Source organism: Cannabis sativa, chromosome 9 (assembly GCF_029168945.1).
Source record: "Cannabis sativa cultivar Pink pepper isolate KNU-18-1 chromosome 9, ASM2916894v1, whole genome shotgun sequence".
Lineage (NCBI taxonomy): Eukaryota > Viridiplantae > Streptophyta > Magnoliopsida > Rosales > Cannabaceae > Cannabis > Cannabis sativa.
In genome coordinates this window covers 61214717-61283305 of record NC_083609.1, presented here as the reverse complement: position 1 = coordinate 61283305, position 68589 = coordinate 61214717, and the positions used below count along the sequence as shown (strand labels likewise).

At 30.4% G+C, this 68589-nt stretch overlaps 10 protein-coding genes across 21 annotated transcripts; 7 read left to right on the top strand and 3 right to left on the bottom strand.

Moving 5' to 3' along the window:
- Nucleotides 1-9666: 9666 nt before the first annotated feature.
- On the top strand, nucleotides 9667-13793 carry LOC115722533 (CBL-interacting serine/threonine-protein kinase 8). 3 transcript variants are annotated; one of them, XM_030651767.2, is made up of 14 exons: nucleotides 9667-10260; nucleotides 10722-10784; nucleotides 10902-10973; nucleotides 11080-11187; nucleotides 11280-11354; nucleotides 11436-11489; nucleotides 11605-11730; nucleotides 11843-11932; nucleotides 12057-12182; nucleotides 12448-12567; nucleotides 12690-12806; nucleotides 13038-13094; nucleotides 13193-13267; nucleotides 13352-13793. In XM_030651767.2, the coding sequence occupies exons 1-14, from the start codon at nucleotides 10102-10104 to the stop codon at nucleotides 13451-13453; spliced, it is 1344 nt and encodes a 447-aa protein (XP_030507627.1). In that variant the 5' UTR covers nucleotides 9667-10101; the 3' UTR covers nucleotides 13454-13793. The 3 variants fall into 3 exon arrangements, with proteins under 3 accessions (XP_030507627.1, XP_060960394.1, XP_060960395.1); XM_061104411.1 differs by having other exon boundaries at nucleotides 9671-10260; nucleotides 13193-13793; XM_061104412.1 differs by lacking the exons at nucleotides 13038-13094; nucleotides 13193-13267; nucleotides 13352-13793 and having other exon boundaries at nucleotides 9671-10260; nucleotides 12669-12806.
- Nucleotides 13794-14887: 1094 nt separating this feature from the next.
- On the top strand, nucleotides 14888-17431 carry LOC115723265 (malate dehydrogenase, chloroplastic). 2 transcript variants are annotated; one of them, XM_030652705.2, is made up of 2 exons: nucleotides 14888-15068; nucleotides 15863-17431. In XM_030652705.2, exon 2 carries the CDS (start codon nucleotides 15871-15873, stop codon nucleotides 17125-17127), a length of 1257 nt encoding a protein of 418 aa, XP_030508565.1. In that variant the 5' UTR covers nucleotides 14888-15068; nucleotides 15863-15870; the 3' UTR covers nucleotides 17128-17431. The 2 variants fall into 2 exon arrangements, with proteins under 2 accessions (XP_030508565.1, XP_060960396.1); XM_061104413.1 differs by having other exon boundaries at nucleotides 14954-15068; nucleotides 15840-17431.
- Nucleotides 17432-17675: 244 nt separating this feature from the next.
- Nucleotides 17676-20298, bottom strand: LOC115723263 (putative pentatricopeptide repeat-containing protein At5g52630). 2 transcript variants are annotated; one of them, XM_030652703.2, is made up of 2 exons: nucleotides 20047-20298; nucleotides 17676-19939 (listed from the first exon to the last, which is right to left on the bottom strand). In XM_030652703.2, exons 1-2 carry the CDS (start codon nucleotides 20179-20181, stop codon nucleotides 17786-17788), a joined length of 2289 nt encoding a protein of 762 aa, XP_030508563.2. In that variant the 5' UTR covers nucleotides 20182-20298; the 3' UTR covers nucleotides 17676-17785. The 2 variants fall into 2 exon arrangements, with proteins under 2 accessions (XP_030508563.2, XP_030508564.2); XM_030652704.2 differs by having other exon boundaries at nucleotides 17676-19934; nucleotides 20047-20290.
- Nucleotides 20299-22523: 2225 nt separating this feature from the next.
- On the top strand, nucleotides 22524-25365 carry LOC115724212 (probable aquaporin SIP2-1). The gene is made up of 3 exons (XM_030653694.2): nucleotides 22524-22972; nucleotides 24620-24880; nucleotides 24969-25365. The coding sequence occupies exons 1-3, from the start codon at nucleotides 22688-22690 to the stop codon at nucleotides 25134-25136; spliced, it is 714 nt and encodes a 237-aa protein (XP_030509554.1). The 5' UTR covers nucleotides 22524-22687; the 3' UTR covers nucleotides 25137-25365.
- A 1629-nt stretch (nucleotides 25366-26994) lies between these two features.
- On the top strand, nucleotides 26995-32868 carry LOC115724043 (protein ZINC INDUCED FACILITATOR-LIKE 1-like). 6 transcript variants are annotated; one of them, XM_061104406.1, is made up of 17 exons: nucleotides 26995-27221; nucleotides 28560-28600; nucleotides 28708-28768; nucleotides 28897-28999; nucleotides 29091-29193; nucleotides 29293-29346; nucleotides 29881-29943; nucleotides 30078-30127; nucleotides 30212-30287; nucleotides 30385-30564; nucleotides 30649-30736; nucleotides 31265-31368; nucleotides 31451-31558; nucleotides 31861-31905; nucleotides 32036-32124; nucleotides 32357-32400; nucleotides 32531-32865. In XM_061104406.1, the coding sequence occupies exons 1-17, from the start codon at nucleotides 27041-27043 to the stop codon at nucleotides 32629-32631; spliced, it is 1491 nt and encodes a 496-aa protein (XP_060960389.1). In that variant the 5' UTR covers nucleotides 26995-27040; the 3' UTR covers nucleotides 32632-32865. The 6 variants fall into 6 exon arrangements, with proteins under 6 accessions (XP_060960389.1, XP_060960390.1, XP_060960393.1 ...); XM_030653497.2 differs by having other exon boundaries at nucleotides 26996-27221; nucleotides 31265-31350; nucleotides 32531-32859; XM_061104407.1 differs by lacking the exon at nucleotides 31861-31905 and having other exon boundaries at nucleotides 32531-32868.
- A 1059-nt stretch (nucleotides 32869-33927) lies between these two features.
- Nucleotides 33928-39314, top strand: LOC115721745 (protein ZINC INDUCED FACILITATOR-LIKE 1). Its single transcript, XM_030650818.2, has 17 exons — nucleotides 33928-34158; nucleotides 34280-34320; nucleotides 34416-34476; nucleotides 34586-34688; nucleotides 34768-34870; nucleotides 35703-35756; nucleotides 35848-35910; nucleotides 36462-36511; nucleotides 36612-36687; nucleotides 36785-36979; nucleotides 37097-37184; nucleotides 37889-37974; nucleotides 38085-38192; nucleotides 38421-38465; nucleotides 38557-38645; nucleotides 38895-38938; nucleotides 39141-39314. The coding sequence occupies exons 1-17, from the start codon at nucleotides 34008-34010 to the stop codon at nucleotides 39227-39229; spliced, it is 1446 nt and encodes a 481-aa protein (XP_030506678.2). The 5' UTR covers nucleotides 33928-34007; the 3' UTR covers nucleotides 39230-39314.
- Nucleotides 39315-47068: 7754 nt separating this feature from the next.
- On the top strand, nucleotides 47069-53826 carry LOC115724167 (protein ZINC INDUCED FACILITATOR 1). Of its 3 annotated transcripts, none has more exons than XM_061104404.1 (17): nucleotides 47069-47272; nucleotides 47452-47492; nucleotides 47583-47643; nucleotides 47723-47825; nucleotides 47904-48006; nucleotides 48809-48862; nucleotides 48973-49035; nucleotides 51366-51415; nucleotides 51518-51593; nucleotides 51685-51852; nucleotides 51933-52020; nucleotides 52615-52700; nucleotides 52809-52916; nucleotides 53017-53061; nucleotides 53149-53237; nucleotides 53508-53551; nucleotides 53658-53826. In XM_061104404.1, exons 1-17 carry the CDS (start codon nucleotides 47194-47196, stop codon nucleotides 53750-53752), a joined length of 1353 nt encoding a protein of 450 aa, XP_060960387.1. In that variant the 5' UTR covers nucleotides 47069-47193; the 3' UTR covers nucleotides 53753-53826. The 3 variants fall into 3 exon arrangements, with proteins under 3 accessions (XP_060960387.1, XP_030509496.2, XP_060960388.1); XM_030653636.2 differs by having other exon boundaries at nucleotides 47143-47359; XM_061104405.1 differs by lacking the exon at nucleotides 47583-47643 and having other exon boundaries at nucleotides 47250-47272.
- LOC115724169 (magnesium-protoporphyrin IX monomethyl ester [oxidative] cyclase, chloroplastic) lies at nucleotides 53818-56107 on the bottom strand. The gene is made up of 5 exons (XM_030653639.2): nucleotides 55402-56107; nucleotides 54939-55003; nucleotides 54504-54831; nucleotides 54324-54422; nucleotides 53818-54237 (listed from the first exon to the last, which is right to left on the bottom strand). Exons 1-5 carry the CDS (start codon nucleotides 55858-55860, stop codon nucleotides 53974-53976), a joined length of 1215 nt encoding a protein of 404 aa, XP_030509499.2. The 5' UTR covers nucleotides 55861-56107; the 3' UTR covers nucleotides 53818-53973.
- Nucleotides 56108-56902: 795 nt separating this feature from the next.
- Nucleotides 56903-59357, top strand: LOC115723016 (SWI/SNF complex subunit SWI3B). The gene is made up of 6 exons (XM_030652412.2): nucleotides 56903-57236; nucleotides 57318-57715; nucleotides 58199-58597; nucleotides 58688-58826; nucleotides 58927-59060; nucleotides 59138-59357. The coding sequence occupies exons 1-6, from the start codon at nucleotides 56912-56914 to the stop codon at nucleotides 59321-59323; spliced, it is 1581 nt and encodes a 526-aa protein (XP_030508272.2). The 5' UTR covers nucleotides 56903-56911; the 3' UTR covers nucleotides 59324-59357.
- Nucleotides 59358-62214: 2857 nt separating this feature from the next.
- Nucleotides 62215-63668, bottom strand: LOC115723148 (uncharacterized). Its single transcript, XM_030652583.2, has 2 exons — nucleotides 62880-63668; nucleotides 62215-62496 (listed from the first exon to the last, which is right to left on the bottom strand). Exons 1-2 carry the CDS (start codon nucleotides 63648-63650, stop codon nucleotides 62428-62430), a joined length of 840 nt encoding a protein of 279 aa, XP_030508443.2. The 5' UTR covers nucleotides 63651-63668; the 3' UTR covers nucleotides 62215-62427.
- Between the last annotated feature and the right edge of the window lie 4921 nt (nucleotides 63669-68589).

Sequence of the window (68589 nt, the reverse complement as noted above, 5' to 3'; positions counted from 1 at the left end):
TTTTTTAAATAATTTAAAGGTTTTGAAAATAGAATCAAATATTTAATTGTAGGGTAAATACCATTTTGGACCCTCTGTTTTACAAAAGTTACCAATTGGACCCTGTGTTTTGTTAAATGACAAAATGGACCCTGTATTTTCTAAAATAGTACAAATAGGACCCTGAATTGATTTTTTGTCAAAATAAAGTTTAAATATAATTCGATCTAAAAGTGATATGACAAAACTGTTTACATTTTTTGTATCTGTTCGTATTAAGCATTGTCTTTAAGTTGGTTGTATTAAAAAAAAGTTGTTAAAAAATTAAGCTCAGGGTCTTATTTTTACTATTTTAGAAAATACATGGTCCATTTTGTCATTTAACAAAACACAGGGTCCAATCTGTAACTTTTGCAAAACACAGGGTCCAAAATGGTATTTACCCTTAATTGTACAAATAGTATTTCTTTTATTATTTAAATTCAGTTTTTAGAATCATAAATTAATTATTTATAATTTTAAAAAGACTAGTGGATGCCAAATATAACTAAGTACAATGCAAATTGTTTATATAAAATAAATTAGGTCGGCAATAGTAACACTCATACTAAAGTTATATTGTTCCCTAGCTATTTAATGGTATTTAGCATGTACAAAAATTATAATTTATTTTTTTTCTTATATGATAGTGTTTAATACCGCAGAGCATTTACATTAACTTCTTTAAAATAGAGAGCTTTTTAAAAATTTAAACAACTGCACTAAAAATATGCTCTAAACTCTTTCATTTTAAATTTTCTTTAAAATTATTCATGCTCTACATTTATAGAATACTATTCATTGCTACAAACATATTTTATTAATTGTTTTGAGTTTTAATAATTATTTTTTATGAAGATATATGTGTATATATACTAATAATATTATACATTTGAAATAAATAAAATATATTAAAATTTTAAAAAGTAAACTTTTGGTTATTATTTTAGAGAAGTTGATGTATGATTTAATATAAAGTATGCTGTAAAATAAATAAAATAAAATTTTGATAATGTAGATAGAGTAGAGAAGTTGTTAGTAGGGGTACACATTGGGTGGATTTTCCAGATTTTTTTGGGTCCAGATTTTGGAATCTTGGGACCGAATCCACCTGTATAGAGATCGAGTTTTTGGTCCGGCGGTGGGTCGGGTTCGTGTTGGGACAGGTTCGGGTGGGTTTCCGGTTGGGCTAGGCTTCAATTTTTACTTTTTAAATATCACATTTTTAACAAAAAAACTACAAAACAATACAATTATACAATATATTATTATCATACACATACACAAACACAATACACACTTATACACAATAATACAATATATTATCATCAATTTTTATTTTACACTAATACATTAATTATACACAATCTACACTACAACAAATTACTACTTTTAGTGTGACAATTTTTTATTTACAATATAATTTTTTTGTGACAAAATGTAACTTTTAGTCACAACAAAATATTACTTGTGATTAAAATATAGTATTTAGTTACAAGTTGTCACTAATTTAGTTTTAGTCACAACAAGTATTGTGACTAAAAATACGTTTAGTCACAACAAATTATAATTTTTGTGACTAATACCTTTAGTCACGGACCTATTAGTCACAACATAAGAATAATAATTTATAATTAGTTACAATTTTTTCACTTTATTTAGTCACAAGTTTTGTTGTAACTAAAAGTAAATTTTTTTGTAATGCTAATTTTTTTTACTTTTTTCAAAAAAATACTTATATATATTATATATACATTTTACATAAACTAACACATTAACAATTTAACACACTCACAAATTTATAATTAAAAATTAAAAAGACATTTATAATATAATTATAATTTATATACATAAAAAAATAAAAAATATATATATAAAAAATGCTAATTGGGTTTCAGATTGGTTTCGAATTTTGGATTTTCAAACATATTAAACCTGAACCCGACCCGGTACAAAACTGAATTACACCTGAACTCGGTCTACTAAAATTGAAACCACTTTTTTTTTTTCAAGTTTTGAGCTTGGCGGGTTTGTTGGGTGAATGGATTTTTAGGTGTAAATGTGCACCCCTAGCTTTGGGAGTTCTCTTACCCATTTTAAATTTTTTATTTTTTATTTTTTGAATAATTTGTGCATATGGTTAGGGTTCAAAAATCTATTTAATTTGTAAACAATATATATGGATAAAAAAAACTTATCAAAATTATTTAAAAATTTCCTAAAACTAGTATAAGTTAAAATCGTTTATGCTAAAATTCTCGTGTGTTTTATCAACTCTAGTATAGTAGAGTTGCTTGTGTTTATTAAGCATTTATTTTAATTAGAACTAATTAATGAATTCAGATGGAAGGATAGATATATCTATTTAGGGTATTAATTAATAAATAAATAGTTTGAGATCTCGATAAATAAAGAACCAATTAATTAATTAATGGGATTAGTGTTATAATTATATATATATATATATTTATATATATTTGTATTTTGAGGTAAGCAGTTAAAAGTTATTGAAGAAAAAAGAATGAATAGCTTGTTAGATGGATCTCATAATACTAAAAAAAACTTTTTGTTCCTTACGTTACTATAAAAATGCATGCACATGCACATGGACTAGTAGCACATATAATAATGTATTGAGATGATCAAATATATTCAAACAAGAGTACTCCATCTCTATAAATACATTGGTAATAAGCTAAAATTTATATCCACAAACAATTATAATCTTATTCTTATATTACAATCATATATTCATTCTAAACTATATACATATCATCATTATATTGCAATAATGGCACCAAATAATTCCAAGTCTATTGGGGTTTTGCTTTTTGTGGTGTTTATGATTGCTACCACATCATCAGTGGCCAATGCTACTGGTACCATACTCATAGATGGAGTGACCAAGACGATAACTGAACTTCACGTTGTTGGATCCATAGCTGGTACCCAAGGATTGCCAACCGACGCAATCTCTGGAGTGTCGGTGGTCCTCTTGAACACCGTCACCAATCAAGTTCTAGCCACTGCAGTGACTAATGAAGAGGGACTATTTAAAATCATTTACATTCCCACTGATATTATTACATTTTTGCCTTTGAACTACGTAGTTTCTACCGTTCAAAGTGCAGGCTTGCCAGTTGGTGGAGTCTTCAAGGCACCTCTTGGACAACTCAGTATTCTCACAAATCTCATTAACCTTCTTTTCGGTATTGCTCAATATTCTACACAAGCTTTCAGTTTTGTCCAATTTTAATCAATCAAATCCAATCCAATTCAATAAAAATTATGCATTTGTCTATGCATAGTACTATAATAAAATGTAATGTGATGTAATGTAGAGCTGCTTTAACGGCCTACTATATCTCAAGTACTATTACTACTTGTTATAATAATTATTATTAGCACTTTATCAAGTTTAATAATATTAATTAATGTTTGCCTTTTATTATTATCTCCATCTTTATGATTATGAAATTAATCATATATGTGTTGTCACGTTGTCGATATTTTTTAGAGCATTAATTTAAATTATTATATAACGATTAATATTAATGCAAAAATCATAATGTCAATTTTTATTTATTCATTGAAAATTGTTCATGATAACTAGCCAATTTGTATAAAGAACATAATACTCAATAAGTAGTAAATTAAATAATTGTGGCATAAATTTTAATAACAGTTCAAGCTTTCTAGAACCAAACTCTTTATTCTACCATTGTCATATTGGAAAAGGATTCCTTCAAAGAAGTTCAAGGGAAATTTTGAACCCCTTTAAAATTGTTTGTCTTCTTTATTGTTTTTTGTTTTCAATTTTTTTTCTCTGCATTTTAGTTTTCTCATTTATGAATTATGAATTGTTTTATTTTGGTTACAAATTGAGGTTGTTATGATTACACTATATATTTATATAATAATTTTTGGTTGAACCTCTTACAAATAGAGAGCCTTATTGGTATTTAGCATGTGTAAAAATAATGGATGATTCAATTTTTTTATATGATAGTGTGAGAAATTTACAATTAGTACACTACTACAATATGGACTTTTAGAGGCTATTATTTTAACCCATTTTATAAAAAAGAAAGTTAAAGGGTGTTAAATTACTTGCCTGGTTTGAAATTGAAATTTAGAGGCAGTTTTTTGGTAAAAACTGTAGGTATAAAATTTAATTATAGCTATGTTCGGTTGGAGGATGGATAATTTTGAGGGTTTTTTATTAACCCTATGGCGTCGGTTATTAGGTATTAACCGACGCCATAGGAGCACTCTTTACACGACATGCACCTGCTGGTTATTCCCTAGCTAATAACAGAAGCCATAGGGTTATATAAAAAGACCCACAACTTCGTCTTCCTCATTTCATCAACTTCTTCAACAAGTAGAACCTAGAAAACCCATTAGAAACCCTCGCCAACCACTGTGGAAAACCCTCCATTCTCCCTTATTTCTTCATCATTTCACCCCATTTTTTTTAAAAAACTTTCTATTTTCAATATCTAATCCTATACACTAAAAAAATTTTATTTTTTCACCCATTTTTTACTGTACCCGACCCTATTAAAATAAAAGGTAGTGGTATATAACTCCGGCCACCAATTATAGCGGAGAAAACGTTGAATCTCAACGTCCATTAAGGTATAAATATAATTTTTATTCATTTTATTAATGTACACTGCTATATTTCATTTTTGTAAATTTTTTTGGGAATTTTTCTATTTTATTAATATTATGATGTGTGTGTGCTATAGGTGGCTGGATTTTTATCGCAATTTATCGCTGAATTGCATTTATAAGGTAAATATTTATTAACTTGATATATAATATTATATATGTATATATTTTGGATTTTAATATTGAATATGTGTTTATATATATTGTGTGTATATATTATTTGTGTAAATTGTGTAATTGTATTGTATATATATTTGTTATGAATGAGGTAGTAGGGATTTAATTAGTTTAGAAATAAAGTTTTTAAAATTATGTTAGTGTGATATATTTATAATTGATTATATATGTATATGTATATATTATTTTTTTAAAAAAATTAATCTATAGAATTTAGTAACTAGTAACTTGTTACATTTTTTTAATAACTAGTAAGTAATTAAATAATTAAAATTCTAATTTTATTGTATTGCATTATATTGTAGGTTGTGAGCTAATTTTTTAGGTTCGACATATTTCGGTATTGATCGGATTTTAACTTGCTATATGTATATACATTCACTAACTTTTTGTTATTATAATTAATTATCAATGCATGCTTAGTGGAGTTTAAATATCTTAGTATTCATCTGTAGTGAAGTAGGTTCTGCGAATACATGTACTGTGGTCGGATGGGTGGATAAATTTTGTATTGTTTATGTTATTTTGTTTGTTCTATATTGTTATATTTGTTTTGTTTGTTACTTTAGGCATTTTTAAAATTTTTGAGAACGTCCATTTACAGACATTATGCTGCCAAAATTTCAGTAGAATTAGAATAAATTTTACTAAAAAAATATAAATATTGAAGGAAAAATACATAACACAAATAACTTGTTAATTACTCGCTAGTTGTAAGAAATTAGGTGACACAACATATTTATATAACTTTTCAATTATAAATGACAAACCAAACAAATGAATGGATTCACTTTATGAAAAGTCATTCCAATTCTACCAACATTTCAATCAACTAAACACTACCCTAGTTAGTTAATTACAACTTATACAATTGAATATCATGAACCAAACTAAAACAAGAATTTTAGTAATATATAAATTAATATGAATTAAACGTGAGAAATTTAATTAGCTACATTGTGTAAGTAGTAACTAGTTATAATTAGTTATTAAATATTGATTTTTTTTTTGTTAGGATATTTGTATGGATAAATCATGGATGTGTGAGGAGAGAGACACACTGCAATTTTATGTAGGGTTCGATGCATTTTTAGAGTTTGTATTAATAAATTTTAAAAATCTCGAACATATTCATTGTCCGTGTGTAGATTGTTGTAATGGATCTAAAGGAAATATTACAATGATTAAGGACCATGTGTATTTACGAGATTTTAATAGAAGTTATACTACTTGGTATGGGCATGGCGAACATTTAGCTGATGATCCATATTAATTAGAAAAGCGGGGGGTAGATGATACGGAGGGCAATGATTTCGATGATCATCCATTAGACTTGCTTAATGAAGCACATGAGGAATTTCTTAATGATCATGAAAAATTCGATAATTTTCTAAGTGATGCAAATAAATTCCTGTTCGATGGTTGTAAAAAACTAAGATTACCAACAATGGTAAAGTTTTACAACATCAAAGCAGAAAATAGAGTGAGCGATAAATATTTTACTCAATTTTTAGCTGCTTTTAAAGATATCTTACCATTTGACAACTGCTTCCCGAAATCTACATATGAAGTGAAAAAAACTTTAAATTCCATAGGATTGAAGTGTGAAAAAAATCGTGCATGTCTGAACGATTGCATTTTATATCGTAAGGAATTAATATGCAGGCATGGATTATTGCACGACTTATGGTTTATCCCGCCATAAAGTAAACAAGAGTAAGTAGAATAGGAAACTTATCCCCCAATAAAAGTGATGTGGTACATGCCTTTGATTCCGCGACTGAAACGATTATATCATAGTGCAGAATATTCTAAAAATTTAATTTGGCATGAGACAAAGAGAATTAAAGATGGAAAACTCAGACATCCTGCAGATTCTCAAGCTTGAAAAAAAGTAAATTACATAAATCTTGAATTCAAATCTAAACCAAGACATATTCGTCTCAATCTGTCTGCGGATGGAGTAAATCCATATAAATATCTAAGTAGTCATCATAGTTCATGGTCTGTCTTCCTTGTTATGAAAGTAACCAATAATTATTATTAACTCGTTAGTGCTATAAGATGTTGAAATGTTAACTTGACGATTTTTCGATAACCAATTACTTAACTGATAAATTTAACAATTGATAGGAAATTTACGATAATATCTATATTTTTTTTTTGTTTGCTTGGAGATAATGCCAAAATTTATAAATTTCTTTTGTGAAAGTACGGAAACAACTAAAAATAGTTACTACCCTAGATTTCTTATTTATTCAAAAATATATATAAAACCTACCACAATTTTTTAAGAAATTTTGTATAATTTTCGAAACAAAAAATAAAAAATACGGTGTTTCGAAGCTAAAATGGTCTAAATGGTTGGAACATCTCGAGGCCCATGACCCAGCCCATTGAAAAGTGGGCTCCGGCCCATTTCCTTGTATGTTTGAACAACTATACTTGGGAGGAAGGGAATAAAGAGGAAATTACACTCTATACCTTTTTTATATTGCTCTCTTTTATTTTTACCCTCTTTTTTAAAGTCTATCATTTTTACCTCTTTTTTTAAATATTGTATCAATTTCGCCCTTGTCACTTTAAGATACTCTCTATGTGACTCTCTTATGTCAGGATATTTTGGGTACAATACATATAAAAAGAGGTATGTTTCAATTAAATATAAAATTAGGGGTAAATTTAATCAATTGATTAATAAAAGTGGTATTTTTCAAATTACCCCGGAAATAAAACGTTTCATAATATACAAATCTAGTCTAGCTAGCTCATTAACAACACTTAGCACACTCTTCAGTCTTTCTTTGCTTAAAATAGTGTATTTACTTTATAATTACTAGCTTCAATATTAAATATACTTAATACTCATTTACAAGCATTAAAATCCCCAACTGCCTACAAATAAATAAGGTTGAGGTCTCACTTTACATGAAAAAAAAAACATTGTTGAATTTGCAAACTTAAAAGTCAATTGAACCACCTAAAATCCTTAATCTTTCACAATTTAGTAGTTGACAAAAACATAAGTTAATAGCATCATATGTTACCAAATGAGTAAATTTTCTAAAACAAAATAAAAAGCTCACTTCAATGAGGAAAAAAATATAAAAAGGATATTATTTTGATTAGAAGTAAAGAATTTTTTTAAAATTTTTATCCAATTTTGGTTTGTAATATTAATTAAAAACATTATGTTTGATCCATATATTTCATGTATTGCCAAATGGTAATACCACATCATAAGTACATGCATTTTAAATAAAAAAATAAAAATTTAATTAAATAATCGTATAAATTTAATATTTTTTATATTATTCAGAATATTTATAATTATTGATAAGTATGATATGCTACTTGTTCATTTGGGATATAAATTTAGTGTTCTTCACATTATTTTGATATTTTATATTTAGCAGTTTATGAATCATTTAATTTTTTTTTTTGAGTTTTAATAAAAAAATAACAATATTACAAAAATATATACTTTCAGCTGGCCAAATAAACATATATACAGTCCAAATAAAAAAAATTACACAAATATCACTTACACACACCTTCAACCTAGGATCCATGCTTCCTGGGCAACCATCGCGCAACCATTCGCAACTACGCAGCAACCCAATGCAACCGAAATAAAAATTCAACCAGAAAGAGAACCACTATTATTTCCAGCAACTTCACCTGAGAAGACGACCAAAATCAATCAAAACAAGGGCTGTTTCGAATTCATAAAAAAAAAAGTATAGAAAAATTACTAAGAAACTAAAATTCAACAAGAAATTCAGTTTAGTTTGTATAAAACTAATGTCCTGACTTCAATTTTTAGATCCATGAAAGACAGATCTCAAAAAGTTGAACTGGAGTTCCCAAACAATCCAACTCAAGTATAATCCAAAAAAATTACATCGATACTATAGTAAAATGTTTATCTTAGTGTATTTTTTGTTGTTTTCCAAATTTCTAATGGTGAATTTGTTCATATTAAATCATAAAGAAATGTAGATAAAGTTATGTACGTGGAAATATTGTTTTGATTTTTAATGTTTCACAACAGTTGCATAAATATTTTGCTAACAGTTATTTCGTTTGATTGAAACCTGCATCTGATGTAACCTTCGGCCAACTACCTAGCAACCACCTAGAAACTTTCATCTGATTGAAACCTTCGTCTGATGCAACCTTCGGCCAACCACCCTGCAACTATCGCCTGATTGAAACCTTCGTCTGATGCAACCTTCAGCCAACCACCTAGCAACCACCCTGCAACTATCGCCTGATTGATACCTTCGTCTGATGCAACTACCGCGCAACCACGCAGCAACCACCCTGCAACCATCGTTTGATTGTGTAAGTGATGATAGTGTAAATGGTATTTTGGTAATTAAAGTCACATAAAATGTATATATATTGTCTTTACCTTATGGAAGTATTTTTGTAAATAAAATTTATATTTTCTATGCAATAATTCCAAGATATTATTAGAACTTTTATCTTATTTAATGTAAACTGTTTAATTAACATATTTTTATATCTGCATGTAATAGGATGAAATAGGATATATCTCATTTACTTATTAATTATTAATAGAAATTTTATTTAAAAAAAGTATTTTTATTTAATTTATTTTTTTTTTATGGGATTTTGAGATTTTTTATTTTTTTTTTACAACGTAAAGATATTTTTTTTAAGGATAAGTATGCACTCAAAAAAATTTAATAGTAAATAATTCCAAAATAGAAAGTGAAAAGAAAAAGAGTACAAAATGATTGTCTTCATAAAATAGAAAATTGAATAAAGAAATCATTTTTACATGTTTTCCGGCTAATAATTAAAAACATTCCTCAGTTACAAAAGGGGAAAAAAAGGTGATTTAGCTCAAAATCTTCATTTCTCACCTAACCCAATTATCAAAGTTTCAATCTTTTTTCAACCCCACAACTCAAATTTCTTCTTTTCCCATTAACCCAATTTCAATTTTCAAACCCCAATTGGGGGAACATGTTCCTTTTTCCATTCCTTTTCTCTTCGCAGTAGAAAATTCAGAATACCCTTTTGAGTTTTACAACTGGGTTTGGTGTAAATTTCCAAGCTTGATCAACAAGTTCCTTTGTACTTTGTTGTATTTAATTGTTTTTTAAAAATAAAGTTTGAGTCTTTGGTATAGTATCAGTCATGGTGTGATTTTGTTGATAAGAGATATTAGTTGCAGAGAGAGAAAAAGAGAGAGAGATGGTGGTGAGAAAAGTAGGTAAGTATGAGATTGGGAGGACGATCGGTGAAGGGACTTTTGCTAAGGTTAAGTTTGCTCAGAATACTGAGACTGGTGAGAGTGTGGCCATGAAAGTTTTGGATCGAAATACCATCATCAAACACAAGATGGTTGACCAGGTTTTCAACTCTTTTCCCCAATTAATCTCTTAGTACTAATAATATTGTCATGGTTTTTCTTTTCTCAACTTTTCTGTGATTAGGGGTTATTGTTGTTTGCTCTCTGATTCATATACTTAAATTTGATTATGAGATGTTACTGTTGTTTGCTCAGAGTGGAAAATCATGTTTTAATTGGTCAAGATTTTGTATACCAGTAAGAATTTCTTGCCTAGAATGGAAAGAGGTACCTTTGACAATATATTTGGGGACTTTTGAGATAGCCATAGTGCTAAATTTAGTCTAATTGTCAGCAAAGCACAGCATTATTAGTCTAATTGTCTTCCTGATAATGAATTTAATTGTATTGCTAACAACATTGTAAACATAGAATAGATTTTGTAATAGATTCTAAAAGAAGCATGACCAAGGATGAGTAAGTTGTTCTTCTGTTGTAATGCTACATTGTTCTTGTTATGCAGATTAAGAGAGAGATATCGGTAATGAAGCTCGTTAGGCATCCTCATGTTGTGCGTTTATTCGAGGCATGGAATTCGTTATACATTTCTTTACTCTTTTAAGAACTCTATAGTGTTTATCCTAATATTCCATGATGTCGAAATTTTTCCATAACAAGCATTGGTTGGTCCTCATTTATTCAGGTTTTAGCAAGTCGAACTAAGATTTATATAATCTTGGAGTATGTTACAGGTGGTGAACTGTTTGATAAAATAGTAAGTAGTTTAATTTCAATTTCAGCTGTTGCACCAGGTTAGCAGCAGTTCGATTATACTCGAAAAATCTGTGATATGTTAAAATTTAAAGTCCTGGATTATGTAGGCTCAACAAGGACGTCTTAGTGAAGCTGATTCTCGAAGATACTTTCAACAACTTATCGATGGTGTCGATTATTGCCATAGTAAGGGGGTATATCACAGGGACCTAAAGGTGATTGTCGCTTGGCATCTGAAATGTTATTGTTGGTTTTTATTTCTCTTTCCATAGATTGAATTCTTACTGTCTTTAACTTTTCCCTACAGCCTGAAAATCTTCTACTTGATTCTCAAGGAAATTTGAAGATTTCAGATTTCGGTTTGAGTGCTTTGCCTGAACAAGTAAGATTCTTTGAAGACGAATTGTTTTTGAAGATGATGATATGAATCTTAATTTTTCTTCTTTGTATGTTTTGTCTACAGGGAGTTAGTCTCCTTCGGACAACCTGCGGTACTCCAAATTATGTAGCACCTGAAGTATACATTAAAGGCGCTTGCTTTCTCATCTAAATTTGACTTACTGAAAGTGAAAGATATTCTGTTCACTTTTTCTGCTCTCATTGTGTCAATCTTTCGGTTTGATACTCTACAGGTACTCGGTCACAAGGGTTATGATGGTGCTGTAGCAGATGTTTGGTCATGTGGAGTTATCCTTTATGTTCTTATGGCGGGATACCTTCCATTTGACGAGCTTGATCTCACCACTCTTTACAGTAAGGCATGAATTTATTCATGCAACAACTTTACGATTATCATGCTTAGTTTTCTTCTAGATTGTGTATTAGAATAATTGCAAGTGAAAGATGTAATTTTTTAAACCATTTATGCAGATTGAGAGGGCCGAGTTTTCTTGCCCAACATGGTTTCCGGTTGGAGCCAAATCCTTGATATATAGAATTTTAGACCCGAATCCTGTTACTGTAAGCACAGTTATTTAAAAAAGCATTTAGCTTGCCTTTATTTACTCAATTTTTGGAAAGTATATGCTAATTGATGTTACCTTGTTCAATTCGATTGTCATTGATGTCTCCAATATGCGTGCAGCGTATCACAATTCAACAGATCAGAGATGACGAGTGGTTTAAGAAGAATTATGTCTCTGTTAGACTTTTTGAATATGAAGATGTAAACCTGGATGATGTGAATGCCTTTTTCGATGATCCTCCTGAGGTCGGTGACATCCATCTTGTTTTAATTCAACTACCAGCATTTATTATCCTTGTCTGCACCTAATTTTTCCAAGTTCCATCTTTATAAATCATCTCATAATCCATCATATCCTGAATATCCAATTTCACTAATTTAATTTCGGTAGTTTTATCCAATTTCATACTTGCTTCTTCATGATGTGTTGTATCTGTGAAGTTTTAATGAACTGATATTTCGGGTCTCTCTCCCTTTCATTTAATAAGTTTGTTATGTATGGAAAATGTAGGAAGAAAGGGAAACCGAGCCACGTCGAAATGAAGAAATGGGTCCTTTGATTCTCAATGCATTCGACTTAATAATTTTATCTCAAGGATTAAACCTTGCAACACTGTTTGATCGTGGCCAGGTAGGATTTTGTGTCAGATTCATTATATTTGTTGCCTGCTCCATATAATGGATTTATCGAACCTGCAGCTCAAAATGTTTGTCCTTTTTAATTTGTTTCAGTTTTATGTTTCTCAATTCTAGGAATCTATGAAATATCAAACACGCTTTGTTTCGCAAAAGCCCGCAAAGGTTGTTTTATCGAGCATGGAAGTTGTTGCACAATCAATGGGTTTTAAGACTCACATTCGAAATTATAAGGTAAGGCCTTTCTATATTCCACTTCTCGGTTTCGATTTCATCAATCTATATTCATCAGTTCTATATGGCACTAAGTGCACTTGCATGGATTATAGGATTGTCTTTAGTTACCAATGAAAATTGCATAGAACTAGAAAAGGGCTACCACACCATTCACCAATATCTGATTCAATACCTTTGGAATGATTTTTTGTTTCGGTCTTGTTCTTAAAAAAAATTGATCATTTGCAGATGAGAGTGGAAGGCTCAACAACAGATAAGAATACTCAGTTCTCGGTTATAATGGAAGTAAGTTAAAGATTGAAATTTAGTTTACACTACAGGCACCATCATCTCTAATTTGATTATACTGATATTCTTTTTTCTTTTCTTTTATTTTTCAAAAGATATTTGAAGTTGCTCCAACATTTTTTATGGTGGACATTCAAAAAGCAGCCGGAGATGCTAGCGAGTACCTCAAGGTCGGTGTTTTTCTCGTTATCATTTTTTATTTCAATATTTGGATGGTAAATAAGATGATTGGATTCAATAATGCTGTGGTGCAGTTTTACAAGAGTTTTTGTGGCAATCTGGACGATATCATCTGGAAACCACCTAATGAATCGAGCAAATCAAGGTTCTCTAAGAGCAGGAGTAAAAGGAGATGATGGTTTTAAACTAACTCGGAAAATTGTGTGTTTTAAGAGCTTGAGTTGAATTGAATGATGGTATGGCTGTCAAAGTAAAAAAGGTTGTTACTTGTTTGTTGGTTCCAAACTCATCCTAAGAAGAGAGTGTATTAGTTTTTTGTGTTAGTTTGATTGTAAAGTGGTGTTTTTCTTTATAAAGGTTGAATTTTTATAGCAGTTGAAACTTGAAACTTGTTGAAAGAGGGACCTAGTTTTAGCACAATGCATTAAGATTGACATAAACAACAACAATATATAATTTTTGTATGGTGTTCGAATTCGTACTATGTTTTGCTTATGTCGACTTGTATTTTTTAAATTCAGTCTTAAAGTCGTACTTTATTTGTTTTGCAATTACTAATTATATTTATATAATTTTTGAATAATATTTAATATCATGTTTATTTATAAATATTTAAAATTTTATATTACACACTATAAATAAATTACTGTATATATTTTCATATTTCAATAGTTTTAATTTTAGGATTATAATAATTAATATTATATTTAAATTTATTTATAATTAATTAATAAATTTATATATTATTATTATTAATAATATTCATATTCATTTCACTAAAATAGAAACAATTATAAATTTAATAAAAGAGTGGGAAGGTTGGTGGGTGGGGTGGGCTAATTAGAGCCGTGAGATGAAGAGAAAAATGAAGGGCTGGGATTGAATGAGGAATATGGAGACAAGATTCGGTAGATTCTGTTCTTTGTTTTCACATTTGCTTTGCGGCTGTGTCTTACACCCTTTTACCAATTACCCTATCTTATGTTATGTTTGGTATAAACAAATTCAAATGTAAGATAACATATTACACAACATAAAATTTATTTTTATATAACAAAAAAGAAATAACTAAAATTAGCACAATTAAGCTTAAAATATTATTTTTTACTATTTTAAAATATACATAATTTATTTTATTATTTAACAAAATATAAATATATATATTTTTTTTTAATATACACGGAGAGAAATTCGAATTCAAGATTTTTTATTTATGAGAAATATTATAAAACTACTAAATTATGTCTATAATATCTAAAACGATATTAATGTGTAATTTTTTTATTAATGTTATAATTAAATAGTAATTTACAGTTTAATACTTAAGATTAACTCTCAGTTTAAATAAATATTTAAGTTTAATTTTTTTTATGGTAATAATACTTAAATTATAACTTTATAATTTTTATAAGTATCTGCACTCCCTGATTAATCCAAGTCATTAATTTTTTTTATTTATAAGTTATTTTAAATATATCAATAAAAAAATAACGTCTGAAAATATTTTATTAAGTTTTAAAAATATAACTTAAGTATTATTACTGTAAAAAATTAGACTTAAATATTTATTTAATATTTAAGTTACAAATTAGTCAAAATTAAAATTATAACTATTTATTGTACCAAACAAAGCATAGTGATTATAAGTGCAATGGCGGATTTTCCCACAAAAACTACTTAACCACCAAACACACCTTAACATATCAAACCCTCATCTCTCTCTCAACTCACTCTCTCTCTCCAATCTCCAGATTCACGTTGTTGTCTCATCTCAGTACATCTTCATTCAAGGTTCGTTTCTTCTTCCATTTCTTATGATTTTCATTTTTGTTTGAGTAACTGTTCATTCATTGTTTATGGTTTTGGATCTGGTTGATGTTCCTGTATTTCGAAAAAAAGAGAAATAATATATACACAGAGATGGGAATCGAGTAAAGGATTCAAAATTGCTAGCTTTTCTTAAATGGATTATGATATATTTATTTACAGGGACCGATTAAATTTCGGTACTTTAGTCTCTTCTCTTCGTCCCAAGAAGCCATTTTTAGTTGATGTTTCGATATTTTGGTGGTTTCATAATGACACCCATTTTTTTTAATTATTATTATTATTATTGTAATTAATCTTCAAATTCTTTATGCCTAAAAGCTCTTAATTGTAATTCTAATCCTGGTTGTGTCCACGCTCTAAATGTCCCGATTGGATTGCAGCATGATTTATTAAAAAATATAGCTTTGAATTTGTAATTTTTCAATGCAGTATACTGTTAGATTTGAATGGTGGTATAAGTAAAACTGATTTTTTTTGAATGAAATGTAGTGAGTTTGTGTGTTTTTGTAATATGAAAATGGTGATTTTAAAATGAATTGACATATGTACAATTGAGCGTTTGAGTTTTTGCTTTTTGATTTATATATGCAAACCTCAGTTCTTAGCTTAGTGATTGTAATAAAAAGATTGCTTTTTATGAGTATTCTAGATGCATACATATTTGTACTCTATAATTTAGGGATGTTCAAGATTATATGTGTAAGATAAACCACATTTTATTTGTTGTAATAGAAGAATGCCTGTATGTATCACAGTGTCTAAGATGGCAGCAACATCAGCAGCAGCTACCTTGTCATTTGGGGCAACTGCTTCCCATGGCTCAAGAATGAGCTCACTTTCGAATTCGAAGTCTTGTGCTTTGAAGGTCAACGCGCATAACTCGCTTCAGAGTTTTACTGGTCTCAAGGCAGCTGGATCGGTGAGATTTGAATCAGAATCATCATCTTTCCTAGGAAGGGAAAGCAGTGCAGCTCTTCAAAGCTCTTTTGCTCTAAAACCTCGAAAGGCATTCCCAAATTCGTCAAATTCTTATAATCTCTTGCAGCCTCAAGCTTCTTACAAAGTAGCTGTTCTTGGAGCTGCTGGAGGGATCGGTCAGCCATTGTCCCTTCTTATTAAGATGTCTCCATTGGTTTCTTCCCTACACCTTTATGATATAGCAAATGTTAAAGGAGTTGCTGCTGATCTTAGTCACTGCAACACACCCTCTGAAGTTATTGATTTCACTGGACATGGTGAGTTAGCCAATTGTTTGAAAGGCGTAAATGTTGTTGTCATTCCTGCTGGAGTTCCGAGAAAGCCTGGAATGACTCGTGATGACCTATTCAACATCAATGCCGGTATAGTAAAGACACTAATCGAGGCTGTTGCTGACAACTGCCCTGATGCCTTTATCCACATTATCAGTAATCCAGTCAACTCAACCGTCCCGATTGCTGCAGAAATCCTTAAACAGAAGGGTGTTTACGATCCCAAAAAGCTTTTTGGTGTCTCTACACTCGATGTTGTGAGAGCCAATACATTTGTTGCTCAGAAAAAGAACCTGAAACTGATTGATGTTGATGTCCCGGTTGTGGGGGGACATGCTGGTATAACTATTCTGCCGCTGTTATCAAAGACTAAACCATCAGTAAGTTTCACTGATGAAGAAATTCAAGAGCTAACCGCTAGAATTCAAAACGCGGGAACAGAAGTTGTAGAGGCTAAAGCAGGTGCAGGGTCTGCAACTTTGTCGATGGCATATGCAGCAGCTAGATTTGTCGAGTCATCTCTTCGTGCACTTGATGGAGACGGTGATGTCTATGAATGTGCCTATGTGCAGTCTGATCTGACCGAGCTTCCATTCTTTGCATCACGAATTAAGCTTGGAAGAGATGGTGTTGAAGCTTTAATACCATCAGACCTTCAAGGGTTGACGGAGTACGAACAAAAGGCTTTGGAAGCTCTTAAGCCAGAGTTGAAGGCCAGCATTGAAAAGGGCTTTGGATTTGCTCAGAAACAAGCGGTTGCTGCTGCATAGATTTGATTTCCAGTATTTCGAAACCAACACATCTTTTGAAGAAAGAGAGAGAGAACAGTTTAAATAATAATTGTGCGCGGATTAAACATTAATTTCGTCAGTTCTTTTGTTTCAACTATGTAGAATTACAAGTTTTTGTTCCCTAATTCTTCTATTTCAAAGAATTTCTTCTTTGGAAGAGTTATCTCAGAGAACTTTGGTCAGATATTGACTAGTAGAGGTATTGTATGTTTGGTGGAAAATATGTCATAATTGGCTTTTTGGAATAACATTTCTGGTGCTGTGCTGCATAATGTTATTTATACCTGGAAAGATCCAAATTCTGGTTGCTAGATTGCAATGCTTGAAAGTAGAAATTGAATGCACTCTTATTGATTACTGTCATTTCATTTGGAATTTTACTTGCCAAAACAGAGAAATTCCCTATGTTATCAATTATCAAAGGTTTATATAAGTAAGATTTACTTGTGTTATTAACATGACATCTTTTGTGTATTATTTATTTCATAATCCATCTCTTCACAGGTTACTTGTGTGAGTTTTCAATATGTAAGAACACTAAAAATCAGAGCTTTTTTTTTTTTTTTTTTTTTTTTGATTATTTACCAGCCAAAAGAGCAAGTATACAAAGAATCATAACAAAGGTTATCACAGAAGACTACCAAAAATCACCACATGAACATTTCCCATTGACAATTTTGTGAAGGCTTCTGCTATCTCTTATGGTTATTTCTCTACCTGTATGTACTGAAACAGTCTTAATAAAATTATGACAATCTCTGCACATTATGAAGTTCTTGATCACTCTTATCGGTGCGGAACTCGGTGTGTTCAATAACCCAAATGCAAGTGCTAACTTCTCACTATGATAAGTGGTAGAAGAGGATGATGATGATTCCTCTACTTCTTCCTCATCTGTTACCTCCAAATCTTTCAGTGATTCATATCCCAAACTCTTAGCTTGGTCAGTCAAATTCACCAAAAATTTGTGGAAATCTTCACTATGATGATCAGACTTGTCATCAGCTTTAAATGAATAAACTTTGTCCTTAATACTTATCCAGCTCCAATCCTTTACTTTTTCAATTCTCTCTTCTTTCATCATTTTCTTCACCTTGGAAACATCTTTCCATCTTTTCTCGGCGCAGTACATGTTCAACAACAAGCCATAAGTCTCGGTGTGTTTCGGATTAAGCTTCAGTAACTGTTCAGCAGCATAAAATCCCAGTTCCATATTTCCATGACTTCTGCACCCTGCAACCAAAGTTGACCATATAAACTCACTGGGTTCGAAATCCATCTTCTTGATGAAATCAAAAGCTTCATCTAATCTTCCCAATCTCACAAACATGCCAACAATGCAGGCGTAATGATCCATCACTGGCTTAATTTTGTATTGCTTTTTCATCATCTCAAAGTAACCAAGAGCTTCTTCAACCATTCCTGCATGACTACAAGCTGATAAAACACCGACAAAAGTGATCTGGTTCGGTCTAACTCCCGCGAGTATCATATCCTCGAACAGCTGCAACGCTTGCTGAGTCCTACCGTGATGTGCCAAACTTGTAATCATTGAAGTCCATGATATCAATGTTCTTATAGACATCTCAACAAAAGCTTTACTTGCTTTCTCAATGCTTCCACATTTATTATACATGCTAATGAGTGCAGTTCCAACAACTACATCCGAAAGAAATCCAGATTTAATGGTCTGAGCATGAACTTGTTCCCCTTGTTCTAAGGCCACCAAACTTCCACACACAGTTAAGACACTCGAGAAGGTGAACAGATCAGGTTTCATCCCCGAGCGGTTCAATTTTGAGAAAAGGTTTAGTGCCTGGTTTCCACTTTCATATGCTGAAAGATTACAACCTTCATGTTCCATCATTTGGGCATGGCCAGAAATCATTAAGTTCCAAGTAACCAAACTGTTGACATTCATCCCATCGAAAAGCCTTTCGGCCTCTTGAATCCTACCAGTTTTTAAGTACAAATACATGATCGAATTCTTAACTCGCAAATTCAATTCAAATCCAAGCTTGATGCTCAAAGAATGAACCTGGCTTCCTATACCAAAAGACAACATAACACAACAAAGGCTCAAAACAGTAGTAAGAGTAAACTCATTAGGCTGAATATCCTCAGAAAGCATCTGAATGAAATATCCCAAACCACCTGCAGCATCACCATTATCACTAAAAGCAGATATAATGGCAGTCCATGAAATCACATTCTTTTCTCTAATATTCTCAAACACTTTAACAGCAGAACTCAAATGCCCAGATTTTGCATATAAACTACAAAGTGAGTTACCAATACTAGTGTCAAAATCAATATGGTACTTGATCATATAACCATGGAGTTGCTCACACATATTGATCCACTGCAATGAAGAACAAGCATTTATAACAATCCCAAGAGTATAATTAGTGGGATAAGAGCCCTCTTCCAACATATCTCTAAAAACTTTAATAGCAAGCTCTGGCTCTGAATTGTTAACATAACCAGTCATAAGTGTTGTCCAAGCCACAACATTTCTTACAGGCAAATTATCAAACAGTTTACGAGCATTTCCCAAGTTCCCACATTTAACATAAACATTAACTAAAAAAGTTGAAACAAACACATCTTTATGAATTATCCCCCTTTTTATGATCTGGGCATGAACCATTTCAGCATCTGAAGTTGAATTCTTCTCAATACATTCTCTCAAAAGATCAACATAGTAAGATGACTCAGTAGAAGCATCTTCTCTAATGGCAGAAAGTGCTTCACGAAAGTCACTAGAAATGGAATCTGATGACACCCTTTTCTGCCCAGAAGATAAAACAAAACAAAAATCAATCAAGATCAGTTTTTTACATTCATGAAAGAACTGATTATGATGAATTCAAAGTTTAGTTTAGTTAAAGTTGTTACCTTTGGGTTTTGGGTGGGTGGAAAAAGTGATGAGGAGTGTGTTCTGAGGTCAGAGGAATGGAGCTTGGGATTATTGGGAGTGTTGCCGCCATTGATTGGTGTAGTAGCAGCAACCGAAGAAGGCAGAGAAGCCATGAAACGACGTTGGGGGAGTGTCGTTTTAAGTCATTCTCTGCAGAGAATCATTGGCCTAACTTAGCAGCTTTATCCAATATCCACTTCCTCTTCTTCTAAGTTCTTCCTAGTTCATTCTATCTATCTATCTTTAGAATGACACGTGTCATTATTTATTGAATTATTTTAAGAGAAATGTTAAGAAATATCATTCTTCTGGCACCCTCTTCGGTGTTATACCGCTATTAGTGTAATTAAGTATCGATTCTTATATAACTTATTAAGAAAATAATTTTTAAAAAATATCGCTAATCAATTGTAAGGTGACACCTATAAAAAGTACTAAGCACCACTAGTGCCAAATAACAATGCTCTTATTTTATTATTATTTGATAATATTAAAAAGAATCACGGTTGTGTAGCACATTCTTAAGTGTCATATCGCTATTGATGCAATTAAGTATCGAGTTTCATAGCTTTTAGGAAATATCATTAATCAATCGTAGGGCCCCACCTCTAGAAGGGCTAGGCACCACTGATGTCCAATAACAATGCTCTAATAAAATAGAGAAATGTTGAAAGACACCACGGGTGCCTAGCACTTTCTCAGTGTCATATCGATATTGGTATAATTAAGTATCAAGTCCCATATAACTTAAGAAAATAACTTTTAAGAAATATCGCTAATCAACCGTAAAGTGCAACATATAAAAGGTGTTGGTCACCACTGGTGCTTAATAGAAATGCTCAATAAAATAAAGGGAATTAGCAGCAAATTTTTTTTATGGTTTAATTTTATACACTTAATTTTTTTATTTGCTTTGTGGCAATACACCCTTAAGTTTATTTTTTGTTTAAAATTTTGAGATGATAATTAAATTTTATTATTAAATGTCAATAGAAATTGCCACTGTGAATACCTATGTACACATAATAATAAAAATATTACGAATACACAAGTATATACATTGACAATTCAATTAATATTTAACAGTAAAATTTAATTAGTGTCTCAATTTTAAAAATAAAATATTACCACAAAAAAATCAAGAAATTAAAAGTAAGAAATTAAAACATAAAGAATTTTGCTCTCAATTACCTTAAAATAAACTGAAAAAGTAAGTCAGCATATTTACCAAAGACACATTGATAAGTAAGGTGAGCAAGTGAATGGACCAAAAAATTTACTATTTTGTTAAAATGCACAAAAGAATAATAATAAAAATCTTACTCAAACATGCTACATCTTCTAAAACTATCCCAAAAATGGACTATACTAATTCAACATGTAAAATTCTTTTAAAAAAATTTAAATAATTTACAGCATTAAAAATAAAATTCAAACAATTATTTACTGTACGTGTAAAAAATAATAGTTATAGGTGTAATAAAATATTTAAACCTTAATTTTAGTGTTATAAACTATTTGAAATTTTAAAAGAAATTATAAATGACCCTATTTAATTATAAAAGCCAATAATATAAAGAAATAAAAATAAAACTAACAAATTTTTACTAAATGCTAAATCAGATAAAAAATTTACTAAAACATCTATTTAAATAATATACTATAATTATCCCTAATTTTGAGATTTAGTGAATCATATGCAAATAATTCATTGAATATAATTTTTTAATTTAATATTTTACTTAATTTTGTAAAATGTCACATGCATGTGGCTTGTTGTACTTTATTATCTATAGCTTAAAATATCTAAGGTGAAACAAACAAATATACATAAAAGAATCTTACAATAAGACATACACTTTACTGTCCAAAAAACAAATAATATAATAATAACAAAAACATTATTATATTGATTTTTTTTTTTCAATTTTGAACAAACATTAGTTATTTAATAATTGGCCTATTGGGTGTCCACATAAACATATAATATTACTATTTATAACAACCCTATTTAGGTTTTTTTTTTTTTTATTTATGCATGATTGTGCTTTTTAAATTTTTCAGCAATTAGTTCATTTTGTTACATATTTACCAAATAAAATGATCACATATAATTTAAATTATTAGTCAACGTCAATTAATTTAAAAAATAATTTAATTTTTTTTAAAAATCATTAATTAATTTTTTGCTTAAGAATTTCTAAAAAATACACATTTTTTTCTCTTAATTTTAAATTAGACATAGTGTTAATCATTTTACAATATTGTAAATAATTAAGAAACTATTTTTTTATAGGTTAAAAAATTCAAAAAAACAATATAATACTTAAGTGATAATGAACAAAAATCCTAAATAACCTTAAAATAATAATAATAATAATATAATAATAATATTAAAAAAAACAAACATAACAGAAATTTCCTATTACTTATTCTCCTCTTTCCTCTCCTTTATGCTTTCCTTTCTTAACCAAATATATAAATCAATGTCTTCTTCTTCTTCTTCCTCTTCCTCAGCCAACCCAAATGGACTCAGTCTCCACGCCTCAATCAATCTCACCATAACCATTCCAATTCCCATTCCCAAAAGGGTCCTCAGAATCAAACTCTGTATCCCCAATGGCTTCATTTGCTTTGCTCTTGTCAGATTTCTTGGTCTCATTCATGTGGGTCTGGTCAGGGGTTCTCATTAAGATCTTTGTTTACACTTTTTTGGATTTAGGACATGAACCCATTGGAGAGGTCATCAAATGTTCTCTTTCCATTATCAATATGTTCTTTTTTGCTTATTTGGCTAAGCTCACCAATGGTGGGGCTTATAATCCTCTTACTGTATTGTCTTCTGCAATTTCTGGAGATTTTGGTCGTTTTCTCTTCACTGTTGGGGCTAGAATCCCTACTCAGGTATTTTCAGTTATGGGTTTTGTTTGATTTATGGTTTTTGAAATGAGATTTGGGAATTAATTGTTTGGGTTTCATTGATTACTCAAAGTTTCAATCTTTTTTGTTTCCAATATTTAAAGTTGATTGCTTTATTATGTGGAATATGATTATCTGAAATTTATGTTTAATTATGGAAGTAATTTGGTCTAAAGATTACTTATTTATTGTGGTTTCCATTAAGCTTTTATCCACTTTTTGTAGAGCTGTATTAGAATTTTTAATCTCATTTGCTAATTTTAGTTGCTAACATTTGATTACCCCATTTTTGTGGATATATTTGCTACAACAGATTGAAAGTTAGTACATTTAATGCATATTTATAGATGAGTTAGGGATTTAGATGGATTTATTATCTACAAGATATGGATTACTCATAACAAAACTAATAATTTGTTTTGAATTGGCAATCTTGTTTTATAACTCTTCATTAGTGATTATGCTTAGGCAAGTTCTTTTCATAACATGGGCAAGCCTGTAAGGTCATCTTATGCTTAATCATCACTAGGAACTAGATGAAAGAAAGTCATAGGATCATTTGATGAGTCTAAGATACATATGCCCTATTGGTTTCAACGTGTAAGCCATGCCAAAGGTATGGCTGTGGATCTGTGCTAGGATCCCGCATTGACCAAGTATGAGATTGGTTAGTAGTATATAACTACTTGGGCACTCCCTCCTCTCTTAGTCTAACTTTTGGGAATGAATTCTACCCCTAGTGTTTATGTCAAATGGCATCAGAGCGGAAGGGGTGACCTGTGGATTAGGCCCAAAGTTAGTCACTGTAGAGTCAGGGCCAGGGCCGACCCTGACATTTAATGGACCTAAGAAATGGCTTTGGGTAATGTGGTGGGTTTATGCATTATTCAGCCTATTTTACAATATTCATAATTACCATTTTTTTTTCTTTCTACATATTCATATATCTTTATAATAATTTTGGGCCCTGAGTTTGGGTGGGTCCTAGGCACGGACCTAGCCTGCTTGAGCCTAGGATAGGGCCTGCGTAGAGTAGGTCACTATGGATGTCCCCTCCTTTAGGGGTGTATTGTTAGGATCCTACAGTAACTAAATATAAGATTGGTTAGTAGTATATAACTACTTGGGCACTCCTCCGTCTTTTAGGCTAGCTTTTGGGAGTAAGTTCTATCCATGTGGTTGTATCAATATGCCAAATATTCAAATCTATTTCGATGGTCATAGTAGGACAAAATTTCATTTGTGCTCTCTTTGGAAAGATAGATGAGGGGCTGGATTGTTAACCATAGGACCAAAATGAACACATATAAGCTTGTGTTTATAAGGAAGTGACTGGCTGTTTGCTAGAGATCTTTTGTTTTTGTTTTGTTTATGTACTTTTCCCCAAAATGCAACTTATAATTGTTTTAAAAGAAAATCATGGACACTGAATTATAGTTGGAGTTGATATTTTGATGCATATATGTTTGAATTTCTTATCCATTCTCTGAAACTTAACAGAGTTGCTAATAATATGTTTGAGTTCTATTCTTTGTTTATGTTGTTAGTTCCTAACAAGCACCAATGATTGAGTGGTTCCATACTTTTCATGAATGTCTTTCCATTTATATTTTTGTTCCTTTTCCCATGCAGATTCTTGGATCCATTACTGGGGTGAGGTTCATAATTGCAACATTTCCCGAAATAGGTCTTGGGCCACGTTTGAACGTTGATATCCATCGAGGCGCATTAACAGAAGGCCTTCTCACTTTTGCAATAGTAACTATCTCTCTAGGACTTGCAAGAAAAATCCCAGGTAGTTTCTTCATGAAGACATGGATCTCAAGTGTCTCCAAGTTAGCTCTTCATATACTCGGCTCTGATCTGACCGGCGGTTGCATGAATCCAGCTTCTGTAAGTACCTAACACTCTTCTTATCTTTGTTGCTTAGAAACATATTTATTGATAGATATATTGAATGAGTTTGCTTGACTTTACATAGGTACTCGGTTGGGCTTATGCTCGCGGTGATCATATTACCAAGGAACATATTCTTGTCTACTGGCTTGCCCCAATAGAGGCGACTCTACTCGCAGTATGGACATTCAAGTTAGTGTTTCCACAAAAAGAAGAGAAAGTTGTTAGTAGCAGCAAGACTAAATCAGAATGAACAAATTAAGATTCTCCCACTTAGACTTAGAAGATAGATTTGGTCATCTATCTCCTCACTTTCAATTCAAATGTATATAAGCTTGTTGTACTTTCCTACTTGCAACTTATTTGTTATTTTTGCATCTTGTACAAATCTCAATCTATGTGTGTGCAATTGGTTTTAAGGCCATGAATTTGTGCCTTTTGTATTTTATGGTAAATTTTCTTAGTAAATTGTTTTTTTTTTTGTTAATCTTGCATATCATACAATGGTTTTTGTCATATTGTCACATTTATTTAATGGCATATGACAATATGACAAACATACACTTTGTTTTGTATGGGAGAATTTGTTAAGGATAGATTGGTAAATCTCTTCATCAATTTGATAGGAAGAAAATGACATGACAGAATAAAATAGTTTTGTAATGTGGATTAATTTGGGTTTGGAATTAAAAAATAAAAAATTAGAGCGAGTTGGGGGATCTTTGTGTATAACGTCTCGCTTCAAGTTTCTATTGGGTCTTCCCTCACAAATTGATTGTTTTTATATATGGGTGTGTTATTCTGGTTGCTTTCTGGAATGATGACAGGTTTTACAAACCAACATGAGTGTTTTCATCGTACTTTGTTCTTACTGGCACGCCTTCTTAAAAAAATTTCTCAAGAGATTACCTATTCTAAAATTACTCTAAGTCAAGCACGATTAACTTTAGAGTTTTTAAGTGATGGGTTACTAGAAAACAAGATGTACCTTGTTGACATAGGTAGTACTCATAATCCATTTAAGTCTTCTTTAACTGTGCATTTCTAAACCTATACAGTCTCAAAATCATCACACTTAACCTTACTCAGGCAACATGGGATTGCATAGCTTACGCGGTAATTCTACTTACGGATCACGGGACTACGGACAATCACACTTTACCTTTTGTGTGTGTTTACCTTATGATTCCCTAATCGATCGTGTGTGTGGATTTTTTAAGGTATTTATATTTATTCTGATACCACTCATTCATCTTACTATAGAGTTTTATGATATGAATTAATTGTGATAGATAAAAAAACAAGGGAATATATATGGTTAGGTGATTAATATTCATATAATTATGGTCCACATCCAACCTAAGAAGTTCATGATAAGACATATCATTGAAGAGTCAAATTAAGGAGTTTATTATCAATGTAAATTTTATTTTAAAATTGTTGTTAACTTCGTTTTACACTTGCAATTACTAATACAACTTGTTCAAAATAGAGGTTTCAATTAGATTTATTTATCATTGCAAAAAATTAGATTGATTTATTTAATACATGAATAAATAAATATTTTGACAATTACTAAGTATATGGCCATTTTGTAATAAAAACTGAAAAAAAAACAATAAATTAATAATAGAAAAAAAAGAATGATACTATTAACATTTGAAAAATGAAATAAACCAAGAAAATAAAACGTAATGTTAATTATCATCACTCTTCTTCTTATCTTTATCTTCTCAGTCATTCTTAATTAATCAACGAATACAATATTAATTATAATACCTCTTCAAACTTGACTAATATGAATGATTAAAAAGAAAAACTTTACAGCCAAAAAAAAACAGATGATTAATATTGCCACTAAGGAAATATCCTAATATTTCTAAAAAATGCCAGTTTTTATTTGCTGTAAAGAAAAAATCACAAAGAGAAACAAAGTTGTCAAAAACTTATATGTAAGGTTCTCGTGTGTGTGTGTGTTACAATTTGTTTTATTACCAAAAACAGGTAATTAATATTGTCCTCATTAAGAACATAAATATATTTATATATTATAAAATAAAAATACGTTACATGTCACACTTGAATATTCTATTTATATAAGAGTAGTACTGGTGATATATTGTAATAAACAATTAAGTAATTTTTTCAAAAAAAAGAATGGATAGTGAAGAGAGTAATAGAGAAGTACTGTTACTAGTGAAGAAGGAAGAAGAAGAAGAAGAAAGGGGTTACTACGATGAAAAGTGCCCGGGTTGCATTGTTGATAACATGAAGAAATCAAATTCTACCATTCCTTTCAAGCATTTGTTCTTTGTTTTTCTTCTAGCCCTAGCTGCAGGTTTCTCTCTCTTTCTCTCTTCCATTTTAACATTATTTTTCCTTTTTGCCAAATATATTACACTATATATACAAGAAAGTTACTTCGACGGTGATATGAAAACAATAATTCTTGAATTTCAAGCATATGCGACTTAATTTAGTAGAGATTAATTTGTATGGATGGCATTTACATTTGTTTTTTTGGATGGAACTTCATGCTTTTTGACATAGTACTTGTTTGGTTTATATTATTTTTTTTTTCTCAAAACCAGTCAAGTGATGTTATTTAGTGTTGTTGAGCTTTTAGGGTTTTTTTTGTGTTTTCAATAGTGAGAATGTAAAAGAGTTGATTGGTTTTTTGAGATTTTAAAAGTAACTTTTAGATTTTGAAACTTCAAAAATACTCTTGAAATAAGTTCGATTTCCATATGCATTTTGGCATGTAACTCTAAAATGGAGGCAAATTACAACTCCAAAATAAAGAATGATACTCTATATTAATGCTTGATTTAAGATCGTTGCTATTGGGCACCAATGGTGCCTAGCACTTTCTAGACGTGTCACCTTGCGATTGATTAACAATATTCTATAAAAGTTAGTATATTAAACTATATGAGATCCGATACTTAATTGCATAGACAAAAATAAGAAATATTGTTTCACCTTAGTATGACTAGGCCGTCTCAAGCTAATTAAGTGTTTTGTGCAAAAAAAAATTGTTTGGATTTTTTTATATGAAAAAATTTGTGTTTTTTTTTTGTATATATAGTGGTAAAATTTTAAAATACAATATCTTGAAAATATAATTGGGTTTTTATTTTTATAAAATATCAAATGTAATATTTTAAATAATAAATTATGTATTTTTTTAGAAAATAATTATATTTTTCAATAAATAATGGTAAAAATACAAAATATGGTATTTGAAAAAAAAAATAAGGCATATTTATTAAAGAATGTTTTGGGCCTGGTTGGGGGCCTTAGGCGTGGGCCGTACTCTTGACCCGATCCTGAGTATGATATAATATGGGAAACTTACAAAAATACTGAAATTTCGGTTAACTTTTACAAAAATACTATCACACGGAAAAATTTTCAAAAATGCTGTGTTTTTATAAAACACCAGTAAAACACAGAGCAGAACAACTCAAAACAACAGTAGAACACCAGTAAAACACCAGTAGAATACTAGTGAAAACTTAACACAGTATACTACAGTATGAAACTTATAGAAAAACATAGTAAAAAAGTAAAAAATACCGCCTGACAGTAGTTTTGTAAGAAAATGGCAAAAGTTAGTATACCATGTAAATTTCCCTATAATATCGCTTTTTGATTTGTTGTTAATTTTTCGCAGCTTTGCCAATAACATCAATGTTCCCTTTCATGTATTTCATGGTGAGTATATAAGTTTATTTATTTATTTTTGTTTGAAATTATTTTAATTAATTTATAGTATATGTTTGATTATTCATGATTATCAAATTGATGTTTTTATTAATTAGATAAGGGATTTCGGTATTGCAAAAAAAGAAGAAGACATTGGTTATTATGCTGGCTTTCTAGGTAATTAAATACGTATTAATATTAATATATAAAAGATTAAATATTAAGTGTATGATTCGATTAAAAACAAATTTAAATGGATTATATGATTAATTAAGTAATTATTTGTGTTAATTTTTGGTTTGAAGGATGTGCATTCTTGTTAGGAAGAGGTCTCACTTCTATTCTTTGGGGAATAACTGCTGATCGATATGGTCGCAAACCGGTTATGCTTTGTGGCATAATTGCAGTGTTAGTATTTTTATGAGTTTTTATAAAATGATTTTAATTTAAAGTGTTAACAATTTTTCTTATATATGTATTATGATGATGATGATTATAGGGTAATTTTCAACACATTTTTTGGGCTTAGTATAAACTATTGGATGGCACTTTCAACAAGATTTCTCCTTGGAAGTATGTGTGGAATACTTGGTTCTATGATGGTACAAATATTACATTATTATGCTCTTCATTTTTATTTTGGTTTGATATGTTTCAATTCATATGCATGTATTAATTTTAATAATGTAATTTTCTTGTAGGCATATATTTCAGAAATTTGCCGTAAAGAATATCAAGCTTTGGGAATATCAATGGTAAGAAGTTATATATACACATACATTCATATATAGGTTAATTATGATTTTCTCTTATAAACTTTGACATGTACTAAATTATAATACACCTTTAATTAATTTTTCAATCGTTAATTTTTTTTTTAACTATTGAGATTGTTGAATTCATGAACTTTTATCCAATGAAAAGTTGATGTGAATGAAAATTCAAGAGGTACAATTTTTGGTACATGTCAAAATTCGAGAAACATGATTCAGTACATATTAAAATTCGGGGAGCATAATTTGATACAAAGACATCGTCACATTATTAATTTTGAATGAAATTAGACATAATTCTTTGAATCTTACAATTTCAATAGTTTAGGAGAGTTTTTAATTAATGGTGAAAAATTTAAAGTATAATTTAGTATATGTCAAAATTCAGATAAAAAATCCTATAATTAGCCATACCTTTTGTTAATTTGTTTGAATTAATACCACTGTATAAAATAAGGAGTGTTTGTAAACTTAATTTTTAAATAATTAATAAGAGAAATAATAATTAATTTTCAGCTTAGCACAGCTTGGGGGATTGGATTAGTAATTGGTCCAGCTCTTGGAGGTTTCCTAGCACAGGTATACAAAATTCTTCTTCTTATTATTATTTTTTTCTTTATAATAACACTAATTTTATAAAATGAAACCAAATTCATTATATAAATCCACAATGATTTTTTTTTTTTCATTTTAATGATAAAATTGAATTATAGCCTGCAGAGAAATTCCCAGAAATATTCTCTAAAGAATCTATATTTGGGAGGTAAGAATTAATTTCAATTTTTTTTTAAATTGTTTTTTGTTTGTGGTTAAAATAAATAAAATATTGTGAAATTAATAATGACAGGTTTCCATACTTTCTACCTAGCTTGTTCATATCAGTATTTGCTTTGATTGTAACTTTTTTGGGCCAATGGTTACCGGTATGTTCATTAATAATTATAATAATAATGGTGATGATGATGATTTTCATGTTTATTAATAATGTTATTAATTATGGATGATTATATATTTTTACAGGAAACACTTCACTTTCATACTAAAAATGATGAAGAAAAAGAAAATTATGATGGTCCAAAAGAAGATTTATTGGAAGAAGATGAGAAAAAATCAAAACAAAGTCTTTTAAAGAATTGGCCATTAATGTCATCTATTATGCTCTATTGTGTTTTCCAACTTCATGACATGGCTTATGTAGAGGTAATTAAACTAACTAAATAATGAAAAATTCTTCCATTATAAATTTGATCAAATTAATTCATCATTAAATCTCAATTTTGTTAGATTTTTCCATTATGGGCTGTTAGTCCTAAGAAGTATGGAGGGCTAAGCTATTCAAGTGATGATATTGGTGAAATTCTTGCCCTTGCAGGTACACTACCACTTTATATTTTTTAGATATCTTAGGATCTTTTATGTAATTATTTCAAGTCGATTACGCATTAAGGTGGGCTAAGCCCATGTCTAGGACCCACCTAAATACAAGGCCCAAAACTGTTATACATTATATGAATATATGGGAAAAAATATGATAATTTGTAAAATTTTGAGAAATAGACTCGCTAATACCCAAATCCACTCTTACCTAGACTAAATCTATACCTAAGACAGCTATCTTTCTCATACAAAAATATTATTTGTTTTCAAATTGTAAAAAGATAATATTATTTCGTTTATATAATAATATTGTATAATAGAATATCATATTTTACTCTCGTAAATTTAGGGTAAATATGTTACATGTTTGTCTAAATATAAGACTAGTAATTTATTTTGAGACAATGTCTTAGCAAACAACTAATAACATGTATGACATGAATTTAGTATGTAAAATTGCATATGATTCTCTTAACTAAAACAATTGTTTTAATAACATTTTATTGTTGTTATTATTTTCTAGGGTTTGTTATGCTTGTGTTTCAACTATTTTTGTACCCTCCAATTGAGAGGATTTTTGGACCTGTACACTTGGCAAGAATTGGAGCTGTATGTCTCTCTCTAAAAGTACTCTTCATCTATATATATTTTAAATTTTATTATATTCTAATAATTTTCTTTTATTTCTTGCTAATAATTATTTATTAAGGTCATCACAATAGCTTTGCTATCAAGTTACCCTTTTATAGCAAAGCTTTCCGGACTCACACTCACTCTATTAGTTGATCTTGCAGTTGTCTTAAAAAATTTAGTTTCAGTAAGTATTTTTTTTCAATTTTAATTTACTTTCTTGTATAATTCCATACATTTTAACTTGTTTTCAAATATTAATAAAGATTTGATACTAAAATATATATTTTTTTTATTATTTATTTTGCTAAATGTCAACATCGAAATATATACTCTGCATTAAAAAATTTCGATATGCTATTTTACATAGAAAATTTTTGACCCACTCCCAAAAGTTCTTAACACCTTTTACTAATTATTCTTGAAATTATTAGGCAATATTAATTACTGGCTTAACTAATTTTTTTTTATTTGTTAAAACATGATTAGATATGTATTACAACAGGATTATTTCTACTACAAAACAAAGCTGTGGTAATTTTTCTCTCTTACTTTGCTAAATACATGTATGAAATTTGTATGTTTAATCTAATAATTAACATTTCAAATTAAGTTAAAGTTAGTAAGTTTTATTATTGGGAAAATGATGAATTTTTGTTTGAAGGGTCAAAGCCAAAGAGGAGCTGCAAATGGCATGTCTATGGCGGCAATGTCTCTATTCAAAGCGGCCGGTCCGGCTGGCGGAGGTGCCATGTAAGTTTTTATCCATATAACCATATATGAAATATTACTATATGATCAGCAGTTAAATTTAAAATTAAGTCTTGCTTAATTAGTTATAATTAATTTAATTTATTTATTAAATTAATTTCTTTAATTTTGTTTGAAGTTTTAATATTGCACTGTTGATCAACATAACTTATTATCTCATAGTGAAGCTAATAATTATTATTTATTTTCCTCTTTATTTATTTATTTATTTCAGATTTGCTTGGGTACAAAATCATCAAAATGCATTATTTCTCCCTGGTAATTATCTAATTGAATCTCCTTTTATGGCTTCAATAACTAATTCTTCTTTATTTGTAAACTTATTACTATATTATCAAGCTCTTAGACCATTTAAATTAATTTTTGTATTTTAATTAATTTGGTGCAGGTGATCATATGGTTTTCTTCATTCTAAATATTATCGAGTTTATTGCACTTATAATGACTTTCAAGCCTTTTCTAGCCTTAACTAATAATGATGTCATTTAAGTATTTTAAATATTTAATTTATTATATTATTGGATTTATTTTATTATATTAAATATAGGATCGGATTGGATGTTGAAAAAATAATAACAGAATTGGATGTTGACCTTGTCTCGATATTTTTTTTAAAGTTTAATGTTTCTCTATACTAGCTAGTTTCATGCTTTTTCATTGTTATGATTTTTTTTACTTTTAAAATAAATTCTATTATTAATTAATTTTTGCAATATTATGGTGTTATTATGATTTATTTCATCTATAAAATATAATTTTTACTTATTTATAATGAAAAAAGGTCTTAATTTTGAAAGATACTACCATATATAAAATACTATAACTAGTATACAAGTAAAATTTAGCGGGTAATTAAATATAGTTTTTTCTATATATATAATTTGATCATAAAAAAATTAGTGACTAACATTTACCATATTGTAGCATTACTAAAACAAGAAAATGCAGAGAACCTACATTGTGGATTTCAGTTAAAAAAAAAAACATATAGAATTCAAAATAGTATAAACTATGTATTGATCCAATCCATGCATGTGATGTTTTTTAATTTAATGAGTTTTTTCTATTTGAAATTCAGTATTTAATTACTTTATTATTTAAGTTTTGATTAATTCGAAATACGATCCGTTCTTGATCAAATACACAAATTAATTAATTTACATTGTGATCTACATAATTAATTATTAGCATAGAGTAAGAAAATTAATCGCTAAACACAAAAAAATAAGAATAAATTAAAGTTAGATTAATAAAATAAAAAACTTGAAATTCATTTTTCCTAACTCATTCCCTTATATATATATCACTAGTGGACTAGTGTCAATATTCTTTTGTTTAATCTTTAATGGTTGAAAATCTCGAGCCATATATCTAAGTGCACATATATATAATAACACTTTAACATTAATTACATGGATAATGGTGGTGGATTGTTATTATCAGACTTGATACTTAATTGCGTCAAAAATATTATGACACTGAAAAAAGAGTATTGCTATAAGGCACTAGTAGTGCCTAGCACCTTCTCACGTTGCGATTGGTTAGCAATACTCCCTAAAAACTATTATATTAAATTATATGGGACTCGATATTTAGTTGAACCAATAGCGATACTGATACATAGGAGGGTGCTAGACACTACTGGTACCCGATACTTGTTGTTGTATTAAATATCAGTAATATCTTATAGCTTGGTCACTATCACATTGTATATACTTATTAGGCACAATTGATGTGTAACTAATCTAAACTACCCAATTAAGGCTGATATAATAATTAAGTGTGTATTTAATATTACTAAATATATTTATATAACAACACAACAACAACAACAACAGCAATAATAGTAACTAGTAACAAATTAAATGGGTGATGAGGAGAATAGAGAAGTGCCTCTATTGAGGAGTGAAGAAGAAGAAAGGTGTCCAGGTTGTGTTGTGGAGAAGTTGAAGCAATCCAATTCTTCCATTCCTTTCAAATATTTCTTCTTTGTTTTTCTTCTTGCTCTTGCTGCAGGTAATTAATTAATTAATTAATTAATATATATATAATAATTAATTAACCCCCGGCCTATAAAATTTTATATAATCTTTTTTTAACCTTTAATTTCATTTTTGCATTTATTCCAATTTTGCAGCTTTACCAATATCATCTTTGTTTCCATTTCTCTATTTCATGGTGAGTTTAATTTATATATTATTATTGTTTTTGTTAATGATGATGAAATTTCATATGAATGATTTGAATGAATTGTTGGGTGTTTTTTTTTTTAGATAAGGGATTTTGGTATAGCAAAAAAAGATGAAGATATTGGTTATTATGTTGGTGCAGTAGGTGAGCATGCATATATAACTGTAATTTGTATTTAAAAGATTAATTAATAATAATTTTAGTAATTATTTGATATAATATTAATTTCTATTGTGTGTTTGAAATGAAATAGGATGTGCATTCATGTTTGGGAGATTTCTTACTTCCATTTTTTGGGGAATGATAGCTGATCGATATGGTCGTAAACCAGTCTTGATTTTTGGCACAATTTCAGTGTTAGTATCTCTTTAAATAACCATTTAATTAATTAATTGATTAATTAATGTGTATTAATTAATTAATTTAATTATTTAGGGTAATTTTCAACACACTTTTTGGGCTTAGTACAAATTTTTGGATGGCAATTTCAACAAGGTTTCTTCTTGGAAGTTTATGTGGAATTCTTGGACCTATGAGGGTACTATACATCACTTTCAAATACACATCTTTTTATTTTCATTTTTCAATCTTTGCTTTACACTTTCTTTTGTTTGTAGTTTCATTTCATTATTTACACATTCTTTTCTTCAAATTTTGACAGAAATATAATTCTTAATAGACAGCATGCTCTTTAGATAGACACTAAATTTTTAAGCCCACTAATTTTGTGTTTATGTGAGTTAGACCCAAACTTTAAAGCCTAAAAAATCCTTTTTTATCAACAATATAAGAAAATTTAAAATTAATTTATTTTTATTTATTGATAATTAGTAACAATATAATTTTTTTTTTAATTTTAAATTGTATATGGGACACATATGACAATTAAACATCTACAACAACATTTTGTTGGTAAATCTTATATTTAAGGACAAAAAAAAAACATGAAAACAAAATTTAGAGGCACCATTGAATAGTTGTAATAGTTTTAAGAGTAATAATCTTATATAGATTATACTTTATTTTAATTTCTAGATCTCATTCTTATTTTTATTCTCATTCTTACCAATCAAACTAGTGAAAATAATGAAATGAAACAATTTTCATTCCATTTCTTCGTTTGGTTACATTTTAAAGTATTGAATGTTATTTCAATAGAATGATTTTTATATTATTTTGATAAAATGTCTATTCTATTTGAAAATTGAAGGAAAATATCCTTCCAGTGCAAAATGAGAAAAAATTTAATAATTTTCTTATTAATTTTTTTTCTTATATATTTAAAATTTGATTCTATCCCTATTTTCATTCTTATATTCTTATATTTTCATTCCGTCTAATTAAACGCTATAAATCATGCTATTTTTCAGGCATATGCTTCAGAAATTTGCCGTAAAGAATACCAAGCTTTGGGAATGTCAATAGTAAGAAGTTGTGTCTTCTTTTTTTCATAATTTATTTTTTAAGTGTTGTTAACAATTTTGTTATATAAGAGAAAGAATAATTAATTTTCAGAGTAGCACAGCTTGGGGAATTGGATTAGTAATTGGTCCAGCTCTTGGAGGTTTCCTTGCACAGGTATATGTTATTAGGGTGTGTTTAAAAATTATTCTATACTTATTAAATTGATGATCCTGAGATTAATTGAACCTTAGGTAGCAACAAAATTATTGAATCCTCTTAAAAAAATATAGTATTTTTAAAAATTAATAAAAAAAAGTATGTGTATTTTTTTTAATTTTTAAGCTCCTCGACTGGATGGACCTTAAGCGTGCACTTAACCTACTTTAGTTGGCTTGACCTTCGTTTCACTGTAATAGTAAATGTGCATTCTAGTAGTAATTATCTTATATTTGAAAATAAAAAAATGTGTTCAGATAAAAAAATTGTAATTACAAATTAATTCTTATTATTTTGTTGGAAAAATAGTTAGTAAATTAAAATTGTTTAGTAATTATTTAAAATAGAAAGGTTTTTCACATGTATTTGCTAGAATTAATATGCTTATCTCAGCACAATAAAATAAGCATATATTCTATTTATTTATTATGGATCTAATTACACACAATGATTTATTCATTTATTTTTGTGTTTAATATTTTAATTATCATTAAATTGAATTATTACAGCCTGCAGAGAAGTTCCCAAAATTATTTTCCAAAGAATCTGTATTTGGGAGGTAAGAATGGCTTTTCCAAGATATATTTTTTGATACTAATTAATTAAGCTCATTTCTAATTAATGACAGATTAATTAACCTTATAATTATGAAATAACAGATTTCCATATTTTTTGCCTTGCTTGGTCATATCAACATTTGCTTTGGGTGTAACTATTTTGTGTTATTGGCTGCCGGTATGTTAAAATTAAAATTAATAATTTCATGCTTAATCCTTAATTACATGTTATGTTATCTAATTATCTTATATATATATATATTTGTTAATTACAGGAAACACTTCACTTTCATAATAAAAATGATGAAGAGAAAGAGAGGTCAAACATTGGATCATCATGTGATCCCAATAAAGAAAATTATAATTTGGAAAAATGTCCTCAAAAACAAAGTCTTCACAAGAATTGGCCTCTAATGTCATCTATTATGGTGTATTGTGTTTTCCAACTTCATAACATGGCTTATTTAGAGGTAATATTTAAATCAACTTATAAAATTATTGCATTATTAATTTCATTAATTAATATTAATAAGCAATAATATCTTCAATTATTATTAAATATTAAATATTTTTTTGGACAATTTAAGATTTTTCCATTATGGGCTGTGAGTCCTAAGAAGTATGGGGGGCTAAGCTATTCAAGTGAACAAGTTGGTGAAGTTCTTGCCATTTCAGGTATACTATTTTCTTTCTTTTAAAACGATCGTTCAGAGAACAAAATTCTACAATAATCATAGTTCAAAGGGAAAACAAATACGATTCATCCTAATTGGTGTTTAGATTAAAAAATTATACATAAAGAAAGTGGTGTATTGTTTAAACTATTTCAAGCACAATAACCTGAGCCAACACGACAACATGTTTAATAACAAGAGTAGGGGTGAAAATCGGTCGGTTATGGTCGGTTTTTAAAATTTTATAACCGACCGGTCGGTTACGGTTTTTATTTTACGAAAATCGTAACCGACCGTTTAGAAATTATAACCGTATAAAACCGACTGTACGATTTTTCGGTTTGGCGGTTTTAGGCAGTTTTTAGCGGTTTTAGGCTGTTTTTGGCGGTTTTGACGGTTTTTTGGTCAAATTATTTTTTTATTTCAAAAACCGAAACTGACTGCCATGTCAAAAAAACCGAAACCGACCGCCAAATTCGGTGATGACGTGGAACCGAAAATTCGGTTACGGTCTGGTCGGTTTGATGGTCGGTTTCGGTTTTTCAGTTTTTATGAACACCCCTAAACAAGAGTAAGTCTATTTCTTTTAGGTTAGAGAAAACAAGATCGAGTAGGTCATATATCATTTTACTTTAATCTTATTTTAATTAAGACTTATGCATTTTTTCAAAAGACTAACATTAATCCTTGTTCTATGTTTTCTAGGGTTAGCTATGCTTGTTTTTCAGCTATTTTTGTACACTTCAATTGAGAGGAGTTTTGGACCTGTACACTTGGCTCGAATTGGAGCAGTATGTCTCTCAAATTCTTCATCTTTATACAAAAAACACTTTTGGTTTTCATGTTTTGTTATCGAATTTATTCTAACTTGTTCGATTTCTTCTTTAATTTTGTTGCAAAGGTCATCACCATAGTTGTGCTATCAAGTTTTCCTTTTATAGCAAAACTATCTGGACTCACACTCACTCTATTAGTTGATCTTGCAGCTATGTTAAAGAATGTAACATCTGTAAGTGTCTATTTAATATATTCTCATACCAACATATTGTCTATGTCTTGTGTTTCTGGCTCAATCGAGTTCTACATTAATTGAATCACTCTAAAAAAAGCTCATGGTGTAACATTTTATGATGAGCTAAAGTCATAAAAAGAAATTCAGAGTTTCAACATAGTGAATTTTCTCATGATTTTTCTTCTTTAAAAGATTTTCACATAAAAAAATTTAATACATGATTAGGTGTGCATTTCAACGGGATTGTTTCTACTACAAAATCGAGCTGTGGTAATTACCTTGTCTTAAATATACTTTGATAAATGTTTGAAATTAATTTTGTCTATATATTTTTAACATTAATTTTAATGAATATTTGAAGGGCCAAAGCCAAAGAGGAGTAGCAAATGGCGTATCCATGGCTGTCATGTCTCTATTCAACGCGATCGGTCCAGCTGGTGGTGGTGTCATGTAAGTTTCTTCATTTAAAAAAAAAAAAAAAAAAACTAACTTTAGCCCCCTTATTTTTTTTTTTTTTGGGGGGGGGGGGGGGCGCGGTCAACTCTTTCTTAAGAGTTGAACGATTCAATCTCGGTGGAACATCATTAAACTTTCCAACGAGATTGAACCCTTTACACTAAATAAATAAATAAAATTTGTATACTTATATGAAAAGATTCAAGTGTTGAAGTAATGCTTTTGTTTTTGTTTTTTGGTCAGATTTTCTTGGGCACAGAATCATCAAAATAGATCATTTTTCCCTGGTAAAAAGATCTACTTTTATTTTATAACTACTAATTTCTTCATGTACGTAAACTCAACATATCATAAGAGAAAACTTCTTATGATTTTATATTAGTCATACAGTGATTATGATCAAAATGAATTATATGCCTTAAGTTTTTGTTTGTGGTCTTTCTAATTAAGATTGCATTATTAATATGAATGGTGTGTTTTTTGTTGCAGGTGATCATTTGGTTTTCTTCATTCTAAATGTTGTTGAGTTTATTGCTTTCACAATGACCTTCAAACCTTTTCTAGTCTTAGCTAGCTGATGTAACCTAGTTAGTTAAAGCCTTTACAAAATTTAGTTGAACTAATTCATATTTTTGATCATAATAAAGAGTATTTTTCTAGTAACATTATGATTGATATTATTGAGAATGGTATTGCAATTCAATCTTAAACTATATGAAGAAGAAAAAGAGGAAAAAAACATAAGGACCCATGTATATGTTGTATATATATAGGTGTTGAAAATGTTGGGTATTTTGTATCCATGAACTCCTTCAGGCTGGGTATCTTTTTTTTTTTTTTTTTTGATTTAAGCGTTTATATATTACATCAGCATAACCTGGGACTCGAACCCAGGACCTCCAATACACACGCACCCCCTATGGCCACTTGAGCTAGCCTCAAGTGGTTAAAGGCCGGGTATCTTAAGAAGATACATTTCCCAGCTCTCTAGCTCGATCGAGCTTATCTTGCCTAATGTGAATATATATGCCAAGCAACTAATTAAAGATCTTCAAATGACCATAACTAGTAATGTGACCTCACCAGATTTCCAATAGAGAACTACAAATGAAGGACACCTATTAATGCCTAAACATTATTTTTAGGCATCCCATAATGTATATATATATATAAGCATCCAGTACCTTATAACCTTCTCAAGAATTATTCTATTCATTCTCTTAGCAAGTACTTGTCTCTATTATGGGATTCTAGCTAGGTACAGTTAAAAGTGCCATCTAATTAATCCCAGTTTGTTTGCAAATATTAACATTAAACTTTTCTACTCAAAATTTCAAATAACTATTATCTCTGCATATAAATTTGAGTTTCAAGCATATAATTAACTTTCAAATTAATTAATGGAAGAGTTATCTCTTTTCCTATCATAATATTCCATAGAATAAAATAACAAAAGAATTTATTGTTTTAAAAAAGGTAAGGAAAGGAAAAGAAAGGATAAGTTTCTTGTGAAAATAGCATGTCTTGTTTAGATACCCAAATTGATTTTATTCTTCTTCTCAATATTTCCAATCCATGCATGCATGTGATCGAGATACATATAAGTTTTTTCTTTGTAATTCATAAGGGTAACGTTATCATTATTTAAGTTTTGATAATTTTTTAGGGGACTATTCATTTTTATATTTTAAAATAGTTTTTTTTTTTTTACACTTTTACAGAATTTGACACAGAAACCTCTATAGTAATTAACGGAACATCTTAAATCGCAACTAAAATCCGTATAACAACCCACATAGAAACTACCAAAGAAACTCAAACCATAAATATGAAAAAAAAAAAAAAGAGTTAAAAAATAGTATAAGGGGTAATTCCCCTTAAGGATTTTTTTTTATTTTTACACTTCAAAACAGTTTCTTTTTTTTTCGCATTTTTACGGAATTTGACATAGAAATTCCTATAGCAACTAACGGAGCAACCTGAATCGCAACTAAAATCCGTATAACAACTTACATATAGAGCAATCCAAACAGTAAATTTGAAAAAAAAAAAAATTCAAAAAAATAATATATAGAGTAATTAAGAGTGAGAAAGAGAAAGAACATTGTTCTTTCTTTTCTCGAGTTTCTTGGTTCATATAAATAAAAAGATAAAAATAAAATGTAATTATTATGAGGAATGTGAAAGACACTCTGTGTAATATTTTTCTTGGTGCAATTTAATATCAGATTCTACTTATTTAAATTTAATAAAAGTTATAGAGAACTGTTAACCAATTATAAATAGAGGTGCTAGATAATTTGATGCCCCATAATAATGCTCAGAGAATTGTTATAGGACACTAGTGGTACCTAGCGCCCTCCTACGTGTCAATATCGTTATTGGTCTAACTGAGTATCGAGTCTCATATATTTTAGTGTAATAACTTTTAGTGAGTATTACTAGTCTATTATAAAGCGACACGTCTAGAAGGTAGTAGATACTGGTACCTTATAACAATAATGAATTTTTATAGGGAAATTTGAATTTTTATGCTTACATTACCTTGAATTTTTTTTTTCTAAACTTATACTTACCAATATTTCTAATATATGACAACTTTATTGTTTTCCCCAAAATACCCTCTCCCAATTACATCAACTCTTCTCTTCCCATCTTTTCCCCTAAACGTAAATTGTACCTATCGGGCCCTAGGCATCGGACCAATCGGGCCCAATAATCGATCCCGCCAGGCCCATCGAGCCCAAGGAATCAGGCCCATCGGACCCTCCTATATCGGCCCATCGGGCCCATCGGGTTGTCATCTTCAACCTCCAGCCATGCCCCCATTAGACCCGACCATCGGACGGGATGGGGCCCGATCTAAAAAATCTCATTTTTGACAAATCTCTTCATAATCTTCCTAAATCTAACCTTAACTAACAGATTTCACACAAAATTGCAACATGTTATTCTATTTCATGAATTTAAGCACCAAAAATTAAAGGAAAAAATTGAAAAAAAAAATTATCTTAGACATTTTGGGTGGTTTGGGTGGTCGGCATAGATGATGTGGGTTGAGGGGGGCGGCCGGCCGTGGGTGGTCTGCCGTGGGTCACGTAGGCCAATAGATTGCATGAGTGGTCTGCCGTGGGTGGGTGGTTTGCGTGTGTGGGTGCGGCACCGAGCGAAAGAGAAAGAGAGAAAGAGAGGCGAAAGAGAGAGAGAGAGAGAGAGGGCAGGTTTCAAATGGGGGGAGTAATGTGGGAATTAAGTAAATTTAAGTTTAAGAAAATAAATTATTCCCTAATATATGCATTGAAATTCAAATTTCCCTTTTTTTTTATATGTAATGAGTGTGTCTAAAACAAAACAGGTCATCAACATTAAATATATTAAATGTATATGTAGGTGTGGAGAATTATTAGATTTCACTGTTTTGGTCTTTGTCCTAATACAGTTAATACAAGTTATTTTCTGTTATTTAACTATTAACTGTTTTCATCAGTTAATTAGCTATATTTTAGTTAATTAGTTAAGTCCATATGTCGGTTCTTAACTCTATATATAGCAGTGTCCTGCTACTCTTGTAATCCATCTGTAATCTTTCAATTCAATAAAACATCTTCTCTCTGTTTCGTGTTATGGTATCAGAGCGGGAAAGTAAGCTTTCCCACCACTGATCCTGATCGCTTCCGCTTCTCCTGCCTTGCCGTGTCTTCATCTTCTCCGGCAATGGTGGCGCATGTCAAAAATTGCTGATCCAGCCTTCGTACTCTTTCTCTGTTTCTTCGCTCTCTAAAGTTTCATTCAGAATCTTTCTTTCTTGATTCTTCACTCATCTTACCATGTCGAATAATGATCAAGAAGCAGAAACAGGAGTTCCAACTCCGATTATCACCACAAATCCCCAGCAGATTACTAATCAGAGTAATCAAATACAGAGTTCAAGAAATCCACTCGAAGATCCCTCCGATCCATATTATCTCCATCATGGAGACAATCCAGGAAACATACTGGTATCTCAACCACTCACTGGGCAGGACAACTATATATCCTGGAGCCGAGCGATGCAATTGGCGATTTCAGTCAAGAACAAGCTGGGATTCCTAGACGGTTCCATTCCTAAACCTGCTTTCACTGATTACAGTCTTTATAATGCTTGGATTAGGAATAATAATATTGTTATATCATGGATTTTAAACTCTGTTTCTAAGGAAATTTCTTCTAGTTTGCTATATGATGAATCTGCAGCAGCCATTTGGACTGATCTCAAGATTCGTTTCCATCAAAGAAATGGACCACACATTTACAATCTTAGGAAAGGTTTGATGAATCTTCGACAAGATAACCAATCTATCAGCATGTACTATACAAAGCTGAAAACAATCTGGGAGGAATTGTCTAACTACAGACCGAATTGTACATGTAATGGGTGTACTTGTGGTGGTGTGAAGAAGCTTCAAGAACACCACCACATGGAGTACATAATGTCCTTCTTGATGGGGTTGTCCGATCATTTCACCCAAATCCGTAGCAGCATATTATTAATGAACCCTTTACCAGAAGCAAACCGTGTCTTTCACTTAGTGACTCAAGAAGAAAATCAAAAGGGTAATAACTCTACTGGACAAGATTCAAATGCTAATCTTGCTTTTGCCTTTCAGAATGACAAGAATGCTCCACCAAAGTCTGAATCTCAAGGAAATAAGAATCAGCAGCCAAGAAAGAATAGACCTTTTTGTACCCATTGTAACATACATGGTCACACGATCGAAAAGTGTTATAAAATCCATGGCTATCCACCAGGATTCAAAAGCAATCGTTCGAAGGATGCTGCTGCAAACCAGATACAAACCAGCAATGAATCGAAGGCCAATGAAGAAACTCACACTTTGCTGCCTCAACTCAATGCAACTCAGTACCAACAGTTATTAAATCTTCTTGCTAATCAACAAAATGGTATGATCACTACAGACCCAAGTTCTTCCTCAGGAGCTACAGGTATTGTCTTATCCAATCATTGTCTTACCCCTAACAATGAATCATGGATCATAGACTCAGGGGCCACAAGACATATTTGTAATAATATTAAGATGTTTCAATGTGTCTGTCCTATACCTAAAGTCAAACTAATTCTGTCGAACAATGAATATGTTTTTGTCCAACAAAGTGGTTCTGTCTATATCAAAAATAATCTTACATTAACCAATGTTCTTTATGCTCCCCACTTCAAATACAACATTATATCTGTAAGTGATTTAACCAATTTCAATACCATCTCTGTGGAATTTTCTGCTGACAGTTTTCAAATGCAGGACAAAACACACCAGAAGGTGATTGGCAAAGGTAGAAATAACAATGGACTTTACATTTTGGATACAAGCAAACCAGAAGAGATTCTTTCTATTACTGCCGAGTTATGGCATTCAAGATTGGGACACTTGTCTCATAAAAGACTTGCTCTTTTGAGCAAACAATTAAATTGTACTATCAACAATGTACATAAAACTTCTCCTTGCTATGTTTGCCCTTTGGCAAAACAAAAGAAGTTACCTTTTCCTAATAAAAACTCTTTTGCTCATAACAAATTTGATCTTGTGCACTGTGATACTTGGGGACCATATCATATTCCATCCCATTCCAACTACAAATATTTTCTTACATTGGTAGATGACCACACTCGTTTCACATGGGTTTATCTGTTGCAACATAAATCAGATGCTGTCACTATAGTTCCTGAATTTATTTCATATGTTCAAACACAATTTCAATGCACTATCAAACGCTTTCGATCCGACAATGCACCTGAGTTAGTGTTCAAGAATCTTTTCGCTCAACTTGGCATATTACATGACTTTACTTGCATTGAAACGCCCGAGCAAAACGCTATAGCTGAAAGAAAACACCAGCACCTTTTAAATGTTGCCCGTGCTTTATTTTTTCAAGCTAAGCTGCCTATAAAGTTCTGGTCTGAATGCATAATGACTGCCACTTTTTTAATAAATCGCACTCCCACTCCTCTTCTACAAAACAGAACACCATACGAACTTCTCTTTGGAACTACACCAGATTACTCAAACTTGAGGAATTTTGGTTGCCTTGTTTTTGCATCAACATAGAACCAAATTTGCTCCAAGAGAAAAACCTTGTGTTTTCTTAGGCTACCCCCAAGGAGTAAAGGGATATAAACTTTATGATCTGAATAGCAAACAAATTTTCATCTCTAGAAATGTTATTTTCCACGAACACATTTATCCTTTTAAAACTCTCAATACTGATCATAATGTTATTGACCCGTTTTCTAATATGGTGTTTCCCTCTCCTATTATTTCTAACACTCCTATAAGTGATTTTCCTACAGATATACATTTAAATGACAACACAGATGACAACATGCAGGAACCTATCACAGAAACCATCGATACTTCAGCATCTGTACCTGTTGATCACAATACCGATCCTCCAACAACTGAAGTACCCTTAAGAAGAACATTCAGGCAGAGCAAACCACTAGCATACTTAAAGGACTATGAATGCCATTCTATCCTATAGGATCAAAAATCCACACCTCATCCTCTAAGTAAGCTTATTTCCTATGATAAACTTTCAGATACTCATAGAGCCTTTATTCTTGCTGTCACAGCTCTCTTTGAACCAAGAAACTACAAACAAGCTCGGCAACATAAAATCTGGAATCAAGCCATGCAAACTGAATTGTACGCACTTTTGAAGAACAAAACATGGACTTACGTCAAACTTCCACCAAACAAAAGGGCAATTGGATGTCGTTGGGTATACAAAATAAAATATAACAGTGATGGGAGTGTTGAAAGATGCAAAGCAAGACTAGTTGCACAAGGTTTTTCTCAGCAAGAGGGCCTTGATTTTTTTGACACTTTCTCTCCAGTAGCCAAGATGGTAACCTTTAAGCTATTGCTTGCTATATCAGCTATTCAAAACTGGCACACACTACAGATAGACATCAACAACGCGTTCCTAAATGGGGATCTTAACGAAGAAGTGTACATGGTTCTCCCACCTGGTTTATCCCTTGAAAATACAGTAGACAATGACTCCAATCTAGTCTGCAAATTGAACAAATCTATTTATGGTTTGAAGCAGTCATCTAGACAATGGTATAAGAAGCTTTCGGATGCTCTCATCATGGAGGGATTCCAACAATCTCAAGCTGATTATACATTGTTTACTAAGGGTTCAGGCAATAATTTCATTGCTCTGCTAGTATATGTCGACGATATAATCATCGCAGGCCCCAACCACAAACTTCTTCACCAACTTCAAGACTCTCTTCATAACCAGTTCAAACTAAAGGCTTTGGGACCCCTTAAGTATTTTCTGGGTTTCGAAATCGCACGGTCACCAGAAGGCATTTTCTTATCTCAACGAAAATACACACTTCAACTTCTCACTGATACTGGTTTCACAGGTAGCAAACCTGCCAAAACACCAATGGATCCGAAAGCAAGACTTGATGATACAGAAGGAACAGCCCTTGAAGACCCTTCTGCCTACAGACAACTTGTTGGCAGACTTCTATATCTCACATTATCTCGCCCCGACATCACATACGCTGTCAACATACTCAGTCAATTCATGGCTGCTCCTAGAACTCCTCATATGCAAGCCGTGCATCACCTTCTTCGATACCTCAAACGGTGTCCAGGCCAGGGTCTTCTCTACAGCTCCAAATCGTCCTTACATCTTCGAGGCTTCTCGGATTCGGACTGGGCATCTTGTCCAACAACTCGACGATCTACCTCAGGCTTTTGCATCTTTATAGGAGACTGTCTCGTCTCCTGGAAAACCAAGAAGCAAACCACAATTTCTCGCAGTTCAGCCGAAGCCGAGTACAGGGCCCTTGCTGCTGCTGGTAGTGAGATCACTTGGCTTCAATATTTACTAAAAGATCTTCAGATTCCTCAACATGCTCCTGCTTTCATCTATTGCGATAATCAATCCGCCATTCACATCGCCAACAATCCTACCTTCCACGAGCGTACAAAACACATCGAATTGGACTGTCATTTTATCCGAGAAAAGATCAAAGCATCTACCATTCGTCTCATCCCTGTCAACACAACTCTCCAACTTGCAGATGCATTTACAAAGCCTCTTCCATCTACTCTTCTCTCCTCACACATTAGCAAGATGTCTGTATATGATATCTACAGTCCATCTTGAGGGGGGGATATTAGATTTCACTGTTTTGGTCTTTGTCCTAATACAGTTAATTCTGTTATTTAACTGTTAACTGTTCCATAGTCAGTTAGCTATGTTTTAGCTAATTAGTTAAGTCCCTAAGTCGGTTCTTAACACTATATAATTGTGTTCTGCCACTCTTGTAATTACCTGAAAACCTTTCTAATTCAATAAACAATTTTTTCTCTGTTTCGTGTTAAGAATAGTATTGATTCACTTTGGCTCTTTCCACGTTTTAAGGACACCTAACTATTTATTAACTCTACTCTATACTTAATTATTAAGCTAATAAAATATTATATATAACAAACAACAACAACAATAATAATAACAAAATTAAATGGATGAAGAAGAGAACAGAGAAGTGGCTCTGTTAAGAAATGAAGAAGAAGAAGAAGAAGAAGAAGAAAGATGCCCAGGTTGTGTTCTTGAAAAGTTTAAGCAATCAAATTCTTCCATTCCTTTCAACTATTTCTTCTTTGTTTTTCTTCTAGCCCTTGCTGCAGGTAACTAATTAACTAATTAATACATAAATTTATTATTTTTTTTCATTTTACCCTTTAATTTCATCATTTTTGTATTTGTTCAAATTTTGCAGCTTTACCAATATCATCTTTGTTTCCATTTCTGTATTTCATGGTGAGTTTTATATATTAGTGTTTTTGTTTATGATGATGATTATGATGATGATGGTGTGTGATTTGAATAAATTGTTGGGTGTTTTTCTAGATAAGGGATTTTGGTATAGCAAAAAAAGATGAAGATATTGGTTATTATGCTGGCGCAGTAGGTAATTTTATAAAAAGTTTTATAGTTGTGTAATTTTGAAAAAAAAAATTAATAATTTTGGTAATTTTGAAATGAAATAGGATGTGCATTCATGTTTGGGAGATTTCTTACTTCCATTTTTTGGGGAATGATAGCTGATCGATATGGTCGTAAACCAGTCTTGATTTTCGGCACAATTTCAGTGTTAGTATATCTTTAATTAACCATTTAATTAATTAATTGATTAACTAATGTGTATTAATTAATTAATTTAATTATTAGGGTAATTTTCAACACACTTTTTGGGCTTAGTACAAACTTTTGGATGGCAATTTCAACAAGGTTTCTTCTTGGAAGTTTATGTGGAATTCTTGGACCAATGAGGGTATATCATTACATATTATATTATATTTTCAATCTGTGCTTTAAGTTTGTTATATTATCTCATGTTATATTTTGTTTTGATTTTAGTTTCAGTCAGTTCAATGTTTTCAAAATAAAAAACAATTTTTTTTGAGAATAATATAAAGTCAAAACAAGTAGTCCCTCTCCTTTGAAAAATTTACAAAAATACTTGGAATTTGAGTTAATTTTTACAAAAATACTGTGACACGAAATTTTTTTCAAAAATACTGTGTTTTTATAAAACACCAAGTAAAACACAAAGCGAAACAACTTAAAACAACAGTAGAACACCAGTTTAACACCAGTAGAATACCAGTTATGACTTAACACAGTATACTACAGTATGAAACTTATAAAAAAATACAGTAAAAAAGTAAAAAATACCGCCCGACAGTATTTTTGTAAAAAAATAGCAAAAGTTAGTATACCATGTAAATTTCCCTCTCCTTTTGCCCATTTTGGTCAATAAAGAACACAAAATGAGGGCCCACTAGTTTTGGGCTAATGTGGGCCACATTTTTTTTACTGATTTTTTTTTTTTTACAAAAGTTCATACTGTTGTTTTTTCATTATTTTAAAATCTAACCTTGTTTTCGTTGCTGTTACGGAAAAATAACGTAAAACCAACATTATTTAAAAAAAAATATTTGTAAAAAATAGAATCCGAAAAATAAAATTATTTTGAGTTGAATAAAGAAAAAAAGAAAATATATTCTCCTAATGAATTTTATTAAGTTCTATTTTTATTAATATTCTTATTCTCTTTTATGAAATTTTTCAAGGCATATGCTTCAGAAATTTGTCGTAAAGAATACCAAGCTTTGGGAATGTCAATAGTAAGAAGTTGAGCCTTTCTTTTTTTTTTTTTAAATTATTATTATTAATATTTTCTTAATTTTAGTGTTGTGAATAATTTTGATATATAGAAAGAATAAATAATTTTCAGATTAGCACAGCTTGGGGAATTGGATTAGTAATTGGTCCAGCTCTTGGAGGTTTTCTTGCACAGGTATAATAATAATAATAATAATAATAATAATAATAATAATAATAGTACAGTCTAGTAATTAGTGTTTTTAAATATTAGATAATAATTATTATTGTTTAGTAATTGTTATTTAGAACAAGAAATTTTTAGTTAGTTATACAATATAGAATAATTAGCTTTTTTAGTCCCTGTACTTATGACACTATACTATGATGCCCCTTAATTTATAAGTGTAGTTAAAAATACCCCTAAAATATATCAGTTGGAATAGTATAATCCTTCTATCTAATTCTGTTAAAATTGACTAAAGTTGACTGTTAAATTAATAATGTGGCATTATACATAGATAGTAGTTGAAAAATTATATACCATTAGGAAAATAAATTACAAGTCATAAAAATTACAATCACAGGAAAAAAAAAATGAAAAATAACATCCCAAAAAATAGAATATCATTACCTTAATTTTCCAAAAATCCCATGTTCTTTCTAGTGATATCCATCTCTTCAAATACTGTAGAATCCTAATTTTACACCTTTTTCTAATTTGAACTGCTAAAAAATGATTGGAATTATTTTAATAAAATTATTTTTATTAAATTTTTTTAAAAGGTTATGAAATCATTTTTTAATCATCTTTCATTGTCAGTTATTATGCCACCTCATAGTCAATTTTCTCTCTAAAAAGAGATGAAATTACTACTCTATCTTTTGTTATAATACCACATCATCAATACAAACGGTATTTTTAAACAAAATAAACAGAAGGACTAAATGTATGCATATAAAATTATACAAGGACTATTTGTAACAAGCTGAATAGATTAAGGGGCATAATAGTATAGTGTCATAAGTACAGGGGGTAAAAAAGATAATTATTCTACAATATAATATACACTAAATTCTCATGAGAAAAACTTAACTTACATGTTCATAGAAGTGGTGAGGCTAATACAGCATTGCTTGTTATATGGTGGATGGAGATAAGGCTCAACTTTGGGTATAAGCAGATTAGCTCTGTGTCTACTTAGAGCTCATATATAAGTATTATATTTTTTAAGATAGGAGCTCAAAAATAATTATTTTTTATAACCCACCAAATTTTAAGGCCGACCAAAAATATTTTATGGTTTAAAATTGTATGGTGCACAAAATAATTAGTGGGGATATTTTATTTTTTAAAATATTGTGGTGTGAAGAAGTAAAAAGAAAAAAAGGTTCACTGTCACATAAATAGTTGTGGTAAGTATACTCAATGAGAATCCCACCTATTCTCTAAAATTACAGAACAGAAATTAATGCACTTTAAATAGTTGGCCTACGATGCACCCCATCTCTTTCGGCATCTGAGAGAATTTTTCAATTTAATTTTTCTCATGATCATCTGCGTTGTAGTTATCTGGGACATCTTGCAAAATTTTGAGAAATTTAGAGAAAATTTAACTCGCCAAAAATAGAGTTCAAACAGTTTATTTCACGCGTATAAAATAAAAGAGTCTTGCGCGCGATTGACTATTTGAACCTTATTTTTGGCGTATTAAATTTTTTCAAATGTCTCAAAATTTACAGATTGTCTTAAATAACTACAACGTAGACAATCATCAGAAAATTGGACTAAAAAATTCTCTCAGATACCGAAACAGATAAGAGGTGCATCAGTGTACATCTTTTAAGAGGGTGCATTGTTGAAGAATCTTTTGTATATATATAAAATATTGTGTCATATCATAAGTGGAGTCAGGGTCGACCCTGAGTACAAAGATAAATGATATTTTTAAAAATTATTAAAAAATATGTATATTTTTTTTAGAAAATTTTTTATTTGGGCCCCTAAAATTAGTGGGCCCTAGGCGCGGGCCTAACCCACCTTAGCCTAGAGCCAGCCCTGAGTGAGTGTGACTATTATTGGGTATATTTTCACAAAATTTTACAAAAAAAAAAAAGAAAAAAATATTATTTTGTTCGATGCATAAAAATATACTATATAAAAGTTTTGGAGTCTTTAGGTTTGGGTGGACCCTAAGCATGGTCTAGCCCGTCTTAGCCCAGAATTAGGCATGCAGTGATGTGTACTGTCTAGTATCCATTCATGTAATATCACTGTAATTTAATTTAATAACTGTTATAGAATATGGTTAAATATAAAATGCCACTTCAATATCGTAATAGGCACTAATAGAGCTTAAGAACAATTTTAACTTTGTATTATCAAGATTCCTTTAGTTATTAGGTTATTATATTGTATTTGCATTAATAAAGAATCCTCTCTATAATTATTAACATAATAATTCTTATTACTTTGAAGAATAAAACAATGCATTTTTTTTGTTTATTGATTAAATTGAATTAAAGCCTGCAGAGAAGTTCCCAAGAATATTTTCCAAAGAATCTCTATTTGGGAGGTAAGAATGGCTATTCCAATACATATTATTTTCATACTAATTAAGCTCACTTCTAATTTATGGTTAAAAATAATTAATGATGTTATTATTATGAAATGACAGATTTCCATACTTTTTACCTTGCTTGGTCATATCAACATTTGCTTTGGTTGTAACTATTTTGTGTTATTGGCTGCCGGTATGTTAAATTTAGTTATATGTAATCTAAATTAATTAAGGAGAAATTTTGAGGCCTAATTAATTACATTGTATTTATTTGTTTGTTATAGGAAACACTTCATTTTCATTGTAAAAAAGATGAAGAAAATTTGGAAGAAGATAATGACATGGGAAAATGTAATCAACCTCAAAAACAAAGTCTTTACAAGAATTGGCCTCTAATGTCATCTATTATGGTGTATTGTGTTTTCCAACTTCAAGACATGGGCTATTCTGAGGTAATTAATTTAATCAATTCATAATATTCTTAATTATTAAACATTACATCTTATTGAGTAACTTTTTCTTCTTAAAAAAGATTTTTCCATTATGGGCTGTGAGTCCTAAGAAGTATGGGGGCCTTAGCTATTCAAGTGAACAAGTTGGTGAAGTTCTTGCTATTTCAGGTACACCATTTTTCGAGGATTTTCTTTTAAAAAAATAATAATTTAGAGAGTAAAATTCTGTAAGAGTCATAGTTCGGAAAGAAACAAAATACCATTTGTCTTGATAGCTAAGTGATTAGTTTAATAATTTATACATATATGCCATTCAAGGCAAGTGGTTTAGAAGTAAAACATGCTCTAGTTAACTAATGAAACACGTTGACAAAATTCATATTAACTACATTCAATATAAGATTAAGACATATAAGAGCTCTAACCATAATTCGACTGGTGACTAATTATCTATACCGATAATAAAAATAAGTAGGCATTCAAAACAAGTACATATTTGAGCATCATTGACCAACTTCTTATCAACTTTAATTCATTTCAATAGACTATAATCAAGAATGTAAGAAATTCGATTGACTAGAATATAAAACTTGGGAGCATATTGGTAATAGATCAATAGATCAAGCCATTAGAACAAATATTGTATTGTTTTAAACACGACATGTTTAATATATCATCATTTTACTTTAATCTTGTTTTAATTAGGACTTTTGCATTTTTTTTCAAAAGACTAACATTAATCATTGTTCTATCATTTTCTAGGGTTTGCTATGCTTGTTTTTCAGCTATTTTTGTACCCTTCAATTGAGAGGAGTTTTGGACCTGTACACTTGGCTCGAATTGGAGCAGTATGTCTCAAAATTTCTTCATCTCTATACAAAAACAAACACTTTTGGTTCTTATGTTTTTTAATCGAATTTATTCTAACTTCTTTGAATTTTTCTTTCGAAATTAAGGTGATCACCATAGTTGTGCTATCAAGTTACCCTTTCATAGCAAAGTTGTCCGGACTCACACTCACACTTTTAGTTGATCTTGCAGCTATGTTAAAGAATGTAATATCTGTAAGTGTTGTGTTTCTGGCGATGTAACAATTTATGATAAGATAAAATTATAAAACTATTTCGAACTTTGATCAATGCTATTCGTTTAATGCGCGATTAGGTGTGCATTACAACGGGATTGTTTCTACTACAAAATCGAGCTGTGGTAATTATCTTGTCTTAATTACTTTGTTAAATGTTTGGAAGCAATTTTTTTGTGTATTTATTCTTACATTTCAATGAATGTTTGTAGAGTCAAAGCCAAAGAGGAGCGGCAAATGGCATATCCATGGCTGCAATGTCTCTATTCAAAGCGATCGGTCCAGCTGGTGGAGGTGTCATGTAAGTTTCATTACTAAAAACACGAATAAACTTGGCCCCCTTTATTTTCGGGGTATGTCAGCTCAAAGGTTGAAATATTTGCTCCGAGAAACAACTTAAACTCGTTCAAATCCGAAATATTTGACCTCAATGACCAGATTCTATAATGTCACATTAATTTACTCTGTATTGTTTTGTTTTCATTGTGTTTTTCTTCTAAGTTGAGTAATTAAACTTGTAGTTGTCAAAAGATTCAAGTGTTGAAGTATTGATTTTGTTCTTTTTGGTCAGATTTTCTTGGGCACAGAATCATCAAAATGGATCATTTCTCCCCGGTAAAACGATCTAAATCTCAACATATTATAAGAGAAAACTTCTTATGATTTTATATTAATCATACAGTTAAGATTACATTAATATGAATGGTGTGTTTTGTTGCAGGTGATCATTTAGTTTTCTTCATTCTAAATGTTGTTGAGTTTATTGCTTTCGCAATGACCTGCAAACCTTTTCTAGTTTTAACTGATGTAACTTAAAACTCTTCACAAATTTTAGTTCAACTATTTCATATTTTTGATCATAATGAATGAAGAGACATATGTTACTGCAATTTAATCTTAAAATAAGGCAAATTAAGTCCCATGAATATGTTGTATTATTACAAGATTAATGTAAGAGACCCTCTACACAACATGTTCCACTCTATATCATACAGTAGCAGCCATGGATATGAGAAGAAAAAGGAACAAACAAAAAATCAGTACACTAAACCGGGTTCGAAATCTGCTAAATCAACGGATCCTGATTCGATAGGAGGCATTAGATAAGCAGCTAAGATTTCTGAGGCTAATGCAGCAACAAGTGGGATCCTCTTCAAGTTCTTCACTAAGGGAATATCATCACTCTGTCCAACAGCTTGAAGCTTGTCATTAATCACCACCATTCTATCTAATTTCCTCTTGAATTCCGGGTTCTCAACATCTAGAACAGCTGGGAAAATTCGTGCTGTTGTTCGGTTGGTCTGCAAGTAGAGTGATGAACAAGTGTTTGAGTTAATCAATGCTATACAGTTTACAAAACTAATAAGAACACTTAAAAGAGTCTCACCTCAATGATGACATGCATATCGAATTCTTTCGTGTTGAGTCCAATGCCTTCATAGAAAGCTGTTCTTTGGCAATCATTCAGATACATTGTCACATAAACCTGCAACAAAGTTATAACCAAACTTAATAACATGAATTTATTTCACTATGTTCACATTTGTTATAGGAAAGCAAAATTTACCGATAAGCAAAAGAATCGAGACCACAGCTTCGCCTTCCAGTCATTGAGGAACTGAGGCTGCGCTTTCATGAGTGCTGAAAAGAAATCGCCATGACGGTTCTCATCTTGGCACCAGTTCTCAAAGTACTTGAAAATTGGATAGCATTGGTATTCAGGATTCTCCTTAAGATGTCTGTATATGGTAATGTATCTCCAATATCCAATCTTCTCAGACAAATAGGTAGCGTAGAATATGAACTTTGGCTTAAAGAATGTGTACTTTCTTGCCTTTGTCAAGAATCCCAAGTCCAAAGCCAAATTGAAATCAGACAAACCCTTGTTCAGAAACCTAAAAGTAGTACAAAACAACAAGAGTTTTACATTTATATACAAACATATAGTGAAGCAATGGTGTGTGTATTTATATATAATATATATGCATACAATATTACATACCCAGCATGTCTTGCTTCATCTCTGGACATAAGAGAGAAAATCTCAGCCACAACAGGGTTGGTTTTCTGCAGAGAAAAAACCCCAAACAGTAATCAATCAAACTAGCAATCCTCAATCATTTCCGATACTCTTCAAAACACATGCTGGAATATTTTTTTTTTATGGCAGTATTTGTTATAATTACAATATTATTCAGTAAATTTTTTTAAAAATTTCAAATAGACTAGAATATCATGAACTCTTACTTTAGTACTTTAAAGTTTAAACTATTCGAAAATTTTGAGCAGATTCCAGCATATCATTTTAGACACAGAGATTGTAATTAGAAGTTATTCAAATATTCAAGTTACTGATTAGCAATAATCAAATATATTAACTAACAAACTTACTGATTAGCAATAACAGAAAATGACTCATCATTAAAGAAATGTTTAGCACAAAGTGAGAGTAAAAAAGTTTGTACCTTTAATCTTCTTCCCAATTCTTTGTAAAGAAGAAAACCAGAGAATTCAGCAGTACAAGACCTTTCCAAGAACTCAACAAAGATTTGTCTAAGAGGACCTTCCATTTTATCAGCAGCTTCCTTAAACTCTTTATTCCTAACGAAATGGGTCTGATTATAATCAGTCTTGAATTCCTGAAGCAGAGCAACGAATTCATCCTGGTTCAACTGTTTGTTAATCTCAGTGTTGAAAAGGGTCTCCATTTCATCGAAATCTGTAGTGTAAAACCTCGGCGTCAAAAGGGTCTCATTGATATTCTTCTTAGAACCCTTCTTCGAAGAAGATGAAGAAGAAGAAGTAGTTGCAGACATTCTAACAGAGGTGAATCTGGGTTTGGTAAAGCTCCTTGGAATGAGGAATTTTGGGGTTACATTGTTGAATTTGGAGATGGGTTTTACCAAAGCCATCTCTGCCGCCATGTTAGGGGGAGAGATTGAGGTTCAGAGAGGGTTTTGGTTATGGCGGATTAAGCTAAGGATAAGGTGAGTGAGTGAGTGAAGGTATTATAATGGTGGAAAGGAAAGAGGAATCTCATCTGAGGAAATCTGTGAGATTAAATGGGAATTTGACACGTGGCATGGGAATGTTGGCTTACTTGATTGGTTTAGATAATGCCACGTGGATAGACATTCTTGTTTGTGGTTGTTATTACTCTTTGTTGGATTTTCTATGGTGATTTTCTTGGATATTTGGATATTAGTTCTAATTATTTATCATCAACCACACCATCAAAGAGATTTTATTTGTACTATACACACAAATTTTGGTAGTAAAATTTGCCTCTTGAAGGAATGGTAATACTAAATTTTAGAGACAATTGTATTTGTAGTCAAAATATCAAAACAATTGAGAGTGATTTTAAAATATATTAATTGTGATTCTAAAATAGCTAAAAATTTAAACTGGGTGGGCCATAATATTGCCAAATGAGCATTGCTCTTAGAATTTGTAGTAGGTTAAATTGAAGTTGTCTCAGTCCAACTCATGTTTAAAAGTAAATATATTTTAAAATTCTTCGCCCTGCCCCTCTCACTAGCTTGAGACAACTCTCTTTTGCACCAATATACTGATATACTTTATATTTATTAAGATATTTCAGTAAAATTTTAAAAAATTAGAAATAATTTACAGTATAAAAAGTTTTATTCAAACAGTCTGTTTTATACACGTATAAAATAGATCAAGTCACGTTGCAACAAATTGTTTAAACCCTGTTTTCAACGTGTTAATTTTTTACGAATTTTTTAAAATTTTACAAAATATTTTAAATAATTACTGCATACATAACCATAAAAAAAAATTACACTGATTTTTTTTTACGAAACAAATAAAGATTCATCAATGCATGGTAGAATTTGCATGTATTTTAAATTAACAAAAAATAAATTAAATTAAATAATAATAATATAAATAAACTTCTGTTAAATAACTAATGTGTGTTGTCGTTTTCAACATAGGACTTCACACTTGATGTCGTTTTCTACATCAAAACGACGCAGTTTTAATGTTGAAAAAATCATTGTTAGAAGAAAAAAAGTGGGCTCTCTAACAGTTCACCACCGACTCCATTACCACATGGCCACCAAATCAACGCCCCATGAAGAAGACCCCTCATCTGAACCCCAACCGCCGCCGCCGACAGCACCGCCACCGCCGGTAAAGTCCGAAACTCCTGTTGCCGATTCCACAAACATCTCCTCACAGCCAACACCACCTGCCGCAACCTCCAATCCCTTACCTCCGGAACCAACTCCAATCCCCGATCCTGTTGTTGCCCTCGTCCCCAGCTACTCAAGTAAGAATCTTTCACTTCCCAAAACCCTAAACAGATCTTCAATTTCATGCCTGACTTGACTTTTCTTTTGATTTGGTTCAGGATGGTTTTCTTGGGATACTATACACCAATGTGAGGTTAGGTTTCTCCCGGAGTTTTTCGATTCGAGGAAGAACCCTGGGATCTACAAGTACTTGAGAAACTCCATTGTTAAGTATTACAGAGCTGATCCTTCGAGGAAGATTACCTTTACTGAAGTCCGGAGGATTCTGATTGCTGACGTTGGCTCTGTTCGTAGGGTTTTTGATTTTTTAGAAGCTTGGGGTTTGATTAATTACTCGCCTTCTGTGATTAACAAGCCTCTCAAATGGGAGGACAAGGATTCCAAAGCCAATTCTGGTAATGCTTCTCAGGGTGGGGCTTCCAAGGATGAGAGCTCTAAGAGGATTTGTAACCATTGCAAGTCTGTTTGTAGTATTGCCTGCTTTGTCTGTGATAAGGTAACTCTTAGTTTTAGTGAATTCATAGTTTCTAATTTGTGAATTTAGTAACACCCATTTGTCTGTTTTTGATGTTTTTGTCTGAATTTTTGTTATGTTTATATTAATTTGGAATGTAAGAAGCTTAATGATAATAAAGACTCTTACTTTATTGACTGTAAAAACTTCATCAGTAGCCCAGGAAAGTTCTTAGAAAGAAAGAAAAGGAAAAGCTTTCTAATGATTTCTTGGGTTATTGTTCAAATTTTTCTGTTTTTTTTTTAAGTTACATATGTAATTTTTTTGTTATGTAGTAGGGATAATAATTTTGACCGTAACAAGTTTAGTTGCTATAAAAACTCTTACTTTGTTGACTGAAACAACTTCATCAGTGGGCCAGAATTTTTTTTAAGAATGAAAAGGAACAGCTTGATTTTTTGGGTTATTGTTCAGAATTTTCAATGTATGAATTCAGTAACACCCATTTGTCTATTTTTGAAACAGAATGACACGACTCTCTGTGCTCGGTGCTATGTCCGGGGGAACTATCAGCTTGGCGGTGTAAGCTCTTCTGACTTCAGGCGTGTTGAGATCAATGACAATTCAAGGGCTGATTGGATGGAGAAAGATACCCTGCATCTCTTGGAGGCAGTGATGCATTATGGAGATGATTGGAGGAAGGTAGCTCGGCATGTGGGACGAGGAGAGAAGGAATGCGTCTCTCATTTCATCAAGCTTCCTTTTGGTGAGGAGTTTATTGGTTTTGCAGATTCCGAGGGTGTCGATGATGACAAGAATAATCCGCTCAACAGTCACGACGATGATGAATCTTGTGCCTCTTCAATGGCTAAAAGGATGCGTCTTTCACCCCTTGCTGATGCTAGCAATCCAATCATGGCTCAAGTATAGAAGTTTATGTACATAATTGGTCCTTTTTGTCATTATTTTCTAGCCAAAGTCAAGTTGACATCAGATTTTATTCCACTTTTCCAGGCAGCCTTTCTGTCAGCTTTGGCCGGTGTGGAGGTTGCCGAAGCTGCTGCTCGAGCTGCTGTAACAGCCCTTTCTGATGGGGATTATGGATCAGTTAGAAATGATCTACGATCTCATATGAAAAATCTCATACATAACGGTATGTGTGGTTTCTCTAGTTGAACCACTAATCTCATGAAATGAGTTATAACTATTTTACACTGTTTAGTGTGCTGAGTAGAACAATGCTAAATTTGCAGAAGCTGTTGTGACATCCAACGAAAACACTGCCAGCGTAAATGCAGCCGAGGTAGCTTTGGCAGACGCAAAATCACAACTCGAGAAGGAAGAGCGGGATGTTGAAAGATCAATTTCTGGAATATTAGAAGTGCAGGTGTGTAATGATTTGGGTACAGGTTGGTCCTTACTGAGTTTTTTAACTGCTTGCTAACTCTCATGTAAGTTCTGCAGATGAAAGAGATCAAAGATAAGATCGATCGGTTCGAGGCCTTGGATCTGCGGATGGAGAAAGAGTGGCAACAGTTGGAGCTTATGAAAAATATGCTTTTTGTTGATCAGCTTACGAATTTCTTTCATAAAGGTTCTGTACAAAATGCTGGAGAGCGAACAGAACAGAGTAGTGTAAAAACAGATTGATATATTGTAATGGTTAGGTGCTTTTGTCCTATAATTCCTTGTTGTCTCTTATCATATCTTCCCAGTTTTTTCTTAGCTAGCTTGTATTTATCTATTATGCTTATTTATGACCTAAAATTTGAGAAAAATTACAAAAATATGTCATTACGAATTTTTTTTTTTATTTTTACGTTTTGAACATTTTTATTTACAAAAATAAGCTTTTCAACGAAAACTGTTTTATCAACTTTTTGATTCCAAATAAACATCATTTGGAGCTCTTCAAATCACATACATATAGCTGCTGGAAGGACCACATTCTTTGTAAACTTGCTCATTTTGATCCATCTTATAAGGTGTTTTACAGATCAAATTCAACTATTCGTTTTCCAATTCAGCCGAACAGAATTTAGGAGTTGGAATATATATAAAGTGTAATAATGCATGAGAAGAAATTAATGATATACTAACAAAACATCTTAATAATGCATGAACATCTCATCAAATATTCCATTTAAAATTAAAGTGAAAAAAGATAAAAGATGTTCATAATTTTTGCAGAAGATAATAATTAATCAGTTGGGATTCCCCAGAACACATGGGTAAGAGCGGTTCTAGTATGCAGAGAAGCCTTCAACAAATTCAATCCCTGTACCATCATTAAACACAAAATGCAAAAATGGAGGTTTGCATCGTGGAGAGAGAGGCTTAAGTTATTAGAATGCAATCACCCTACTCGGTTGAGTTGGGTTCATCGAACTCGGTTGAGTGCTCTGTGTGAGAGGCTTAAGTGATTGGTTATTGGATGGAATCACCCTACTCTGTTGAGTTGGGTTCATCGAACTCGGTCGAGTGCTCTCAGCCCACGCCATGGCATGCATCCACACCATTTTATTGCCCCGCTTGGTCACAGGCCCACGCTACTTGACCCGGCGATAACTCCTTAAACTCACATTTTATTTATACATTCATAACGTATACTACTCCCACGATGTGGGATTTTTGCTCTCCATATAATAACACTTAAACTCACCTTAATTTATATATACGCTCATTAATGTATAATACTCCGTCGATGTGGGATTTTCGGTGTGCATGGTTGGAGCCCGTGAATCGATTTGGCTGATTACTTTACCCTCCTCCGCCACCAAATGTGTCATCATCTCTCTCTCTCATTATAATTTTCTATATGTTTTTGTGGGGTAATAATAAAAATAATAAATAAACTACAATTTTAATTCTCTCTAATATTTCGTGATTTTTGATAGAATCATCCAGCTAGCTACACCAAATAAAACCCTATTCTCCTTTGTATCATAACTTTTGGAGTAGTACTAGTAATAGTAGTTGGCTAATTCGTTTGATAATGATTTTTCCTTTGCTCTCAATTTACTTTTCCTCTCTTTCTAATTAACTCTAGATACATAGGTTGGATGTGTAGTGGTGAAAGATGTTGTATATATTAATTAGGATATGTTTGAATTTGAGTATTTATGTGTGTGTGTGTGACAAGTTATATATAGCCTTGCCAGGTCATAGACCCTTAGGCCTTGCTCCAACGCGTGGCAAGTGGTGTGGTGTGGCACTTCCAAAGCCTTGCTTATGCTCTATACATAATTATACCCATGTGGTATAGAGTATTTAATAGATGTGTGAGATTTTATATTTTTTTGATCTGTTCAAGAAAGTTTGTGAGATTTTATATTAATTTGTAATAATCATAATATAATAAATTAACAAAAATTGAAGAATATACAGTCATTAGCATAAAATAATATAGCATGTACCTTTTTAGAGTGGATGTACAGATTTATCTTCAATTTATTTCGGCATTTAAAAAAATATTTTGGTCTTTTTTTTTTTTTTTTAATATTCGTATATACTATAATTATTTAAAATATCTTATAAAATTATTTGAAATAATTTACAATATAAAAAATAGTGTTCAAACAGTCTATTTTACACGCGTATAAAATAAAATAGTCGCACACTCTTTTTGACGTGTTTAATTCTTTCAAACTTTTTAAAATTTTATAAAATATCTTAAATAACTATAACGTAACCCTTAAAAAAAATTGACTAAAAATTTAATTTAAATACCAAAATAAATAAGAGTGCATCGATATATCTTTTTTTAAAAAAAATATCAAAACAAATATTTGTATCTATTTTAAAAAAAATTATTATTTAGACACATGGATCTCTTTTTACTCATTTGGGAATCAAGATCTCCAGTTAAAAAGTTATGTGTGTCATACTGTGTTAAACCAATCTAAGTTTGACACGTTAACTAATTTTTCATTTATTAAAAAATTAATCACTATATACTTTTTTTATCTTAAAATGCTCAAATTAATTGATGTGTCATAATGATATTTATTTAATACAGTATGAAACACAATCTTTTAATAGAACATCTTGATTCCTCGTTTTAGAATTCCATTTTTTACTTTTTATTTTATGTCTCCACTCTCTAAACTATTATTATAGTCGGTCCATAATTAATTAGGCAATATAATATATAATTATATATAATATGTATATTAAGTAGTATGGAATTTGGCAATTATTTCACTTAGTTATAAATGATTTGAATATACATTGACAACAATAATAATTTGAAATTTGCATTATGGAATGATAAATTTTGTTGTGAAGAAGTAATAATTGTGACACATTGACATTGTAAATAATTTTACGCAATATTTGAAAATGATACATATATGATTCTTATTTATAAAATTAAACATATGAATAATTAATATGAGATCTATTAATTTAAGTGTATTTCAAGTGTAACTGAAAGATTATAATAAGATATTTTAATTAATACTTCTCTAAATAATAATAATAATAATAATAATAATTGAAAAAGAAATAATCATAAATTGCACTTTCAACTCTCATCAAAATCTCGTACACACAAATCTTAGGAATAAGAAAATTATAAAACAAAGCAAGAAACATTAATTCATCAAAGCATTAATAATATTTCCATATATAATCAAGCAACAAAAAACACTCTTTAAACTCAAAATTATTAAGATGATGATCCAAGAAGACTATGATGATGATGATGATGAGTTGGAGTTGGACAACATTATATATAATTGGTATATATGATTCTATTTTCCCAAGAACACATGAGTAAGAACTGTTTTTGTCTCCAAAGAAGCCTTCAGCAACCTCAAACCCTATCCATACATGATCAGCAAAACAATTAATAATATATAACAAAAATAATAATTAAATAAAAAATATACAATCATTACACAATATATATATAAATATATTTACTAAAATCAATTTTAATTATAATAAAAATTACTTATTGCTCAAAATAAAGGTAATACTTAAATAAAAATTATTGTTGATTTACTCATTTAATTTTAATTAGTCACAAAACTTAATAAAATACATATACATCTAATAATTCCAACAAATTATAATTTTTCTGAAAAACTATTACTTTTTTAATCAAAAATTTTTCAACAATAACATAAACTTAGTAACAATTTTTTTAGTCACAAAAAAAAAAAAAATAGTAGTGATTTTTTTATAAATTAAACATACACACCTCATTAATACCAAGGGAAACAGTCTTCTCCTCAAGGGCACCAACCTCCTTAACATTAAAAGTGTTAAGTAAAGCAATGCTTGAGATAGTAGACATTGGCTTCACTTCAAGATCGTCCATAATCATATAAGTAACCACTCCTTTCACAATACCAACTTGATGATGATCATTATTAACCCCAGATGATAATGAAGATGATGAAGATGATGATAAGCCAACATTATTATTATTATTAGGGGGTAATGGTGGTGGCACATAAGTCAACATCTTATTGATGAAACTTTTACAATTAGGGCAAATGGCTTTTGAGTCATCAGATACATATTTACGACAAGAGGAGTATGTATTAAAAGGACTGCTATTACATTGGTAACCTGTACCACAAGAAAAGATTTGTTTTACATTATTGGTAGGTGTAGCACTACTACTACTACTATTAGTAGTAGTAGTATTAGTATTGGTCAATAAGAGAAGTGGTAAAAGGACAAATGAAGATGATGATGACTTGGGTTTGAGAAGGGTATCCTTATTGACATTAGATTGTATGTAAGTTTCACTTAGATTTTCTAAGCTTTGATAGAGTTTACCTAAGGTACCAACCATACCATTGGTAGATAAAAGCCTTATGATGGTACCAATTGGCATTGATAAAAGAGAGAATAGAAAATCAGTGAAATCCTTTCCAGCTTCAGCAAATAAAACCCTTTTCTCCTTTGTATTGATCAGCAACTTTAGTGTGATAATATTTGGAGAACTAGTAGAACTTGCCATATTTTTTTTATATATAAGAACTTTGTGAACCCTATATCTCAAATTTGTGAACTTTTGGTGAATATAGGTTGTGAGTATACATACATATATATATATAAATTTATTTATTGAAAATTTTGACATTTGTAATTAAACCAACAGCACATTATTTTAATATTACTGTATTTTGTCAAGTCAAGCATTGACTATGTATGCTTGACTTGATTGGAAGTATGTGAATGGTTATTTCTACTTTCTACATATAATTAAATCGTATACAGATTGAGTTAGCACTTTTAAAATACAGTAATATTAAATCGTATACAGATTGAGTTAGCACTTTTAAAATACAGTAATATTAATATTTTAAAATTTAATTTGAGCATTTAAAATAATCAAGTATATATATATATATATATATATAAAAGTGTATTAATCGTTCTATGTTTTTTTATATCCTTTGATTTTATAGAGTCAATATTGTAAATTTCAAAGTTTCTTTATCTCCATATGATATCTAGATCAAGAAATGATCGCTTATTCAAATACATTTTAAGTAATATTTTATGTAAGTTTACCTTTATTTTTCTCCTTTTTTAAGATTTATTATTAAGATGTTATATATTATTTAAGTGATGTAAAATAGAAATGCTGACTGATTTTTCGGTCAACTAAAAAAATATAGAAGAAATAAATGAGAGTGAAGTTGAAAAGATATTAATTAACACAGAAATTAATGAGATATTATTTAGTGCATGCATGAGTTACTTGTATTAAGATTTCAAACTTTTACAGTAATAAAGTTCTTTAGTGATTATTTTGACAACGTTTTTGCTTAATTAAGAACCAAATAAATCTGAATCCATTAATTACAAGTAAGTGATTGGGTAGCTCTCTCTGGTCGTATATATATATTTATAAAAATGTTACACCGTTAAGATCAGACTACTATATATTTCTTAAGCATCTAAAAAAATTACGTGATATATACAATTTATAAGAGATCGAAATTTGTTTTGGCAAATGTAGGAAAGGGACAACCTAGCTAGCTACAATAGTAGACCTATTTATATATATATATATATATATATATATGTTGGCATGTCTGGAGACTCTCGGAGATCGATGGAGTCTAGTACAGTGGAATCATGGAGTAGTCTTCACTTCGATCGATCGGGAACAAAATGGTGGAATGAAAACTAGCTAGCATGTTCTAGAGATCGATGGATGTCATGTACATGTTTTCCAAAGGTGATATCGATCGTCCAGAGAAAGTAGACTAGTATATATATATATATATATCACTCTTATTTTAGAGATATATACTTATGGGCTTATACTTTATTATAATCACAAACAACAAAAAACAAAATCAAATATTTTCAAAAATAAAGTAATAGATTTTATTAAAAATCCTCTAATTACCTAATACATCTACAAAATATATATGTCACCACATCACAAATCTTCTACAGATTAATTTATAAATAAATACAAACCATAACATTTTATATATATATATATATATTTATACATAAACACTTAAACTAACACAAAAATTTCAATGACAAAAAAATGCAATGTATAATAACCAAAAATCTTCAACATAATCAACAAAACCTATAAGTAGGAATCAAAATACCAAACTATATGTGTATATATATATTAAATATATATATATATATATACCATAAAATATTCCAAAAACAAGTGTATCATAATATTCATAACGTCCTTCACAAACAAGTATATATATTATTAATATTAATGATCAATAATTTGTTTTATATATATTATTATTAGCCACCACAAAAGTCAGTTTACAAACAACTAATTTAGCATACATTAATGATTAATCATTTCCTTTTCCAGCCATGTTGTCTTGATGATTATTTTAAACAAATATAATTAATAAATGCAATCAAAGAGAACTTTACTTATAAGCCACTACAAAAATTCAATGAAGATCAAATAGGGTAATCGAACAACCTATGAAATGATCACATATCAAAAAACTTTCCAAGGTTAATTTGAATTTAGAAGGAAAAGTCATATGTGTTAAAAAAAATACTCTTAATGATAAATTATTTAGTTAAAATATATATTTTTTATACAAAAAATTGTTTTTGACTAAAAGATAGTATATACTAATTTAAAACATATTTAATTAGTGACAAAAACGTGACTAGCTAATTAATATTTTTAGCCACAAATTTTATTGTGTTAATATATAAATAATATTAATAATGCAATTTCATTCACTATATTTTTTTTTTTACATATTTTATGCTTTTAATATATGTGGGTAGTTGTAGTTGCCTCCATACTTCAAAAGAATTAGGAATGGAAAAATAAAACCAAAATGAATATTTGTTGTCCAAACTTTAAGTCTTACTATGAAATGAATGTCATGTAATAATTAATAAATCTCATCACTATGTGTAGTACTATTTTAAGATGAGTTTTATGAAATGGCATCCTTATTTTTGACACCAAGGTGAGTTCATGATAAGTTGCAAATATATGAATTATTTTTTTGACCTTTTTTTTTCACCCTATAAAATGCTACACTACAACAAAAAAGAAAATTTAGTCTTCAAATACTAACAATCCTTTCAATCAAAACAGTAAAAAAATCTCATTTTTTTTATAGTCGTACCGCTTTGTAAAATGTGGCCCGGACCCATCTTTCGAAATATTTTTCTCTACTAGTTACAATGAATTCTTACTATTATGACGTGGATATGAAGATTGGTTTCATGTTAAATTTGGTTAAAATGGCATGGCCCCTTAATTCAAAAATTGAAAATGTTCTTCTTTCCAGTGTAAATTAATTTTAACAATTTTTATATTACTCTTAGACTCATTAGTGTTCTCTAATAATATCTCACCTTATAACACATCTCGAAAATTCGTAAAATTTCACAGCAAGGAAGCCAAGTTGTTGCCCATCACTTTTCTATTTGACACGTTGAAAGAAACCTAATTTCCATCACTAATAATCATTTGTATCGAAATAGTAAAAATCTCACATTTCTGATAATGGTACCTTTTTGTGAAATGTGGCCCAAACTCATTTTAGAATATTTTCTTCACTAGTCACAATAAATTCGTACTACTAACACGTGTATAAGTATATAGGTTTTACGTTAAAGTTGGTTAAAATAGCCCCCTAATTTAAAAATTAAAAATATTCTTCTTTTCAGGATAAATTTTAACAAGTTTTTTCCTTACTCTTACACTTGTTAGTGTTCTTTTAAAATCTCACCCTACACATCTTGAAAAATCATGAAATTTCACAGCAAGGAAGCCAAAACCACTGTCCATGACTTTTCTATTGGACACATTGAGAGAAAATTTAGTTTTCAAGCACTAAAAATTATTTTTTATCAAAATAGTAAATATCTCACATTTCTCATAGTGATACTCCTTTGTGAATGTTACATGAACCCACATTAGGATATTTTTTCGTACTAGTCACAATAAATTCGTACTACTAATTAAGAAGTGAATATGTATATAGGTTTCACGGTAAGTTTGGTTAAATTGACATCCTAATTGAAAAATTAAAAATGTTCTTCTTTTTAAGGTAAATTTTAACAACTTTTTTATTACTCTAACATTTGTTAGTGTTCTCTTAAAATCTAACCATGCATGCACATCTTAAAAAATCATGAAATATTATGAGGAGGAAGCAAAGACTATTATGCATTACTTTTCTATTGGTCACGTTGAGAGAAAATATAGTTATCAAGTACTAACAATCATTTTAATCGAAATAATAAAAATTTCACTTTTCTGATAGTGGTACTCATTAGTGAAATGTGGCCCAAACCCATCTTGGAATATTTTTCCCCATTAGTGTTAGAAATATTTTACCAGGATCTAGATTTACTATCATGTATGTTTCATTAACATCCTAATATGAATTCTAAAACAATGAAATAAACACATATAAAGTTTAGGAAACCTTACATTGGTTGCAGCGGAATATAATTAATGACTCCTTCCGTTAAGATCTCTAACCCTTGATTCCTTTCTGTAGCAGAGCATCACCAAGATCTGAACCTGGATCTCTTTCTCTCCTTCCTTTGATGCTGATTCTCCTTCTTGTTGTTTGGAATCTCCTACAGTCTTACACACTATGATTGAGATACCACTTGATGTGTGTGGGCACTACTCTATCACTCAAGGATTTCGAAATTGAAGAAGAAAAGAAGAGAGAAGAAGTGGCGGCTAGGGTAAATAGAAAGAGGCTCAGTTTTCATCTGACATAGTTAAGTGTGAATGAGATCCATCACTATCTATTTATAGGTAACCACCTAGGTTTAAGTTAGAATTATTTGGCATTAAAATAATGAAAAAAAATAAATAATAAAGCCTATAAGAGTGGTCGGCCATGGGCTTTGGATAATGGGCCTCACTTATGCAATTTTGTTGTTTTATCATTTCTGCATCTCATTTTCTCAAAAACGCCTATTTTCAAATTCAACCATTTAAATGTCAATTCTTATTATTTAATAACTAAAAATTAATTATTAAATAATATTATCATTTAATATATTTATTAATTAGACATATAAAGTTTCTTAATTAATAAATAAACCTAGAATCTCTTTTCTTTACAATTTCGCTCTTGCTTAGTGAAAATTCATAAACTAGACATATATAGTCTAACTTTAGAATTATAATTGATTAATCAAAATCAATTAACTGAGTCTTACAAACAGTATGGTCTCAACTAGTATGGGGACCATGGGCCTATATAAACCGAGCTTCCAATAAGTCGAACCGAATTTACCAAGTAAATTCCCTAACTTATTAATTCCTTATTGAATCCACACTTAGAACTTGGAACTGTACTCTCAGTCATATAGAACGCTCTATATGTTCCACGATATATAGATACATTATTAGTTATCCATTGTTATAATCCTAATTTGATCAATGACCCTCTAAT

Excerpts from the sequence above, each read along its gene's own strand:
- LOC115722533 (XM_061104411.1), top strand. The coding sequence starts at position 10,102 with ATGGTGGTGAGAAAAGTAGGTAAGTATGAGATTGGGAGGACGATCGGT. Across the intron at positions 11,490-11,604 it reads CAAATTATGTAGCACCTGAA|GTACTCGGTCACAAGGGTTA; the intron begins GTATACATTAAA and ends GATACTCTACAG. Across the intron at positions 11,933-12,056 it reads TAGACCCGAATCCTGTTACT|CGTATCACAATTCAACAGAT; the intron begins GTAAGCACAGTT and ends ATATGCGTGCAG.
- LOC115723265 (XM_061104413.1), top strand. The coding sequence starts at position 15,844 with ATGCCTGTATGTATCACAGTGTCTAAGATGGCAGCAACATCAGCAGCA.
- LOC115723263 (XM_030652703.2), bottom strand. The coding sequence starts at position 20,181 with ATGGCTTCTCTGCCTTCTTCGGTTGCTGCTACTACACCAATCAATGGC. Across the intron at positions 19,940-20,046 it reads CACCCACCCAAAACCCAAAG|AAAAGGGTGTCATCAGATTC; the intron begins GTAACAACTTTA and ends TCTTCTGGGCAG.
- LOC115724212 (XM_030653694.2), top strand. The coding sequence starts at position 22,688 with ATGGCTTCATTTGCTTTGCTCTTGTCAGATTTCTTGGTCTCATTCATG. Across the intron at positions 22,973-24,619 it reads GGGCTAGAATCCCTACTCAG|ATTCTTGGATCCATTACTGG; the intron begins GTATTTTCAGTT and ends TTTCCCATGCAG. Across the intron at positions 24,881-24,968 it reads GTTGCATGAATCCAGCTTCT|GTACTCGGTTGGGCTTATGC; the intron begins GTAAGTACCTAA and ends GACTTTACATAG.
- LOC115724043 (XM_061104406.1), top strand. The coding sequence starts at position 27,041 with ATGGATAGTGAAGAGAGTAATAGAGAAGTACTGTTACTAGTGAAGAAG. Across the intron at positions 29,194-29,292 it reads GAATACTTGGTTCTATGATG|GCATATATTTCAGAAATTTG; the intron begins GTACAAATATTA and ends ATTTTCTTGTAG. Across the intron at positions 30,128-30,211 it reads AAAGAATCTATATTTGGGAG|GTTTCCATACTTTCTACCTA; the intron begins GTAAGAATTAAT and ends TAATAATGACAG.
- LOC115721745 (XM_030650818.2), top strand. The coding sequence starts at position 34,008 with ATGGGTGATGAGGAGAATAGAGAAGTGCCTCTATTGAGGAGTGAAGAA. Across the intron at positions 34,159-34,279 it reads TCTTCTTGCTCTTGCTGCAG|CTTTACCAATATCATCTTTG; the intron begins GTAATTAATTAA and ends CCAATTTTGCAG. Across the intron at positions 38,193-38,420 it reads TGTTAAAGAATGTAACATCT|GTGTGCATTTCAACGGGATT; the intron begins GTAAGTGTCTAT and ends ATACATGATTAG.
- LOC115724167 (XM_030653636.2), top strand. The coding sequence starts at position 47,194 with ATGGATGAAGAAGAGAACAGAGAAGTGGCTCTGTTAAGAAATGAAGAA. Across the intron at positions 51,853-51,932 it reads AAGACATGGGCTATTCTGAG|ATTTTTCCATTATGGGCTGT; the intron begins GTAATTAATTTA and ends TTCTTAAAAAAG. Across the intron at positions 52,917-53,016 it reads TGTTAAAGAATGTAATATCT|GTGTGCATTACAACGGGATT; the intron begins GTAAGTGTTGTG and ends ATGCGCGATTAG.
- LOC115724169 (XM_030653639.2), bottom strand. The coding sequence starts at position 55,860 with ATGGCGGCAGAGATGGCTTTGGTAAAACCCATCTCCAAATTCAACAAT. Across the intron at positions 55,004-55,401 it reads AATTGGGAAGAAGATTAAAG|AAAACCAACCCTGTTGTGGC; the intron begins GTACAAACTTTT and ends TTTTCTCTGCAG. Across the intron at positions 54,423-54,503 it reads CTCGATTCTTTTGCTTATCG|GTTTATGTGACAATGTATCT; the intron begins GTAAATTTTGCT and ends ACTTTGTTGCAG.
- LOC115723016 (XM_030652412.2), top strand. The coding sequence starts at position 56,912 with ATGTCGTTTTCTACATCAAAACGACGCAGTTTTAATGTTGAAAAAATC. Across the intron at positions 57,716-58,198 it reads CCTGCTTTGTCTGTGATAAG|AATGACACGACTCTCTGTGC; the intron begins GTAACTCTTAGT and ends TTTTTGAAACAG. Across the intron at positions 58,598-58,687 it reads GCAATCCAATCATGGCTCAA|GCAGCCTTTCTGTCAGCTTT; the intron begins GTATAGAAGTTT and ends CCACTTTTCCAG.
- LOC115723148 (XM_030652583.2), bottom strand. The coding sequence starts at position 63,650 with ATGGCAAGTTCTACTAGTTCTCCAAATATTATCACACTAAAGTTGCTG. Across the intron at positions 62,497-62,879 it reads TTTCCCTTGGTATTAATGAG|GGTTTGAGGTTGCTGAAGGC; the intron begins GTGTGTATGTTT and ends ATGTATGGATAG.